Source organism: Cynocephalus volans, chromosome 6 (assembly GCF_027409185.1).
Source record: "Cynocephalus volans isolate mCynVol1 chromosome 6, mCynVol1.pri, whole genome shotgun sequence".
NCBI lineage: Eukaryota > Metazoa > Chordata > Mammalia > Dermoptera > Cynocephalidae > Cynocephalus > Cynocephalus volans.
In genome coordinates this window covers 98,603,070-98,673,588 of record NC_084465.1, presented here as the reverse complement: position 1 = coordinate 98,673,588, position 70,519 = coordinate 98,603,070, and the positions used below count along the sequence as shown (strand labels likewise).

General features: G+C 47.1%; 3 protein-coding genes across 8 annotated transcripts in view; 2 read left to right on the top strand and 1 right to left on the bottom strand.

Moving 5' to 3' along the window:
- Window positions 1-6,015, top strand: part of SLX4 (SLX4 structure-specific endonuclease subunit) — a 22,876-nt gene extending 16,861 nt beyond the window's left edge. For all 5 annotated transcript variants that reach the window (XM_063100075.1, XM_063100073.1, XM_063100076.1 and 2 more), the window contains 4 exons: window positions 1-302; window positions 3,215-3,314; window positions 3,974-4,390; window positions 4,861-6,015. The exon at window positions 1-302 is cut by the window's left edge and continues 1,983 nt beyond it. In XM_063100075.1, the coding sequence (XP_062956145.1) occupies window positions 1-302; window positions 3,215-3,314; window positions 3,974-4,390; window positions 4,861-5,215 (1,174 nt within the window). In that variant the 3' untranslated portion in view covers window positions 5,216-6,015. The remainder of the gene's footprint in view (window positions 303-3,214; window positions 3,315-3,973; window positions 4,391-4,860) is intronic.
- A 13,410-nt stretch (window positions 6,016-19,425) lies between these two features.
- On the top strand, window positions 19,426-33,576 carry NLRC3 (NLR family CARD domain containing 3). The gene is made up of 17 exons (XM_063098855.1): window positions 19,426-19,606; window positions 19,705-21,454; window positions 22,438-22,524; window positions 23,621-23,704; window positions 24,309-24,392; window positions 25,665-25,748; window positions 27,054-27,137; window positions 27,499-27,582; window positions 28,213-28,296; window positions 28,812-28,895; window positions 29,408-29,491; window positions 29,859-29,942; window positions 31,359-31,442; window positions 31,863-31,946; window positions 32,590-32,673; window positions 33,123-33,206; window positions 33,486-33,576. Exons 1-17 carry the CDS (start codon window positions 19,429-19,431, stop codon window positions 33,574-33,576), a joined length of 3,198 nt encoding a protein of 1,065 aa, XP_062954925.1. The 5' UTR covers window positions 19,426-19,428.
- Window positions 33,577-36,010: 2,434 nt separating this feature from the next.
- CLUAP1 (clusterin associated protein 1) lies at window positions 36,011-68,590 on the bottom strand. Of its 2 annotated transcripts, none has more exons than XM_063098857.1 (12): window positions 68,360-68,590; window positions 65,758-65,869; window positions 64,933-65,017; window positions 63,850-64,026; window positions 60,941-61,036; window positions 58,164-58,247; window positions 53,645-53,778; window positions 51,794-51,935; window positions 49,772-49,844; window positions 44,499-44,606; window positions 42,244-42,299; window positions 36,011-38,744 (listed from the first exon to the last, which is right to left on the bottom strand). In XM_063098857.1, exons 1-12 carry the CDS (start codon window positions 68,433-68,435, stop codon window positions 38,595-38,597), a joined length of 1,293 nt encoding a protein of 430 aa, XP_062954927.1. In that variant the 5' UTR covers window positions 68,436-68,590; the 3' UTR covers window positions 36,011-38,594. The 2 variants fall into 2 exon arrangements, with proteins under 2 accessions (XP_062954927.1, XP_062954928.1); XM_063098858.1 differs by lacking the exon at window positions 68,360-68,590 and adding an exon at window positions 68,185-68,325.
- Window positions 68,591-70,519: the final 1,929 nt, after the last annotated feature.

Below are 70,519 nucleotides of genomic sequence, written 5' to 3'. Positions count from 1 at the left end.
GCGCACTGGCCCCCTCAGCACCAGCAGTCCCAGCAGCAGGGCAAGGGAGGCCCCGGACAGTGGGGACTGCCGCTCCCCAGGACTCCTGGGCACCACCCCCATCCGAGGAAGCTGTGCCGCCCGAAAAAAATCTCGGGAGAAATCCTCATGGGCCAGCTCACCAGGGAGCAGCAGGCTGAGCTTTTTGAACTCAGCTCTGTGGGATGACTGGAATGGAGAAGAGAAGTCTCCAGAGGCTCTTCATCTAGTCCAGACACCAAGTGCCGATGGAGCTCAGAAGACAGAAGGATTGGAGAAGCCAAGTGAGTAGCCAGAGGGCTGGGGAGGGGTGTCGTCCTGTGTACGGTTTTACACTATGGGAAGTGGAGCTCAGTAATGAAAGTCCAGGACCAGGGACACGGAAGGGCCTGCTAACCTGCGGCAGACCCTTCTACTTCCTTCCAGATCCCTCTCCGCAGTGAGGGAGAATCTGCTGTCCATCAGACTCTGCTTGGGCAAATAAGTCAGTGTTTCCTAAACTTGCTAAGTCCTAAGGTTCACCTGGGCACTTGTCAAAAATTCATATATGTGGATCCCACTCCAGAACATGAACCAGCGCCTGCAAGAGGTCGTGACTCTGTTCAGCAATCTTAGGTGCGTTTTAAGATAGGGCAGTTCCTCAAATGTAGTTCCTCAAAAAGTTAAACAGAATGGCCATAGGACCCAGCAATCCCACTCTTACCTAGTCATCCAAAAAAATTTGAACACATGTACTCAGATACCTGCACGTGCATGTTCACAGCAGAACCAAATCTCCATCAACAGATGAAGGAATAAACAAGGCATGGTCCATCCATGCAATGCAATATTGCTCAGCCCTAAAAAGGAGTGAGGTACTGATACATGCCACAACCTGGATGAACCTTGAAAACACACTGAGCAAAAGAGGCCAGTCACAAAAGGTCATTTATTGTGTGATTTTGTTTATATGAAATGTCTAGAATAGGCAAATCCAGAGAGACAGAAAGCAGATCAGTGGTTGCCTGGGGCTGGGGGAGGGGAAGGAGGGGCGACTGCTTACTGGATACAGGGCTTCCTCCTGGAGTGATGAAGATGTTGTGGGACCAGAGAATGATGGTGGTGGCCCAACATCGTGAATGTGCTTAATGCCACTGAATTGTTCACTTTAAAAAATGTTTTATGTGAATTTCACCTCAATTAAAAAAATACAAAAACAAGCTGGCCGGTTGCTCAGTTGGTTAGAGTGTGGTGCTGATAACACCGAGGTCCAGGGTTCCATCCTTGTACCAGCCAGCCACCAAAAAAAAAAAAAAAAATCCTCAAAAACAGATGGGCAAGTGTGGGAAGCTATGAGCCCCCATCCTTCTTGCCCCCTCAAGTGGAGGGATGCCCCTTCCCAGCTCATTTCAGTCCCAGGGGAGAATCAGAGCCCCTAGTATCAGCCCTTCTCGCTGCTGCTCCCAGCCAGGCACCTTCAGGGAAAGCAGAGGAAGAGCTGGCTGCACCAGGCAGCGCCTGGGAGCCAGGACGTCTGGCTGGGGACAAACCTCTGCCTGCAACTTGGGGGCTCATTTCCTCCTGAAGTCCCTGGTAATTAGGCCTCTGGTGACACTCTCAGCCTTGAGTGGCTCCAGAATCATCTGCAGAGCTCCTTAAACACATGGGGCCCACCCCTGCCCAGAGCTTGTGCTTCAGGAGGGCCCAGTATAGCCAGAAATTTGCATTACTAACCAGTTCCCAGGCGGCACTGTGACAACAGCTGCCACAGGAAACTTGAGACCTGGGCACCTTGTCCAGATCTGGGGTGGGCGTCCACATGAGCTCTGAAATGGGCAGAATTGTTTGCATTTTTCAGGAGCCGGAGTCTACTGTCTTCATCGTGGTCACTAAGTGCTCCATGATCATAAAAGGATAAGAACCAGGCTGTATGTTCCTAATTTGTCCCATTTGTCTTTCAGATACTGGTTTTTTTTTTAAAGTGACAGTTTTATTCATTTTATTCCCATAAAATTCACTCTTTTAAATAAGTGGTTTTTAATATTCACAGTGTTGTGCAACATCACAACATTATCTAATTCCAGATGTTTTCATCACCTCAAATATAAACCCCACACCCATTAGTAGTCACTCCCATTTCCCCTCCCCAGCCCCTGGCGACCACTCATCTGCTTTCTGTCTCTGGATTTGCCTGATCTGCACATTTCATATAAGTGGAATCATACAATATGTGTCCTTTTGTGTCTGGCTTCTCTCACTCAGGATAAGGTTTTCAAGGTTCATGCATGTTGTAGCATGTGTCAGTCTTTCATTCCTTTTATGTCTTAATAATATCCTGTTGTATGGATAGACCACATTTTGTTTTTCCATTCATCTGTTAGTGGACATTTGGATTGTTTCCACTTTTTGGTTATTATGAGTAATGCTTCTGATTAACATTGATGTATAAGTTTTTATGTGAACATAAGTTTTCATTTTTCTTGGGTATATGCTTAGGAGTGGAATTGCTGGGTTGTATGGTAACTATGTTTGGCATTTTGAGGAACCACCAGATTTCCACCAGTTTTTTAACGTGGCTGCACCATTTTAGGTCCCCATCAGCAGTGTGTGAGGGGTCCAATTTCTCCCCAATCTCATCAAAACTTGCTATTCTGTGTTTTTTATTATAGCCACCTAAGTGGGTATGAAGTGGTATCTTGTTTTGATCTGAGATCTCAGTTGGCTAATGATGTTAAGCATCTTTTAATATGCTTATTGGCTATCCGTATATCTTTGGAAAAACGTCTGTTCAGATCCTTTTCCCATTTTTAAATTGGGTTATTTGTCTTTTTATTGTTGAATTATTACAAAACATCTATGTCTAAGCTGCCTGAAGCATATCAGTGTTGTGCATTGTCTCAAAGTGTCACTTTGTACCAAGTCATTTTTAAGTTTATTGACAGAAGATTGAGTCTTGTGCTGGGCTGTTGGGTTGAACAGCCCCAGAGCCCACTTCACTTGCTGTCAGCGTTGGACACGGTACATGCATACCGTGTCATGCCTTCCCGCCAGAAGACACCATTCCAAACAGTGAAGGGGCTGGTTACTCCTGCCTTCGTGGAACAAAATGGTGATTGAGTTGTCTCCATGTGTAGTATGTTATTAGTGACACTACCAGGACCAGAAGTGGTAAATCCACGTCCCTCATGCTGAAATGTGTGCGGCTTCTGTTTTACAGAAGGTGCTGATCCGAAAAACTTGCCCCCAAAAGTGCCCATAACTCCAATGCCAAGATATTCCATTATGGAGACCCCAGTGCTGAAGAAGGAGCTGGACAGGTGGGTGCTGCCCTTCAAAGCTTGCTTAGAAGCGGTCTTTTTCCTTCTGCGCATGACAGGGCTTAGCAAGTCTGGAAGGGAAGGATCCACCATGTGGTCCCTTCAGGCCTGGTGGACGCAGCTGGCCTGGGCTTGGGAGGAAGGTTCTGTGGGGGGCATATGTGGCTGCCAGGGGATGGGGCAAGCTGCTGGGCTTCTCCACACACTGTTTCCCAAATTTCCTGGGCCCCAAGATGCTAACTAGGGGGACTCCTTCAGGTGACCCATTGGGCGACAAAATCTCCATGTTCCATGTTGATGGGAATGGAACCCTAGCCATAACCTGAGACCTGATTTTTTAAGAGAACATCAAAACTATCACCTCCAAATGAATACTGCTCTTCAACGTGGGCACCCGGGAAGTCATTGCTACCACCATCACTCAGAACACTGCAGGAGCGTCTCTTTTGGGATATTCTTTAGAGTAAGCTTTGTTCACACAGAGGACAGAACTAACCTCTGAATGCTCATAAAAGTCAGGCATCTAAACTTTCAGTCACACAAAGCCATTCATTAAATTTGTTGGTAATTGCTTGCTCTTTGCTAAAAAGTGGAAATAGCATAGACTGTGTAGACAAGCTATGTGGTTCAGCCCTGAACTTCACCTGTTTTTCATTCAGGTTTGGAGTCCGTCCTCTGCCTAAACGCCAGATGGTTCTGAAACTGAAGGAGATATTCCAGTATACTCACCAGACCCTGGAGTCAGGCTCCGAGGATGAGATCCCGGCCTCACAGGCGCCCCTGGAGGCACCCTGCAGCTGGACGCACACCACCGAGACCTATAAGCCTCCCAGGGCAAGAGGCCGCACCCAGCAGGAGGCCCCCAGGGGTCCCATGCCCCAAAGGTCCAAGGGACCTACTAAGACCAGGGGCCCCCGACCTCGAAGGAAGCAGCCCAGTGAGAGCATCCCACCCCCGAGCCAGTCACCAGCTGAGGAGGCTGCTCCGGGCCCAGAGGGTGACACCCAGCTCCCTGCTTCCCAGGAGTCTGTGGCCACCTCTGTGGAAGGCAGTGACAGCTCTTTCAGCTCACAGAGGTAACTGGACAGAAGTGACAGGCTCAGCAGCATCATGTGTCCTCTGACCAGTGGGTCTGAGAGCTGGCATAGGTGGGGCCTGATGGCCTATGTTCAGAAACTAAACCCTGCTTTCTGGGTTTGCACCATAGGAAACACAGGCGGCCTTAAAGGGCCGTTCCCTCCGAGCCCCCAGCAGCCCTTTAGAACTCTTGGTTTCTGGCCCCGCAGGCTGGGACTCTCCGGCTGAGAGCGGAGCCTGATCAGGGCAGCCCAGCTGGGGTGCTTGGGAACACAGTGGCCTGTGGGGTGCTAGGGAACACAGTGGCCTGTGGGGTGCTGTCAGGGGTGTCTTACCGCCCCGGGAGTTGTCCAAGCCGCACTCCAGGCTCCCAGGGACCATAGAAACCCACTCCTTGCTGGGAGGTTCCTGGTCTCAGGGGACTGGAGAGAAAGGGTGTCACGAGACGTCATTGTCTGGTTCTTTCCAGTTCTTCCTCTTGTGAGTTTGGCACGGCCTTTGAGTCTGCGGGGGAGGCCGAGGAGGCCGAGGCGGGGGTCAGCACGTTGCAGATGGCTGTGCAGGCCACGGACACGGAGGAGGTGCTGAGGCGCTACATCCGCTCCCAGCCCGCCCTCTACCGCAAGGTGCTGCTGTACCAGCCTTTTGAGCTGGCTGAGCTGCAGGCCCAGCTGAAACAGAACGGCATCCATGTGGCCACGGGCAAGCTGCTGGACTTCCTGGACGCGCACTGCATCACCTTCACCACCGCTGCAGCCCGCAAGGACAACCTCAAGGGCAAGAGGCTGCGGCCCACGGGCAAGAAGAAAGGGGAGCGGAAATGACAGGGCCACGCCTGTCCCCATCCCGCAACAGCTGCCCAGGGGTCTGTGCCCAGCATCAGCAGCCCCTGCCGGCCGTCTGTGGGAAGCACCTGGGACTCCCAGTATGGATCCGGCCTCCACCAGCACCTTGGGGCCTCAGGGCCACATCTACTCTGCACCTGTGAAACGACCACAGCACTGACCCAGATCTTCCTCCACTGGACCCCGCTTCCTGGGTGGCATTTGGAGCATGTTGCCCACTGGATTTAGGACCCTGGCCCCTCCCTCTTTCGGGGCCCACAGTGTCTCCCTTAACCCAGCAGGGCCTCATGTGTTCCAGGGGAACAGTGAGCCACTACCAGCTGGCAGGGGCAAGGCCTGGTTCTTTCACATCCACCACTCTCTGTGTCCCCTAGCCTCAGGCATGACTGCCTGTGAATCTGTCCTGAGCTGGACATCAGGTTTAGCCTGCCCTGGCCGGCCTGGGCCTGTTTCCTTCTCAGCACTCAGACCAGTCCCCAGTAGACCAGGTGTCCCCATGCTCCCTCACTGCATGCCCTTGGGGCAGCCCTCCTGGCCCAGCCATCCTGCCGAGACACTTGTCACCATCACCAGCAGTCTCCAAACTGGACAGCACACAAGGGCCCAACACAACTGCAGCCCCCAAAACAAACATGGTCTTTGTTAGTGGAGCACAGGTGAGGGCCAGAAAAGAAGAAAAGTTGGGGTCTCCCCATCCTTGTGTATGTCCTTGTGCGTTTTAAATATGGTGCAGTCTGTTTTTTATGATGTGCAATAAAAACAAAAAGCCTTTCTAAAAACCTTGATGCTACATTCCAGAAAGTCACAAGGGAAGCCACTGTGAGCTGCCACCCCACTTCCCCACCCGATGTCTGCAGGGTCCTGCTTTGTGCCTGCTCTGTTTCAGGTGGGTGACAGGCTGCTGTCTCCTCATTGCCTTCTGGTTTGTAGATAAACGGATACAGTTTGTTCATTCATGCATTCGTTCATCCACACGTCTGTCCGTGCACCCCCATTTTATAGAGGCCTTACTCCATGCTGAGCTCCTGCTGCACCGCTCAGTGAGGCCTGAGGACCAGCAGCATCGGCCTAATCTCAAACAAGCTGTCCTTGACATGTCCTGTCTGTGGGTCTGTGGAGGAGACAGACGCTGGCCTGTCCCATGCCCGGCATGAGGGTCAGGGCTCGAGTGGCCTGAAGGGTCATATCAGGGACAGCTTCCTGGAAGAGGGGGTTTGTGAACTGGGCGTTAGGGGTGAGCAGCATTTAGGGAGGTGACTATGGGGTTTCTTGCACGCACACCGTGTGTCCTGGCACATGACCAGGCAGGAAGGCCCGGTTCTCCCACTCACATTGCCCAGGGAAGATGAGCAGAGGGAAGCCGAGGGCCCGAGATCAGCTTGGATCCAACTGAAGATGGATTTGGACCTGGTTTAGAAGAAGGTATCGCGGGTTCTGTGAAGGGCTTGATCCCCTTCCTAGTGTGAACTGTTTTAGGGGAGCGAGATGGAGTCAGGAAGGGAGGAGGAGCCTCGGGACCCTTGTCCAGCTTCGCAGGGTTTGTGGTTCTGACTCTGCTGTGTGTGCCCTTCCATGGAGAGGGGCTGGGGGCCCTGGCCATCCTCAAAAGGTGTCCATGACGTGAAAGAAGTTAACACCCTCCGGGTTAATAAAGACGTGTTAGGGGAGGGGTTGAAAGAGTTTAAAACCCAGTTTAGGAGCCTTCGAGTGCAGTGTGGAGTCAAAGGCAGGGAAGACAAGGCCTGACCTTGGCCAGGTGGCTGGAGCCAGCAGGGGCTGGCGGTGGTCAGAGCCTCGGCATGTGCACTGCCCCGGCCAGGGGACAGAGTCCTGGACTCTGAACCTGTGTGTGAAGCAGCATTTCCTTGTCCTGAAACAACAGGTAAAGCAGTGGATGCTTCCAGAGAAGAGATGTTAAAATGCAGTGAAGGCAACACCACAATCAGATGTCGTGGTATCCGGGCAAAGAACATTGACCCTTCCACAGATATTAGACGTGACTCGGGCACTACAGAGTGAGGTCCAGCTAACTGGCTGAAAAGGAAAGTGGTGGGGCATAGCTGCCTTCTCAAGGCAGGAGGGAGACCCTTCCAGAAGCTCTGTCCTGCCTCACACTGGGGAGTTAGCACAGAAGAAAACAGACCAGCGGCAGCAGAATGTTCGTTGGTTACAGCCAGATCAGAAAACGTGGGACAGGCATGCTTCGCTGTCATGTGACCAGACCTCCAGGCCTGACCCACATCCGTGCCCTTAGCTCTGGCCGTGGCTTGGGTTCAGCTGCCTGCAATCAGAGAACCACAGCCCAGCTGGGGCCCAGGCGAGGGACTCAGAGCCAGGCCCCGCCCCTGCGGTGCTGGCACTGTTAGGAGGGCTGAGGCCACGGCCTGTCCAGCTGACCCCAGCTCTATGTGGATGGAAGGCCACGCCCATCACCCAGGAGCTGTGGGGATGGCCCACCCGTTTCTCACGGACCAGCCCGTGTGGGCTGATATACATTCCTGTGAGGTGGGGAGGAGGAGGGGCTGGCTCTGGGATGCTCCCCGAGATCCTGCGGAGGAAGGAGGCTGTTTGCTCTCATGCTCAGCATCCATCCAGCGTGAATGGTAGAGGGAGGCACAGAGCCAGCCCCTTTGGCCTCCTCCATGTGACAGACACACCAGGCCTCTGTGGTTTCCAGCATCTGTGGGCGGCTTGGTTTCAGCCGCCTCTGTGGAACCCATGGCTGAGGCTGCAGCCGGCGGTTCTGTGCTCCACCTGCCTGCAGCCATCGAGTCCTCCCAGCTCCTGCCACCATCCTGGCTGCTCAGAAAGCACTGTCAGAAGGGAGGGAGGAGACATGGAGGGCACCATGAAATGGAGCACTTCTATCTGCCACCTCAGTCGCCTCCCTTCTGCAACCCCACGAACTGATGACAATAACACGTGGCCTCCCACTTCCCCTGGCGTGCAGGCTGCTGTATGCATTTGAACCCACTACTCTCCTGTTCTACAACCATCGCTGCCTTCCCGTTGCTTGCTAAAAAAAAATTCAGAACCAAGGCCCCCAGCACTTGGCTCCCATCCTGTCATGTACTTCCCCCAGTGGCCCCACATTAAGTGGCTTGCTCCCTGTCACCGGAAGATGCCCTGTGCTTTTCCTTTATGGCGACTTTCCGCATATTGTTCACTCTGGGCCATGTCTTTCCCCCTCACATCCTTCCCTGTCAGTGCGGTCCCTGCTGAGGTCACCTCCAGGGTCCAGAGTGTGAGCTCCTGCTGTAAACAGCTGCATTCTCATGTTTCCTCTCGGGGTGCAGTGTTCAGCCTTCAGGGGCCCTTGGCTCACAGGAAGACATTGTGGTACAGCTGGGTCAGAGGTCCCTGCTCGGTAACAGAGAGCAGGAAAGCAAGAGAGGTTAGAAAAGGGAGGGGAGGGCCACAGGGTATCAGCCTGGAAGTGAGAGGGCACAGTCTAGCCCAGGCAAGGTGGCTTTCCAGCTGCGTGACCTGGGGCCAGTCTTGGAGCTTCCCCACTGCTCGCTTGGTTTCCCAACCCCGACTAAGAGCACACTTCTGTCGGTGGTGGCCTGTTTTCCTTTTTCGCGGGTGGAGGGTGATGTGTCAACTGCTTTGGTGTTGTACCACCTCTACTGAGCATCGGGTCTGCAGGGATGCTCCGTCCCAGAATCAAGACCCCAGCATCACTCCCCTCTTTGACTCTGGGGGGCGGTGACAAAGCTGGGCCTGAGGCTCCCTGGCTCATTGATTTGTCTGCAAGGCTGTTGGTTTTTGAAATGAGACAGGAAGGAGGGTTGAGGTGGAGCCGGGCACAGGAAGAAGTGAAGCGCCAGAGCTACAGTGACTGGTGCACTTGGTGGGGACTGCAGGAGGCTGCTGCATGGTCAGTGTGGTCAGTGAGCACCCCCGATCCTTTTGGACCAGGCATCACTCAGTCCTGGACAGATCTCAGGCACTCAGGGGCCCAGCTTCCTCCTGTCCAGTAGTGTGGAGATGGAGCCCCCCCAGATCCCCAGCCTTAGCACTGCTGGAGCAGCAAAGAGGCCCAGGAGGTAAGTCGAGGCCAAGCTGCCTCAGTGCAGGGTGGGGGAGGGAGAGGAGACAGCTGGCAGGAAGTGTGGTAACTTTTAAGGTCTGAGCTGCTCCAGGAGGGGGCTGTGGGAGACTCCAGGAAGGCGTCCCCCAGGTGCTGGGAGCTGCAGGGGCAGGACTGGTTCACGTGTGGAATAAATAAACATGTGCCCAAGGACAGCCCAGGATAGGCCCCAGGGACACAGCCCAGCTCCCTGGGTACTAGTGATGGGACAGGAAGCAGCCAGAAGGTTCTGCAGGCAGAAGTGATGCTGAGCCGGGCTGCGGTGGGATCAGCAGACCTAAGCCCCAGCCTGGTCCCATGCCTGGCTCTGGGACCCCTGCTTCTGTGTGCTTCAGCACCAGGACCCCCCCAAAGACCACGAGGGTCAAGGGAGGTAGTATAGGGCCGCTCCATGTCCAGCTCATGGTGCCCTCACGTAGGCGGCAGCCCAGGGCCTCTCCCAGCTGCACCCTTGGGGAAGAGGAGGCTGTTGTTCTACGAGAGATGGTGACCACGGGGGCCTTCTCACAGCAAGCCTGCTGAGCTGGGCTGGCGGGTGTTGGCCATGGCATCACCCCTAAGCCAGGTCCTGGCACCCCGAGTTCCTCCTGTCCCCTCCAGGAGATGCGTGCTTCCTCGATCCTGGGGCTCTCTTGGCTGTCACAGACTGCAGGCTGGGCTCCCCTGCTTTTGTCCCAGGGGTGCTGGGCTCCCCAGGGTGGGGCCTGTGCTCCCACCTGGACTCCGGGCGTCAGTGCTGTACAAGGGTGGGGCCTTGAGGTGCCGGTGCTGCTTCCTTTGGGAAGGCTCCTGGATCTCAAGCGCTTGCTGGCCATGGTGCTGGAGGGTGAGGCAGGAAGTCGGGACACAGGGGTGTCCCGGGAGCCAAGGCCAGAGACACGGGCAGCCCAGGCTGTGGCCAGTGCTGGGAGGCCCCTGGGAGGGCAGTATAGGACAAGGTGGGACCCACTGGCAGTCAGGACCTAGGGCTTCCCAGGCATGATGCAGAAGCCCAGTGATTGAGCCTGAAGGACCAATACCAGGGAGGTCCTAAAATCCACCCTCCCCCACAGAAAAAGCTCCAGGGATGGGCCCTGGTGACACCTGCCAGGTTCCCAGGGATGCTTAGTCATCCCTCTGGTCATGCCCTGCCCACTATAGCTCAGACCCTCTGTGGACTGACCTCTAGCCTTCCAATCCTCCAAGGCGACCTGAGGCCCACCTGTCTGTAGTCCTTCCCTCTTTAAGCTGGGTTCTCAGGGGTACCTGCCACTCTCCTGGGGACCATTTGTACTGGGCAGGGTCTGCATGACCATCCCTGGGGACATCTGTGGCTTCCTGACCTCTCCCCACTCAGAGGCCTGTGGTCGGTTGCAGTCTGCAGGGGAGGTGGTTGGGGCTGGCCCTGGGAGCTGGTGGCAGTTGGGGGTTCCTGACTCACCTGCAACCTGCTACTTGCTGGAGGTGTCCAAAGCCAGGTTGGGGAGGGAGGGGGTCTCATCTGAGAGGGGCCTGAGCAGGGGTGCCAGATAAAACACAGGACACCCTGTTAAATTTGAATTTCAAATAAACAATATGTTTTTTTAGTGTAAGTGTGTCTTAAGTACTACATGGGACATACTTATATTAAAATAAAAAAAATTACTTGTTGTTTATCTGAAATTCAAGTTTCACTGGGTGTCCTGTGTTTTAGTTTGCTAAATCTGACAATTCTAGGCCCGAGGTCAGTGGGCAAGAAGGAGGGGTGTGATCAGGAGGGAGGCTCGACCCCCAACACTGGGGACTAATGGGGTGGCGGGGGGGGGCTCGCTAGGAGCTCCTCCTCCCACTTCCTGGCATGTGCAGATCCTACCCCCTCCTCACCCCTTGCTTTTGCCTGTTGTGGTCCCTCCTTCTGGTCCAGTGGGTCTTGACTGTGGTTGGAATCACCTGGGGAGCTTAACAAAGATCCATGTTGGGGCCCTACCCCACACCCATTAAGTCTCTAATGGTCTTAATGGTCTTAGTGGTCCACAGAATGACCGACCATGTGATGTAGCAAATTGCACTTGCAGGTACATCTCCCGTCTCAAAGAGATATTTGTACACCCATGTTCGTAGCAGCATTATTCATAGTAGCCAAAAGGTGGAAACAATCCAAATGTCCATCACCGGATCAGTGTATAAAGAAAATGTGGTCCACCCATACATGGAACATTATTCAGCTATAAAACACGAATAAAATTCCGACGCATGCTACACAACATGGATGAACCTTGAAAACATTTTGCCAAGTGACACAAAAGGACAAATAGTGTGTAATTCCACTGACGTGAGGTCCCTAGAGTACTCAAAGTCATGGAGACAGAAAGTGGAGTGGTGGTGCCAGGGGCCGCGGGGTGCAGGGAACAGGGAATCCGTGTTTAATGGGGCCAGAGTTTCCGTTTGGGAGGATGAAAAAGTTCTGGAGACGGATGGAAGTGATGACTGGGCAACCGTGTGCATGTATTTAATGCCCCTGAATTGTACGTTTAGACATGGTTACAGTGGTAAATTTTACGTTATGATATTTTACCACAATTTTAAAAAAGAAATGAAAGAACAGTGCTCCAGAGAAAGCTGTGCCAGAGCTGAGAGGCCCTGAGCTGGGCCTTCTTCAACATGGCCCTCTCACTCTCCCGGCCACCACCCCACTCAACAGCAGCAGTCACCTGGGGGGTGCACCTGGACATCCAACAACAGGAGGCCATGTCCACCCCTGGGCCATGTCCTGATATCACCCAATCCGAGAGCAGGACAGAGGCCCCCTGTGCACGGGCCTCTGGCACTAACAGGCTGGTGGTCATTTTGTTTCATTTTGGTTTATGTGCATTTGAATTTTTAGATTGTTGCTAGCTTAACTTTTTAAAAATCGAGGTATAATTTAGGAGAGTACGTCAAAAAGTTCATGGATTCATATTATCTTTTAATTCTATTTTTTCATGAACATCTTGAAATGTAAAGTAGCTGTCACATACATAGAGTAGCTCAATGCCTTTCTGTGTGTGCACCTGTGGAAGCACCTGTGGAAGCACCACTCAGATCGACACATAGAAACTCCCAGCACCTAAGAAGGTGCCTGCATGTCCCCACCCCGTCAGAACTGCCCCCGGGGGGATGACCGTTTGGACTTCCATCATTTCGGGTTGGTTTGGTGTGATTTTAAAGTCCCTGTATGTGGAATCACAGAGCATGTTCTCTTTTGTGTCAAACGTCTTTCATGCCACATTGTGTCTGTGGGAGTCACCTCACTGTTGAGTATGTCAGCAATTACGCTTTTTTTACTGCTATGTAGAATTTTATTATATAAACATACCAAAAAAATGTCCCCTTCTATTGTGGATGGATGTTCGTTGGTTCCAATTTTTTTAGACATTACGAACGAAGCTGTATGAACATTCTGGTACCTGTGTTTTGGTGGACATAAGCACTCGTGTCTCTTGGGGTTCGGGAAGGGAATCGCTGGGTCACAGAAAACATGCATATTTAGCTTTATTACTACCAAACATTTCCCAAAGTTATTTTAACTTGCATTTCTCTTGGTAACTAATGGTATTCTTTTTTGTGGTGTATCTGTTAAATTTTTTTGGTTCATTTTAAAGTTGAGCCATCTGTTTTTTTCTTATTGGTTTGTAAGCAACTTTTATGTGTTTGGGATATACGTGTATATATGAGACATCTAGTCTGTTTTTTTTTTTCACCTTATTAATGCTGCCTTTTGATAAATAGACATCCTAATTTTAACAAATGCTAATATGGCATACTTTTCTTTTATGGTTAGTGATTTAGTGCTTTTTTTTTTTAGTGGCTGGCTGGTATGGGGATCCGAACCCATGAACTTGGTGTTATACGGCTGCGCTCTAACCAGCTGAGCTAACTGGCCAGCCCCAGTTGGAGCTTCTCATGTTTAGTTTTTACCTATTCCAAGTTCATAAAGATATTTTCCTGTATTTTTTCTAAAATCTTGATTGTGTAAGTATTCACATTTAGATCTATAATCTAGCTCAAGTTAATTTTTGTGTATGGTGTGAGGTAGGGGGTCAAGGTTCATTTTACCCATATGCATATCTTATTACCCAGCACAATTTAATGTAAAGACCATCCTTTCCCTACTGAATTGCGGTGGGACCATTAATGTAAATCAGGTGACCATACATGTGTGGCTCTGTTTCTGGACACTCTATTCTATTGCACTGGTCTATTTTTGTACCCTTGTGTTAATACCTATAGCTCTATAGTAAATCTTGATATTGTCTGGTGTGAGTCTTCCAGTTTCGTTTTTTTTCAAAATTGTTTTGGCTATTCTAGGGTCCTTTGCATTTCCATATGTTTTAGAATTGGCTTATCAATTTCCACCCCACCTACCCCCAAACCTGCAGTGATTTTGATTGGAATGTCATTGAATCTATAGATCAATTGGGGAGAATTGACATCTTAATAATACTGAGTCTTCCAATCTATGAACCTAAACCAATTTCTCCTTTAGGTGTTCTTTCATTTCCATCAAGTAATGTTTTATACTTTTCAGAATGGAGGTCTTGCACGTTTTCTGCTAGATTTATTTGTAGATATTTGATTTTTTCATGGTATTTTACATTTCACTTTCAGTTTGATTGTTGCTAGTGAGCAGAAATATAACCAATTTTTTGCGTGTGCATTGATCTTGTGTCTAGAAACCTTGCTAAATTCACATATTAGTTCTAATCGAACGTTCTTTTGGATTTTCTACATATACAACCATGCCAACTGTAAATAGTGACAGTTTTATTTTTTCTTTCCAAATCCTGATACCTTCTATTTTTCTTTTTTGGCCTTATTGTACTAGCATCTAAATTTTTTAAAAAACAAATCATCAACCAAAAGAGGTTACACCTGGGGAATGGAAGTGAGGTATATACTTTTATTTACTGCTGTTTTACTTAAATGTTTTTAATGAGCATGCATCACTTTTATAATTCTGTAGGCAATCTATTTAAGTGTGGGCAGGGAAGGAGGTAATACATGTTTGCTGGCAAAATTTAAGCAATTGAAATTCACAAAATAAGAAACAATTCTGTAATTCCACTATCTTCTATTTCTGGCCTTTTTCTATGGCTAGACAAAAATGGTATCCTATCATAAATCTCTTCTGCCTCTTGATACTTTCCTCCATAAAAAATACATTGTAAATCGTGTGCAATTCTATTTATATGAAATTCTAGAGAAGGCAAAACTGGTTTATAGTAAAAAAAGTAGACCATAATGGGCTCAGACCAGAGGGGTGTGATCAGAATAGACTGCAAAGGGGCATGAGGGGACGGTTTTCTCTGCCAAAAAAATGTTTGAAATCTTGATTGTGGTAGTTGTTACATAGGTGAATACATTTGTGAAAACTCATCTAACTGCACAAACTTAAAATGGGTGCATTTTATTGTATATATAATTATACCTCAAAGAAAGTGAAAAAAACCTTTGATATTAAGAGACAAAAAATATACTGTGGACATTTTTCCAATCTGACAGTTCGACCTTACTATTTTTATGATCACTGCATAACTGGAGTGTGATTTATTTTTATCAATCCCCTCTGGATAGAAATTTAGTTCTCTCCCTTCATCTCTGGGCTGCTATGAACAATGTTTCTGTGATCTTCTTTGTTTAGCCATATCTTGTATACGTGTCCAGTTATTTCTTTACAGTAAATTCCCATAAGTAAAATTTCTGGGTCAAAAGATATTTAATGGCAATAGATAATGGCAAATTATAATCAAGAATTGTTGTATTAATTTATACTTCCACCAACTATATGTTAAGATTCTTACTGCTGCCACAGTCTCACCAATGCACTCTGTTATGTTTTTTATATTTGCCAATTAGACAGATTTTTTTAAAAAATAGCTCATTGTTTTGTTTTTCTCTTGATCCTTAGTGAGACTGAGCATCTTTTCAGTATCTTGGTCAATTATACTTCTATGAATTATCTGTGTTCTTTTTCCTATTTCTATGTGTGTCCATAATTCTATTTGGTTATTTCTTATTGATTTATAAGAGTTCTTTATATATTAAGGGTATTTATGTTAATTCATGTATGCTGCAAATATTGATTCTTGTCATATGGTTTTACTTTTAATTTAATCTATGGCATCTATTATTATTTAGCAATATTTCAATTATTAATATTAAATTAAGTACTTAGTATATTAGTTAATTAAGGCAAATCTCTTAGTCTTACCCTTTATGACTTCTGGGTTTTATGTCTTACCTTAAAAAGCCTTCCTTACCCAAAGAATATTTAAAAATATTTTCTCCTATTTTCTTATTGTGCTTTTATGGTTTAGTATTTTTAATTTTAACTCTTTAGTTCACCTGAATTCAATTTTGTGTTTACTGTGAAGTAAAGCTGGAAATTTTTTTTCATAATCTGGTCAATTTCCCCAACACCGTTTCCACTGATTTGAAATGCTGTTTTTATTACATTACCAAACTCCTTTATCACAAATAATATAGATATGTGTTTGTTCTGAACTCTGTATTCTATTGACTTTTGTATCTATTCTTGTGCTGTACATATGTGTGTATGTATATACATATTCTATTTATAATATAAATGGAAGATTCTAGAATGCAAGGTTGGTTCAATATTAGAAAATTTGTTTGTATGCAGCTCATAGATTAAAGGAGAGATCTGATGTACCTCAATCATGTCACTCCCTCCAGTGGCTCTACACCACACTCAGAACAAGTCCAACTCCTTAGGACAGTGGCCAGGGCTTCACCTGACCTTCTCTCCTAGCCCTGAGCGTGGGCCTACTCATCACTCGCTCTGCTCCAGCAACTCTGGCCTCTTCCTCTTCCTCTTCCTCTAGCACACAGGGCATTTGTACTCACAGTTTCCTCCCCATGAAATTCTCTTCCCTTCACTCTTTGCATGACTAGCTCTTTCTCACACTTCTCTGCTCATATGTGGCTTTCTTGGGTGACCTTCCCTGGCCACCGTGACTAAAGTGTCCTCTCTCCCTCCACCTAGACGCTCTTTGTCATTGCACTGTGTCTTTAATTCACAGCACGAATCACCAGCAGAAGCCACCTTGCTTATTCCCTCGTTTTCTTCATTATTGGCATTACTCCCTCCCCCACTCACACACTCACAGGAGAAGAACCTCATCTAACTTTTTCATCTGCAATCCCCAGTGCCTAGGACACACAGCAGGCCCTCTACAAGTATTTGCTGGTTGAATAGATGAATGGAAATAAATTATATGATTATGGTTATATATGCTAAATGTTATTTGCTAATTGAACAGAACATTCCTAATTTTTCAAAAGTGAATAAACCTGCTCCGAGAGGCAGTAGATGATACAGCACAAGCACTAGTGTCAGTAAGGCCTTGGTTTTCATTCCAACTCAGCCACTTCCCAGCTCTGTGTCCTTGGGTGAGTCACTTAACCAGTCTGAATTTCAGTGTCCTTCTCTATAAAATGGGAGAAATAATGGTAATAAGAGTAGTTACGAAAATTAAATTAAATGGTTTAAATGTAAGGGCTGGCCAGTTAGCTCACTTGGTTAGAGAATGGTGCTGATAACACCAAGGTCAAGGGTTTGGATCCCTGTACTGGTCAGCTGAGCAAAAAAAAAAAAAAGAAAAAAGAAAAGAAAAGAAAGAAAAAAAATCCTGTAAATATAGTGCTTAATACAGTGTAAATATAGTGCTTAATCTGGAACAAGGCATGCCTTCAATAAATATTACATAATTCTATTTGAATGGTGATAGGAGGCAAGGAATCTTCCCAAGGAGAAGAAAGTAACTAGAAATCTGTCATAAATATTGCAGCTAACAGTCTGGGCTAGAACCACTCCTGCGACAGTCTGGCGTAAGACAGGGATGTCTGCTATGACTGCTGTCATTCAGCATTGCTCTAGCTAATGCAGTAAAATTGTTCAAAATAAGAGTTATAATTTTGAAATGAAGAGATAAAATTATTCTTACTGAAGTTGTTTGAAAGCCTGAAGAAAATTCACTGAAAAATGATGAGAACCAATGTGAATATTTAATACATTGATGAGATATGAGATAAGATACACACAAATTAATGTCTTCTTTTCTACTAATAATATTCATAACAACAACAACTATCTTAAAACTACCTGGATACATGGAGCTGGCCGATTAGCTCAGTTGGTTAGAGCGCAGTGTTGTAACACCAAGGTCAAGGGTTCGGATCCCCATACCTGCCAGATATCAAAGAAAAAACAAAAAAAATCTAGATACAAACAAGAAATTTGAAAGATCTGGATGAGAAAAAAAGTATAGCTTTCCTAAAGGATCTAAAGAAAGACCTCAGAACACCCACATGAATCCATACACACAACTTCACGCAGAATCCCACATGACTTTTCTCCTTGGTTTTGACATTTAGAAGAATAAAAGACTGAGAAGAGCTGATAGGCTCTCGAAGCATAAGGAGCGTGGCCTCATCCTGGCCTATTTCTGATGTTCCCAGATTAGCCCAGCTCGTTTGGGTGGTGTCTACCTCAAATTCATTGCATGGTGAACTCTTCAACACTACTATGAATTGAATGGCTGGAAAATGCTATTTTACTTATTGCTAAGTTTCTGTTAGCACTTTCCATGTGAAAATGTTCACCCTAAGTTAAAATGCCGAGGATCCCCAATGCCAATCCAAGGTCGGCGAGTCTGTTGAATCCGTGGGGCTGTTGACGGTGAGCTCCCAGGGTGGGATAGCTCAGGTCTGACTGGTTTCTGCGGGGCCACAACACCTGGCATCACTTTTGATACTGGGCTGCTGTCAGCGGCCGGGATCACTGCTGGCTCCACATGGTGTTTTCTCTCCTAGAACCGCGGATGACAGATGGCTGACTTCCACCCCCTGAATTCCTGGGGCCCTGCTGGAGGGGCTGCCATAGCCCGTGCACCTGGTTAGGAGGGGTCTTCAGTGTCCACCTTGGCTGTGGGAGGGGGTTGGCCAGCCTCAGCAACAGGAGGCAAAGGAATGTGAGCTGGGGGGGGGGGGCTCAGGCATCACTGACCCCAGCAGCATACAGCCCCTCCTGTGGCCAGGAGACCCTCTGCTTCCCAGAAAACAGTAAGAAAAACAGCTGAGCAGCTGCCCTGAGATCCAGCTTCCCTTCCTTTCAGGGGCTGCTTCTTTTTTTTTTTTTTTTTTTTTGGGCAGCTGGCTGGTACAGGATTTGAACCCTTGACCTTGGTTGACCTTGGTGTTATAACACCATGCTCTAACCAACTGAGCTAACCAGCCAGCCCTCTTGTTTTAATTAATAGACTTTACTTTCTGGAGCAGTTCTAGGTTTAAAGAAAAATTGATGGGAGTACAGAGAGTTCCCACAGACCTCCTGACTGTCCCCCAACCCCAGACTCCTCCACGGTCAAGATCCCCCACCAGAGTGGTCCATTTGTTACAAACAGTAAACCCACACAACACATCACCATCACCAATAGTCCGCAGTTTCCTGAGGATTCGTTCTTGGAGATGTCCATTCTGTGAGTGTGGACACCTGCACAATGGTGTCACCATTACAGTAGCAGACAGTTATGTCCCCACCCTAAGAGTCTCCTGTGGTCTGAGGATTCGTCTCTCCTGCCCAGCAACAACTGACCTTTTTACTGTCTCCAGATTGCCATACTTTTGCCCTTTCCAGAATGTTCTTTGGATCATTCTTTGCAGCATGTAGTCTTCCCAGACAGGCTTCTTTCATTTATCCCTCCTTTTGAGCGAACTTGCTCTAAACCCCATCACCACTTCCAGGTCACAAATGAGAACACCAGGATGCAAAGAGGTGACGCAGCCCACCCAGGGTCACCCAGCTGGTACATGGAGGAGCCGGGGTCCGAGCCTAGAGTCCCAGTGCTTACCCGCTTGGCCCCTGCATCCATGCGATCGTTCTCACTATCCAGGACCAAACAGCCCCTCGAGTCCCTTCCTGGGGGCCAGGCCAATGGGCAGGGTAGGGAAGGAGAAAGGGGGGTCATTGGCCCCATTCCTGGGGCTCGCTCACCTGTCCCTGGGCACTGGATGGGAGTGCAGCAGATAGGCAGCTGGCTCGGGCCTCTCTTCGCAGCTCCAGGTGGTAACCTCAGACTCCATGAGGAAGCAGGAGGTGCAGACGGGCAGGGAGGCCGGCCAGGGCCATGGCTCTGGCTCTCCAGCAGAGCAAGTGAAAGCCCTCATGGACTTGCTGGCCGGGAAGGGCGGTCAGGGCTCCCAGGCCCTGCAGGTACCCAACAAGATGCCGGACACCCCGCTGGGACCCCACAGCAATGGTAGGGCCAGTCCGGGAGGCAGATGGAGGGGTAGGCCTGGGCTCTCTCTCCCTCCCACCTGTCCCTTACCCACCTTCCCCCCGGCTGCTGTCCTGCAGACACAAGGATACAGAGGCTCCGTGAGGCCCTGCTGAGCAGGGCGGGAAGCAGCCTGGAGCTGGGGGGCTCCTGGCACAGGCTGACCAGCCTCCTGCTGGTGGAGGGCCTGACGGACCTGCAGCTGAGGGAGCACGACTTCACGCAGCTGGAGGCCACCCGGGGGGGCCAGCGCCCTGCCAGGACCATTGCCCTGGACAGGCTTTTCTTGCCTCTCTCCCGGGTGTCCATCCCACCCCGCGTCTCCATCACCATCGGGGTGGCCGGCATGGGCAAGACCACCTTGGTGAGGCACTTTGTCCGCCTCTGGGCCCAAGGGCAGGTCGGCAAGGACTTCTTGCTGGTGCTGCCTCTGACCTTTCGGGACCTCAACACCCATGAGAAGCTGTCAGCCGACATGCTCGTCCGCTCCATCTTTCCACACGTCGGGGAACCTGGCCTAGCGGTGGCAGCCCTGGCCAGGGCCCTCCTGATCCTGGACGGCTTGGACGAGTGTAAGACGCCTCTAGACTTCTCCAACACCATGGCCTGCATGGACCCCAAGAAGGAGATCCAGGTGGACCACCTCATCACCAACATCATCCGTGGCAACCTCTTTCCGGAAGTTTCCATCTGGATCACCTCCCGCCCCGGTGCAGCTGGTCAGATCCCGGGCGGCCTGGTGGACCGGATGACTGAGATCCGGGGCTTTAACGAGGAGGAGATTAAGGCGTGTTTGGAGAAGATGTTTCCTGAGGACCAGATCCTTGTGGGCTGGGTCCTGAGCCAGGTGCAGGCCGACAGGGCCCTGTATCTGATGTGCACGGTCCCAGCCTTCTGCAGGCTCACGGGGTCGGTGCTGGGCCACCTGTGCCGCAACAGGCCGGGGCCCCAGGACATGGAGCTGTGGCCTCCACGAACCCTGTGTGAGCTCTATTCTTGGTACTTTCGGATGGCCCTGGGCGGGGAGGGGCAGGAGAAAGGCAAACTGAGCCCACGGATCGAACAGGTGGCGCATGGTAGCCGCAAGATGGTTGGGACGCTGGGCCGGCTGGCCTTCCATGGGCTAGTCAAGAGGAAGTACGTGTTTTATGAGCAGGACATGAAGGCGTTTGGCGTGGACCTCGCTCTGCTGCAGGGTACCCTGTGCAGCTGCTTCCTGCAGCGGGAGGAGACACTGGCCTCCTCCACCGCCTTCTGCTTCACCCACCTGTCCCTGCAGGAGTTTGTGGCAGCTGTTTATTACTATAGTGCATCCAAGAGAGCCATCTTCGACCTCTTCACTGAGAGCAGCGTGTCCTGGCCCAGGCTGGGCTTCCTCACGCATTTCAGAAGTGCAGCCCAGCGGGCCATGCAGGCCGAGGACGGGAGGCTGGACATTTTCCTGCGCTTCCTCTCGGGCCTCTTGTCCCCAAGGGTCAACGCTCTGCTGGCTGGCTCCCTGCTGGCCCGAGGCGAGCACCAGGGCTACCGGGTGCAGGCGGCTGAGCTCCTGAAAGGCTGCCTGCATCCTGATGCTGCAGTCTGTGCCCGGGCGGTCAACGTCCTGTACTGCCTACATGAGCTGCAGCACACGGAGCTGGCCCGCAGCGTGCAGGAGGCCATGGGGAGCAGGGCTCTGGCTGGGCTGACCAGCCCCCCGCACCGTGCCGCCCTGGCCTACCTTCTGCAGGTGTCTGATGCCTGCGCCTGGGAGGCCAACCTGTCCCTGTGCCTCAGCCAGGGTGTCCTCCAGAGCCTGCTGCCTCAGCTGCTCTACTGCCAGAGCCTCAGGTGGGCACACTATGGGGGGCATGGAGATGTGGGCAGAGGAGAGAGTGGAAGGACCTGAGAGGGATCCTCCCCTGATCAGCCCCTCATATTAATCTCTGGGGGCCGCTGTAACAAAGTTTCACAAGCTAGGTGGCTTAGAAGAATAGGAATGTGTTTTTGCCCAGTCCTGGCGGCCAGAGGCTGAAATCCAGGGGTCAGCAGGGCCCGCTCCCTCTGCAACCTGCCGGCTCCTTCCTGCCTGTCTAGCTTCTGGTGCTGTCAGTGCTCCTAGAGTTCCCAGGGCTCCGTGACTTGTGGCCATATCCCTACAGTCTCTGCCTCCATCGTCATGTGGCCGTCTTCTCTCTGTGTCTCTGTCTTCACATGGTGCCCTCCTCTCTTACAGGACACTGGCATCCTGGGTTACAGGACCCCCACTCCAGACAACCTCATCTTAACTAATCACTTCTGCAAAAACCCTATTTCCAAATAAGGCCACGTTCTTGAGGCACTGGGAGTTAGGACCTCAACATATCTTTTTTGGGGGACACAATTCAGCCCAAAGTCCCCCCTGAGCCACCCCGTGCTGCCAAAGCTGTGTCCAGTCTGCTCTCAGCCTTTCCTCTCTGCACTGCTCTGGACCCCAGCAGGCAAGGACGGAAGCACTCAGGACGAGGGTCACTGGGGACCTAAGAGCAGCTTGTGTGTGCTCAGGAGCCGGAGCGCTAGCACGCAGTGTCCCGCAGAGGCACGCAGCAGGGTTGTGGGAGGATGGCCACACAAGTCAGGCTCTGGGAGGGAACCCCAGGGTTCACGGGCACCAAGCCCCGCAGTTTACTCTCGCAGGAAAAGTCAGAGAATCACGGGCATGCTGAGCGCAGATGGTGCCACAGCGGGATGGAGAGGAGGCACGGGGTGTCTCCACAGCCAATGCCAGCCTTGTTCCGGCCCCCTCCCCACTCATGGGCGATGGGACCACTCACCGTCACTGCTCCCCTTCCCAGGCTGGACACCAACCAGTTCCAGGACACCGTGATGGAGCTGCTGGGCAGCGTACTGAGCAGGAAGGACTGTCGCATCCAGAAGCTCAGGTAACGCTGACCCAGGGATCCTGCCCTGGGTGTCCTCCTGTCTTGTGGGATACGCGAGCCTCTTCCTGTCACCCTCTCTGCTTAGCTGGCCAGTGGGGCCCTCCATGACAGGTGTCCTCAAAGCATGTGATTCGGGATGCAGTCTGCTCTTCTCTGCCCATTCTAGAAAGTGCCAGAGGCTCGGGTACCTTGTCTGTAGGAAGAGGTGGGGTTCAGACACTGAACATAGAGGCACCCGCCTGGGGATTCTAATTGGACAGCTGAATCCTGTGGTGTAAAATGCCTACGAAACTGCAAAGAACGCCACAACTGCCAGTTCTGAAATTGGGTACATGGAGTTGACCCCTCAGCATATTCCTGGAATCACCCTTTCAGGGCAGATATAGCTGTACCTTTTTAAACTTTTTTGGGGGCTGCTGGCCGGTATGGCGATCCTTAACTTTAAAGTAAGTTTTGTGATCACGCTACATTTGCTGTTTTGCACTAGAGAAGGGGCCAGGATCTGCAGTGAGTGGGGACTAGGTGGTGCCCGTTCATGAGAGCCAATTGTTAAATCTTCAAGCATTTTGCAAGCTGGGGGTGCCTGACTATGGTGGGAGTATTTACACCATGGAAACTGGCAAATGCTACAAAATCAATTTCTTTGTATTTTGCTTTTTCCTGAGAGTCAGTGTACCAGCACCCACTGGCTGGGATCCATACAGTAGACTCTTTGTCTGTTTTGGCAGCTGGCTGGTATGGGGATCCGAACCCTGGACCTTGGTGTTATAATGTACTGTAACCTATTGAGCTAACTGGACAGCCAGCCAGTTAGCACAGTCTTTGCTGTGCTATTTGTATGGAAACTGTTGTGCTAGATTCTGGCCAAACTTTTCCCTGGGACCCTTTGCCAGAGGGAGGATCTGTCCACCCATTCTGGACCTACCTTGCCCAGGCTCAGGGGCTTCCTGTGCCTGGCATTCTGCTCCAGGGGTCCCCTCACCTCCACCTGTCTTGGCCCTGCTGATGCTGGGGAGGCCTCGGGGTTTGGATCATGGGCACAGAGCTAGGGAGGAGGCGATGAGATTTAGCTGTTCTTCTCCCTTTCCTTGCACAGTTTGGCTGAAAACCAGATCAGTAACAAAGGGGCCAAAGCTCTGGCCAGATCCCTCCTGGTCAACAGAAGTCTCACCACTCTGGAGTAAGTAGGACACCAAAGGCCAGATTTTGGCCCTTGGAGCAGGGAGTTGTGAGCAATCTTGTGTAGTCCCCTACCCTCCTGGAAAATCACTGGGGGCTTATCCATCCCTCACTGGGTCGCCAGATTCAGAACACGGGTAGCCTCTGGGCATGATGTCTATATTTCATGTAGAGCAGGTTCCAAGGTCTCTGGGCTCCTGTAGAAGTGAGAATCCCCTTGACCACAGGATCTCCTAGGTGGCTGGTGGGATAGTTGAGCAAGCCATGTCATGGCCCCTCCTCGGCTGCGGTCCCTCACCTGGTGAAGTCCCAGGTCTCCAGCCCTGAATGTGGGGTTACCATCCTCCTCATCGCCACCCTTGGCCCAAGGCCTCAACGCCAGCGGGCCCGGCTTTCCCTCGCCCATCACATGGGGCTGTCTTGGGAAACTCCTTCCTTGTTCACCCCATGGGGATCTCTGCCCCAGTTCCACCAAACATGGAATCCCCAGCCCTGATGCGTTCCCTTTGAGGAGCACAGACTTCAAGGCCGCTGTCCTCCAGTTCCTCCTTCCCTCCTGGGAACCAGACGACAGAGGCCGGTCCTTTCTCTCCTCCTTCTGCCAGTCTCCATGCTAACTCCATCGGACCACAAGGGGCCAAGGCGCTGGCAGATGCTCTGAAGATCAACCGCACTCTGACCTCTCTGAGGTACATGTCACCTGCTCCCCTGTCCTGCTGCCCCCAGGAGAGGGCCCAGAAAACCCTCTTGTCAGGTGCCACCTGTGGAGTGGGAGGGGATTCAAGATGGTGAGCGTGAGACACCAGCTCCCATGTGGGCGGGAACCAGGGAATCCTGTATCCTAAGCCAGTTTCCACGTTCTAGCTCTTCCCTACTCTTTGCGCATGTTGATGGCTTGAGCAGGGGACAGAGAAGTAAGAGAGGAGTCTGTAAAGATGGAAGGGTCTGTAGTCTGTTAGGAAAACCTCCCATCCTCCGCTGAAGTGGGAAATCCCCAAACCATGGTGTCGATTTTCCCCTGAGGTGTTTTCCAAGACACTGAAAAGCCCACCTTCCAGAAGGTACCTATGGATTGGTATGGTTTGCTTCCTGTCTCTATGGATTTAACTATTCTGGACATTTCATATCAATGGAATCATAAAATAGACCTTTTGCATCTGTCTTCCTTTACTCAGAATAGTTTTCAAGGTTCATCCGAGTTGTACTGTGCACTTTATTCCATTCCACAGCTGAACAACATTCCACTGCATGAACAGATCACAGTTTGTTTATCCATTCACGCTTTGATGGACACCTTTTGGCTATTACAAATAATGCTGCTGGTTTTTATTGGTTTTTTTTAAAAGATGACCCGTAAGGGGATCTTAACCCTTGACTTGGTGGTGTCAGCACCATGCTCTCCCAAGTGAGCCACGGGCCAGCCCTCAAGTGCCTGTTTTTAATTCTTTTGGGCACATACCCAGGAGTGGAATTGCTGGGTCACATGGTAACTCTCTGTTAACCTTTTGAGGAGCTGCCAGACTGTTTTCCTTGGAGGCCAGACCATCTTACACACCTACCGGCAGTGTGAGGGCTCCAGTTTCTCCACATCCTCGCCCACAGTTGGGTACCTCGGGTTTTAGCTGTAATGAGGACTACTGATGACCTTGTTATTGTTATCCACAAGCACAGCACCTTGTTCCCAGTTGGTAGGTGGGTGCTTCAAGACTCAGAGGGAAACCTAAGCCCAGGGCAGTGGCAGGAAGGCTGATTGTTCTCTCTGCGTGGTGGGCAGTGAAGGTGTGTAGTGGTCAAGAGCCCCTCTTAGTGAGATCAGCTGATGACCTCCGTTGGGCCTTGGTGGCTCTGGGGCATTTTGCCCCATGGAAGTACCCCCCCAACCCCCCTGCCATGAGAATCCAGGCTGCTGCCTGGTGCCCTCCACTGCTCGGTGGGTGACAAGCCTCTTCCTGCCTCCACAGCCTCCAGAGCAACACGATCAGGGATCACGGGGCCAAATCCATGGCTGAGGCCTTGACCTCCAACCGGACCCTCTCCGTGCTGCAGTGAGTGGGCAAGCCTCCCCCATCCCCCAGGGGCCTCTCTGCCTGTTGCCTGCAAGGAGGCCTGGGTGGGGTGAGGTCCTGAGGCTTTCTGACCCATCTTGATGGCTCCCGGAAAAACATGATGCCCACTGCTCTTCCAGAGAAGGGGTGTTGGGGAAATAAAAGTAAGACCTCCTACCAACTGAGAAAATCCTCTCCACAAATGTAGGAGAGAACACAACAGTTTTATTCTTGAGCAAGCGTTAAACTGATGGCAGTGTGCGTCACAGGCAATCCACCAGCAAGACTGCAAAGACAAAAAGAAATCTCACCCTTTTCTACAGCCAGGCAGATCTCAAGATAGATGGCAACCTGTCCCCCAGTGAGAGGACCTGACAGCACCCTTAGTTTATCCTAAATTCACCTGATAATTGGGGTGACCATCTGTGTTTCCCAAATGCTTTTATCCAAAGGAAAAAGAAAATTTCTCATGTCTTTAGGACAAGCAGGTACTTAACATCTTGGAGCCTAGGCTAATTCCCACAGAGACAGGAGGTAGGAACACTCTCTTCCTTGATGCTTACATTTCAAAGAGATGGCCTCAAGTCCCTTACAAAAGGCATTCCTAGACTATAAAATTGGCAGAAGGATGATTTAGCTTTTAAAAAGTTTTACATATATCTCAAAGGGGCGGAGAAAGACCTGCAATCTCAAGTTTTCCCAAAGAAATACTCTAGGTAAATGTGTATGTGTGCTGGGGGACCTAGACAGAGGTGTTTCTTTCCTTTTTGGAACCAGGGAAAATTACTTTTTTTAAGATTTGAATTTAGCCTCACACAGAAGAGGTCCTGTCCTGCCTGTCCCTCTAGGGTCCTGTACTATCTTCCTCCACCAGATTTAGTATAAGAGGAAGTAGCTTTTTGAGAAGAGGAACCCAAGCGGGGGTGTCCCTAGGGAGGCTTCTCATGGTGGAGGCAGGCTGACGGCTGGTCCAGATGGGAGGTAGAAAGCTTGGTGAGGGGCCAGCAGGTCTTGTACGTGAAGCCCCCACTTGGGAGGCTGCTGGGCATTATCAGCATCCGCTGGTCTCTTCCTTACAAGGGAGAACCCAGCTGTCTTTGCCTCTACTCACCCACATAATGACCTCAGTCTGCTAGCATCGCATCGCAACAATCTGCAGACACTTCCTGGAGACCCCTCTCCCCCGCTGTGATAAATGGAAAGGGCAACTTCGCTGTCTCTGACCTCCCACCTTGGACCCAGACTGTCCTCGGCCTGGGAATGGCTGTGGCCATCTTTGCTAAAGGACTGTCTTGTTTCCCACAGGCTGCAGAAGAATACCATTGGGCCCATGGGAGCCCAGCGGATGGCAGATGCCCTGAAGCAGAACAGGAGTCTGAAAGAGCTCATGTGAGAATGCAGAAGGCCTAGCTTAGCATCCTCAGTGCCCAGCACAATGCCCGGCCCATCATGAATATTTATGAGCTTGGGGATGGATGGATGGATGGATGAAGGGTGGGGCGAGTGGATGAACTGATGGCTTGCTGCTGGCTGGCTGGCTAGATGCATGTGTAGGTGCATGACAGCTGGCTTTGAACTCCACAGCACTGGATCAAGAGAATAGAGATCCATATTCCCAGGACTGGGTGAGTCTGACCTTCTCAGGCTCACATTGCCTTCCCAGCTGGCAAAAGAAAACAGTCCTCCCCTGAGGGCTTCCCTGGGCCCTAACTCCCAGGGAGGCCGGCTCACCACATCCTGTCTCTTGCAGGTTCTCCAGTAACAGCATTGGCGATGAAGGCACCCAGGCCCTGGCTGAGGCCCTGAAGGTGAACCGGGGCCTGGAAAGCCTGGAGTGAGTCTGCCTGGCCACCCTCCTGGGGTGGTGATTCCTCCTGGGTTCTCCACCCTGCAGGAGGGCTGCCAGCCAGGGCCACTTCCCCGTCAGCACCTACTAACACCAACCCTAGGCATGCTCTGATCTAAGTCTTCCCCCTCCACATCCCTACTCCATGAGCTCCATTTCCCTGGACAGTAGGGGTTGGGGTTGGTTCTGAAGTGTTCAGAGTGACAAGCTCTGAGTGTCCTGAGAAGCCGGTGCAGGTGGCTGGAGAGGAAGTCAGCTGCAGCAGCCTTAGTGGGGGTGGGGCTCAGTGCAGTCCCACACCAGGGAGACTCTGCTGCGCCACTTTCTCTTGGGGCTACAAACCCAAGCCTTGCTCAGAGGCTGTTTGGAGCCACCCACATCGACAGTTTAAACTCTGGGGCTTGCTGTGCTAAACCCACCTGCCCCGACCTGGCAGGGGCTAGAAGGTGGGGGATAGGAGAGAAAAGAGGGATGGGGAAGAGCAGAGTGGGGGGCCACCTGTCCCCAGGGCTCCTGAATCCCTGATGAACCCAGTGCCTGCGGTCCCAGGCTGGACGGGGCAGCTCCCTCCATGTCCTGGGACAGCCTCGCCATGGGTGTCCTGTCTTCTGTCCGCAGCCTGCAGAGCAATTCCATCAGCGACGCAGGAGTGGCAGTGCTGATGGGGGCCCTCTGCGCCAACCAGACCCTCCTCAGCCTCAAGTGAGTCCTGACCTCCCTCCCAACTGAGGCGTCCCTTTTACAGGGCATCTGCAGGGACTTTGGGACTTGAAGGAAAGGCTGGTGCTGGGCAGCATGTTAGGGGAAGTTTGGGGTTGCACATCCTTGGTCCTGCAGCCCGGCAGCCTGTCCCTCCTCCTGCTCCCTCGGGAGCCCTCCGGGTCCTGCTGCTGCTCCCTTCCTGAACAGGAGCCTTCAGGAGCCTCCACCTGCTTGCCTGTCTCTTACCTGCACACCTCTGCAGTCCTGTGGTCCTGTCCTCCTCCTCCTGGATTTTCTCATACTGTCGATGGTCCTAAAGCAGGGACACTTGGTGGCCAGCCATTGGAGCCACGGCTTGCTGGAACAAACTCCTTCACACCTCGGTCCAGATTGCGCAGGAGGCCCAGAGCCCGCCTGACGTCTCCTGGGCTTGGAAAAGCCTGAACACCTGTGCTTGTCTCCACCAGGGCCCCCTTGTGCCCATCAGAAGCTCAGGACCTTCTCTCTTTCCTCAGCCTGCGAGAGAACTCCATCAGCCCAGAGGGAGCCAGGGCCCTGGCTCACGCCCTCTGCACCAACAGCACCCTCAAGAACTTGGAGTAGGTGGCGGTGCAGGGGTTGGGGGTAGGGAGAGACTGAGCTTCCCAAGGGTTATTTATGCCCATGGCCTTGCCCACTGGAGCCCAGGGTGGGTGGACATTGTTGTAATGGGCCCCCGGTACCCTGGCCCTTTCACAAGGTTGGAGAAGACCTGGTTGGGGAGGAGGTGGGCAGGAGACCTGGTGTCTGGTGAGACACAAGTGTGGCATAAATTACACCACGAGGATGAGGACAGTGCCATGCTGCCTACCTCACTCTATAGTGATGACAAGCCTGTGAGAGGGGACTCTAAGAGCTGACATGGGCGACGCCCCTGGGGTAGCACGTCCCCAGGCAGCTCCACCCCCCATCCTGGCTGTGCGACCTGCCATCGAGCCCACAGAGCTGAGCCTGGTGTTGTTGTCAGTATTCAGACAGCAGCCCAGGTCTCATGCCACACATGCCACACATGCACATGCTCCAGAGACGTAAGCTCTGCTCTGCTCATCTGCTCCCATTCACTCCCTCCCAGCCTGACAGCCAACCTCCTGCACGACCAGGGCGCCCAGGCCATTGCGGTGGCAGTGAGAGAAAACCGCACCCTCACATCCCTTCAGTGAGTCTACAGCTCCCTGCCTCATACTCCTCCACATAGCTGCAGGGCCACAGTCAAACCAAGACTGGTTTTGAGGCTCCCCACTGAAGGTCTGGGGACCTGCCCAAGCCCGCTGTGCCCTCCGTGTTCATTCCTGAGGTGGGTGCCCATGGTGGGGCCTCAGGGTGTCCTGTGCTTTGTGCATGGGTCATTTGGAGAGTCTCAATTTGAGCCTGTCCCTGTGGCCACCATCACCAGAGTACCCGCTGACCCATGGGGACTATGCCTGATGAGGGTGGCAGGAATTCTCCCCCCACATCCTGCAGGGCTTCCATCCCCTGCCATCAGACCCTAGGCCTTGCAGTCATGTGTGTTTGTGTCCACCCAGCTTACAGTGGAACTTCATCCAGGCCGGTGCTGCCAAGGCCCTGGGACAAGCCCTGCAGCTCAACAGGAGCCTGGCCAGCTTGGAGTAAGTGCAGGGGCATGGGCGGTGGAACCTGAAAGCTTGGTGTCCACCAGGCACAGGGCTCAGACTGACGGCCCTCAGCACACAGCCTCCTCTGCCCTAAGGCCAGCATGTTTCAGTCCTTATCTGCTTTAAAAAATAACAGCTTCACTGAGATATAGTCCACATGCCATAAACCTCTCCATTTAAAGTGTACAACTCGCTAGTTTCTAGTATATTCAGAGTTATGCAATTATCACCAGTCAATTTTAGAACATTTCCATCACCCCCTGAAGAAGCCCCGGACCCTTCAGCAGTCACTCCCCATTTTCCCTGCCCCCTCCCCTGACAACCACTGATCTGCCTTCTGTCACTATGGATTTTCCCATTCTGGACATTTCATATGAATGGAATCATACAACACGTGGTCTCTTGTGACTGACATCTTTCACTTAGCGTAGGATTTTTGAGGTTCATCCATGTTCTGACATGTTAGAACTCCATCCCTTTTTATGGCTGAGTAATATTCCATTGTGTGGATGGATGCACACATTCTGTTTATCTACTCAGTCAATGGACACGTGGCTATTTGCACGTCTTGACGGTCATGCACAAGTGCTGCTCTGAACATCTGTGTGCAAGCTGTGGTGCGCATGGCGCTTTCCTTGCTCCTGGGCAGGGGCACCTGGGAGCGGAACTGCTGGCTTGAGCGTAGCTGTGTTTAGCCTTTGGAGCCCCATCTGCATTCTGCCCTAACGCTTCTTTGCCTTAGCTTCCAGGACACCCCCTTTCTGGTGGGTCCTCCTCGTTCTTTTCTTGTGCTTGACTCTTAAATCCTGGGGTTCCTCAGGGCTCTCCTAGGCCATCTTCCTGTGAATGCCATCCCTTTTCTGGGAGCTCTCCTCCTCACCCAGGACTCCAATGACCTTCCGAGTCCCAGTGACCCCACAGCTATACCCCAGACCTCTCCCCTGAGCTCCAGACCTGCTTCCCCCAGGGTCTCACAAGTACTGCAGGTGGCCTGCCTTCTCTCCCTGACAGCCTGCTCTAGGTTCCCATCTCTGAATGGAACCAACCAAGCAATTGTGCGAGCTGGAAATGTCACCTTGCTCTCCTCTCCCACTTGCAATGCACCTCCAAGTCCTGTCGATCCCACCCACCTGATTCTCTTCATCCTCGTTGACAGTAATTTCCACGTCCTTCTTTTGTTTGCTTCTGATGGTTCTGACTCCTGCAGACCGCAGCCTCTCTGCATGGTGATCTGAGGCCATGGGCTGCCATGGCTGCATGGGAGGGCAGGTGTCCCAGGGCCACCCTGGGAGTGTATATATGTCTATGGTGTATGTCTTGTGGATTAGATCCAGAAGGTGCACACTCACCAGGTCCTTGCTGGAGTGCTGGCCTATATCCCGTGCACCCAGGGTCACACTCTGTGCTCAGTCTGCAGGAGAACGCCATCGGGGACGAGGGGGCTTCTGCGGTGGCCAGTGCGCTGAAGGCAAACACAGCCCTCACTGCTCTCTAGTAAGTCCCCAACATGCACAGCAGCCCAGGAAGCCGGCCCCTTCCTCATCCTGTCATGCTAAACGTCATTTTTTTTTGTTTGTTTACCAGTCAAGGAAGGTGTGTTTAAGTTTCTTAACATTAGCAATTAGGAAATTAAACATCTAGAAAGAATGAGGGGTACAGCAAGCATTCTCTCCCAGCCTCTCCAGGAGACTTGCTCTCCTTCCCCATCTGCAGCATCCAGGTTTCTGTCTTAGGCATCAATGTAGGTTGGAGGTGCAGTGTTTTTAGGACAGATCATTGGCCAACCATTCTCAGTGCTATGTCTCCACTATCAGCCCTAAGTCAAAGGTGATGGAAATGGAGAGAGGCTGGGCCAGGGCAGCTATGAGGGCCAGAGAGGCCCAGCCTGTCCTGCTGACTGCACCCCTCTTCCAGTCTCCAGGTGGCTTCCATTGGCGCCCAGGGGGCCCAGGCGCTAGGGGAGGCCCTGGCTGTGAACAGGACCTTGGAGATTCTCGAGTAAGTATTCCAGTCGCCAGCTAGTCTTTTGCACAAAGAAACAAAGCCATTGATTCAAAATGAATAAATACGGGGGGAAAGTTACCAGTTTCCATGGAGACTCACAAACCACGTGCACGACCTTCATCTCAGATCACGTATGCCCCAGCTGTTCCTCTCTCACTTCCTGCCTTTCCCTTCGGAGTCACTGTCATCTGCCCTCCTCTCCTTAAGCTCCTGCTCTCCAGGTTGGCCTTACCCAGGCCGAACATGTCGAGAGGACCTGTTTAGGAGCCCAAAGTGGCCAGTGGCCACTGATCTCGGTCTGTGAGAAGACTCAGACTCCCAGGGGTTGGGGTAGAGCTCAAGCTATGAGGCTTCCGAGTGTGTGTGTGTGTCATCCCTGGATCCCTCTGTTGCTGAGTGCACTGGGACCTGCCAGACGGAGAGCTGCATCTCCTGTTTCCGCCTAGTTTTTCTTTCTTTGGAATGGAAAAAGAGATGAGGCTCCAACAAACCACCTAGGGAACCCCAACCCCACCCTAAACCCCGACCTCCTGGGATTGATGTTTCCTCTGTTAAGTAACCCCACATCCATCTGAAGAGGTATCATTATCACCTCTCAGCTTGTCCTCTGCCTTAGGTATCCTGTTTTCCCTGACAGCTTACGAGGAAACACCATTGGAGTGGCTGGTGCCAAAGCCCTGGCAAATGCTCTGAAGGTAAACTCAAGTCTCCAAAGACTCAAGTAAGTGGCTGTAGAGACCCACCTGCATCCCAGAGCTGTAACCTTCTTTTCTTCTGGATTGTCCCCCATGGGATAAGATGTTCTGATTTCCTCCGTAGCTGCTTCCTTCCGAATATAAATAATTCAGACTGTTCTATTATATTCCACGTCCCATTGCAGCTGGGTTTGTTCATTCTGCTCAGCTTAAGTCAGAAATAAGTCACTTAAAATCTGCACTTACGGTCATCCATCCTCCTCAGCACGTGGTTGGGACAACCTGGCTCCTTGTACACTCCAGTCTCAGGGGCAAATGCCATCTAGTGGTTGCTATGATACCTGTGGACAAGTCGACCCAGAGTGGTGGTGGTGCTTCCTCTCTAATGCCCCCCAAGACGATGCAGTGTTGCTTCCTGGGGTGTTTTCCTCTGACCTGATGGGTTACCGTGGTGTCTCCATCTTTTTTCTGCCAGTCTTCAAGAGAATTCCTTGGGGATGGATGGAGCAATCTGCATTGCCACTGCACTGTCTGGAAACCATGGGCTCCAGCACATCAAGTGAGTGAGGCCAGGCAGCACCTGCCCTTTCCCTAGCCCTGCTCACCCTACAGCTGCTCCCAGGTCAGGCCCCACCTCTCACCCAATCCTGGGGGCCAGCTGACCTCAGCAGCTCTACAGGGAAACTCAGTCTGAGAGGGCGCCATCCTGAGCCTGGTCCATGGGAGGGATCCTAGAAGCACAAACATTTTGTGAAGAGTTCTGCCTTTTCCATAGGGACAGTCCACTCTACTAAAAGGAACCTGTAGGTTTCCAGCCTGTCCTAACCCTTCTCTTCAGTCTCCAGGGAAATCACATTGGGGAATCTGGCGCCAGGATGATCTCAGAGGCTATCAAGACAAACGCTCCCACATGCACTGTTGAAATGTGAGCAGAACGAGCTGGAGGACCAGGTGGAGGCTCAGCAGGAGGCCTTCCAGCAGAAAGACCGGTTTCCGGTGTGCCTTCCTGCCACTTGGCAGTGACGCTGACCCAGCACGAGAGCTGGTCTACTGCAAAGGGAGGAAAGACGCTACCAGAGGAGGCTACAAGCACCTCTCCTGATCCAGGATCGGTCCAGGCAGGGGCAGATGGATCCTTTGCTATGGCACAGAGAAAGGAAGGGGCTGTCACCAAGGGACTTGGGGACAAAGGCCCATAAGCTCAGCAATGTAAGAAGCTGGTTCTAGCTTATTTATACCGAGGTCTTTGTATGCCCCAACTTTTAAAAAATTTTATTACTGCCCTATTCCACTCTCCTGGTTAAAACTGTCCCTCACTCTGGAATGAGTTGCCATCTTCAAGCCCATTACAAACATCCGTTTGGCAGGGGTGACAGAGAGGACCTTTCTTTTCTCAAGAAGGAAAGGTTTTAGGGGTATGATCCTTACAGACATACAGAAAAATTATGGGACAATTGTGAAGATCAATGAAAACTTTAATTCTAGGGTTCTGGAGACAGAAAAGTTCTCCAAGAGTTTTACCACTTTTTATTCATTACAAAATCTCTTGAAGACATGGACGATATTTGCCACATGTCCTGTGGAATCTGGCAAACTGGTTATCAATGGCATATTAACTGCTGATGTCTTAATAATGGTACTCTGTGTTAGGCTTCCAAAACCACTACTGTGGTTACAGCTTCCCTATGAAAACAAGAAGCTGAGTTTCCGCATGGGATAAATTCCCTCAGTGGTCTGGTTGTTGAAAGGGAAAAAAAAAAAAATCCAAATGGATACCACAGCTCTCATCAACTAAATAACCAAGAAAAATGCTCATGAAGACTATAAAGTGATTATCACTTTTAAATTTGAAAATTCACAATGTTTCTTTTAAAACGTGTATTCAGACAAGAATATCTGGATGCTAAAACCATGGATGAAAGCCTGTTGGGGAAGAAGATATCCACTCTCAAATTATTATCCCACAAAGGCAAATGTAATATCCCTATTTACAAAGGGAAAAAAGTAAGGTAACCCAAAATCTGGCAAATGCTGACTTAACAAAAGTGATAACATCACCAATAATAGGACAAATGGACACCATGTACCCCTGATGTGATGCACTGAGGACACATCACTGATGCAGTATGTGTGCCAGAAATGTTCACCTGATTCTAATCAAGAGGAAAAATGAGACAAAATCCATACTGAGGGACATCTGCAAAACAACTGGCCCGACCCCTTCAAAAATGTCAATGTTATGAAAAACATAAAAGACTGGGGACTGTTTTAAATGAAAAGACATTAAAGAGACATAGCAACTTAATGAAAGATCTTTGATTGGACCCTAGACTGGAGGAGAAACTCAGCTATAAAGAATATTATTTGTAAACTAGGGACATCTGAATATGATCTTGTAGTATTTATTATGTTTTTTGAAAGACATTTTTGCTGGGTATAGAATTCTGGATTGATAGTTTTTTCTTCAGCATTTTCAAGATGTTGCTCTACTGCCTTCTGGTTTGCACTGCTTCTGCCTGAGGCGAGAGCTGGGCAGCACAAAGAGAGAAGTGCAGTAGCTGAATGATGGAGAAAGCTGTGCCCTGCACAAACCTAACCCTGAAGAAACTGCAGGGGCCAAGGCAGTGGAGAAAAAGAGAGCCCTCCCTCTGTCTTCAAAAAATGATCACACACCTTCAAGCTATCTGAAATGGTTGAGGGATTCAGATGACAGTCATGGACACACCAAAGCCAGCTGGCCCACACAGACTCCATCAGAGTGCAAGACAAAAGAGAATTTAATTCATATCCATGTACAAGGGACTTCTGTTCTAGGTAGGAGGTAGAACTTTTAGGTCTGTTTCAATTTAACAAGTTCTGGAATCTAGCACCTGAGTGTCCCTGGGTCCATCTAACATCTGTGATATTATGTAATGTGTTGCTAACCTAAATAGACATGCCTTCCTTCGTTACTTCCCGGCTGCCCCCCGCCCCCAGACTGGTTGGTAAGGGGATCTGAACCCTTGACCTTGGTGTTATCAACACCGTGCTCTAACCAACTGAGCTAACTAGCCATCCCCACTTCCAGACATTTGACACTGATATTAATTTAAAATGCTAAAAAAAAAAAGAGATCTTGTCTTTCTTCTCTGGTCCTAGCTAAAATGGAAACAGTTCTTCAGATTCCCCATTGAAGTCCTTGGACTTTGTTCTTGGTGGGCTACCACCAATAAAAATTGAGGACTTGAAAAATTGTTTGTATTTTCTGTCCATAAACATATTTTTAAGCATTTTAAGAGGCTCTTTAATTATATAGTAAAAAACTGTCAGCAATTTATACCAAATTTATTTTATAAAATAAATTTATAATAAATAAATGCTAGTTTTTCATTGACCTAATTATATCATCTTTAGGGACTGAGGTTTGTTCTTCTGCTTGGCTGAAACCAAATGGTGCCAGGTAGTAAGGCATTTGCACTTTTGACTCCTGGATCTGTTACAATGACGGAAACACATTAATAATAGTTATGGAGTATATGACACTCCTTGTTGACAGAAACCACTCAAGTAAGGAAGTGCTGTACCGTGGTGAGACTGCACAGTCAATTAACCAACAAATAAAAGATGATCAAGAAGTAGGTGAAACAATGAAATACCCTTTGCAGCTGTTGCCTACAGCTATGGATATGTTACTTGTAGCTCAGGTTAGAGTTCTGTGTTGAAGCCCACTAGAAGAAAGCATCACATGAGAAAAACAGAACTATATTTACTTGTTTTTTCAAAATATAATCCTGGTTTAGGCAAACCAAATTTGTAACATCCAAGACGACACAGTGACTCTCCTGCATGCTAGAAGCCCTGGCATCTGAGTGGTGACAGGGTTCCCAACACACTGATTTCCCTTCCAGATTCTTGTTCACAATATGGCACATCTCAAATTACTAGTGAATGAACTGAATATTGAGTGTTTAAAAAAAAGGGTAGGGCCGGCCCATGGCTCACTTAGGAGAGTGTGGTGCTGATAACACCAAGGCGACAGGTTCGGATCCCTATATAGGGATGGCCGGTCAGCTCACTTGAGAGAGCATGGTGCTGACAACACCAAGGGTTGAGATCCCCTTACTGGTCATCTTTCATTTTTATTTATTTTTTATTTGTTTGACCAGAAAGGGGATTGCAACCCCCAGCCCGGTGTGGTCCGTACCACGTTCAACCAGTGAGCGCACTGGCCATCCCTATATAGGATCCGATTCCGCGGCCTTGGCGCTACCAGAGCCGCACTCTCCCGAGTGAGCCACGGGGCTGGCCCCCGGTCATCTTTTAAAAAAATAAATGAATAAAAATAAAAATTAAAAAATTAAAAAATTTTAAAAAAGGGTAACCTCATACATAAAATTTAGGAAAGGAGGGACAGAAAAGCAAAGATGACAGAAATAACTGTCCTACAGTCTCCTGAAATTTACATGTATCATATTAACCTGTGAACTTTTCTTGAATAAGTATTTATATGTTATGGGTGCAAATAAGCAAAATAATTATACTTTCAAGTAATCCTTATTTAATAACATAAAAACACGGTATTAAATACACTTATTAAAAGATGAGTAACTTTGGGGGGGAGGGGAGAGAGGGAAGCGGGAAAGAGGAATGGGTAAAGGGATACAAAAATCAACTACAATGTATTTTGAGAAGTTAAAATTTCAAGAAAAATTTTTTGTGTGAGAATTACAAGATGAGGCATATGATGTTGTTAGCACAGTATCTAGCCTTCATAAACACAATAAATGCTAAAAAAAAACCCCAAAAAACCATGATGAGTAACTTCAGAAGTCTTCTGACTTTGTAAAATAAATGAAAACTGCTCTATGCTTTTTACATTAAAAAAAAAAATGAAAACCCCATCTCAACCTGTCTGCCTCTTCTCATTCCACAGCCAGGACATTCTTCCAGTGCTGCTCTACCTAATTCAACTCTGGTTCTGTTAAAAATCGGAAAAGTGAACCTGTATGGACACTTTTTCCTTCATTGGCTCCTTCCCCCAGGAGACACTCTAGTGGTGAAAAGCAGGAGACCCACCTTCGTCCCTGTGTGGTGACCTCATGTCTCGCCACACTTTAGACAACATGCTCCTTTAGAGAAATGCCACCTGGCAGGAAGAGCATGTTCCAACCATCACTGTCCCACAAGTTTGGAATCTCTAAAGGGGAAACCAGGGTCAACAGAGTTTCAAACTCAGTATAAGCCATGGAAATATGCAGGTGGCTTTAATTGAAGGTGAATCTCCCAGAGGAGGGTCAGCCTTTTGAGAGGAAATGGAATAGTAGACATAACCTGGAGCCTCACTGTTGCCTGATTTTCAAGGAAAGCTGGTTTTCATGTAACTCCTTTCTAAAAATGTTAGTTATTAAATTATTAAATGCTTGGTATCGTGAGCATGCAGAAGAAAATAAGACTATAAAATGACAAAAAAGCCTGGATCAAAAGCCAATGTATAGTAAATGTCCTAAGCTGTGCAAGTGACTACCAGCCAGATGTTCCCCTGCAAGTCCAGCCCTGTGCCAAGTCCCAGCCCCGTGCCGAGTCCCAGCCCCGTGCCGAGTCCCAGCCCCAGGTCTGCTCGACTCTTAGGGGACTGCATAGTAACAACAGCCTAGACTTACACGGTGTCAGCTCTTATTTCTCTGTGGGTTTCTGTCCCGTGGATGTGAATTACTAAAAACACATGCACATTTCAAGTTTAGGAGACAAATAAGGGGGAAAAAAAATCATTTTGAGGGTTTTCTCTGGTTCTTATTTAAGCTTTGTGGAACACAAATATAGGACGCTAAAGCAGAAGTAAGTATTGCTCCAGGAACAATGAGTCCAGCTGGCTTAGTGAACAAAATATACATTGCCTTCCTAACCTTCTAACTGCACGTTTACCTACAAATCTGAGGGTTTTAACCTGCCTGGCCCCTTGGCAAGAGGGTCAGAAGTCATTGTCGCTCTCATCCAAGGGCTCAGGTTTCCGGACCCTTCGGCTGAGCTTAGCCGGCGAGAGAGCAATGCTCTCATCTTCCAGATCATCGTCGTCATCTTCCTCATCATCCACGTCCATCTCACTGTCCTCCGAGTCATCCTAGAGGGAAAGACAGCAAGTGCAACAGGCTGCTTCATTACAACATCGTGCCCAGAGAGATCCCGCCTCACTTTTTTCCAGCAGCTCAAAGGGTAAGAGTGCAGTGACTAGCAGCGCCCCACATGAAGCAGAAGCGTGGCAGAGACCAGCGTCTACCTGGTGCTGCAGGAACACATGCGTGAGATTTCTCATCTAACCAGTACCCTTCACACACCAGCGTGCACCCGAGCTCAGCGCTGCAGGGGCTCACCTGCCCACTGCGTCTCAGGAGTGCTTGATCTGCACTGAAGGCCACCGGAAGCTGTTTTGCTCCTGTGGGCCAAGAGACCCCCCACTGGACAGCCAGGAGGACACAGGCTTGGGGAGAGGGAAGGGAGGCCTGTTTTGGCTTTTTCCAGATTGGAGCTGGAAAGCAGACAGGCAGCAAGGGGCAAAGGAAAGACACCCTCTCCCTCACCATCCAGATCCAGGCTGACCAGCTCAGCCTGACTTCCAAACCGCAAGTCCTGCATCTCCTGTGAGCCAGGATGGCTGGCCACCCTGTCTAGATCATTCCTACCAGCATACACACATGACTTACATGGCACCAGCTCTTTAAAAAGCAAAAAACCACAACTTAATCCCACTGTCCTCTCCAGCAACTCTGCCCAGTGTCTCTGTTCTCCTCAGAGCAGAACCGAGCGAACTGTGAGCTCACTCACGGTCCCCGCCTGCCCCTCTCACTACTTGTTAAGCACAAGCCACTCAGGCGCTCACCCCACGAACCCCGAGACCACTCTTATCAAGACTGCAGCATTCAATGGACGCAAATCTAATAGACAATCCGCAGTCCGCATCTCACTTGACCCACGGGCTGCCCTGGACACCCCTTCTCCCTTAAATCCACCCTCTCCGTACTTCTGGCACCCTTCTCTCCCCTTCCCTCACGTGCAGTGCAGCCTCCCTGCCTGACCCTGCAATGCAGGGGCAGTGCAGGACCCTGGGCTTCCCCTTCTCCTCCTTCTCTCTGCCCCTCAGCAATCACATCCCTGTCATGACTCAAATACCATCCGACTACGGGTGGCTCACAACATTCCACCTTCAGTCCAGACCTGTCCCTGAACTCTAGACTGGAATTTCATTTTATTTATTTATTTATTTATTTTATTTATTTTTTAAAAAGATGACCGGTAAGGGGATCTTAACCCTTGACTTGGTGTTGTCAACACCATGCTCAGCCAGTGAGCCAACCGGCCATCCCTATATAGGATCCGAACCTGTGGCCTTGGTGTTATCAGCACCGCACTCTACCGAGTGAGCCACGGGCCGGCCCTAGACTGGAATTTCAACTGGCCATTCACCACCGGCACATGGACATCTAACATGCAGCTCACACTTGGCATGTCCAAAACCACAATCCTGATCTGTTCTGCCCACACGCCTTCTCCAACTTGGCCCCGTCTCAGGAAATGGAAACTCTTAAGCTTTTGGTTGATCAGACCACAATGGAAGTATCCTGCATTTCTCTTTCTCTAACACTCCATGTCCAATCCATTAACAACACCTGATGGTTCTGACCTCAGAAACATCCAGACTTGACAACTTCTCAACATCTCCACTGCCACCACCTGAGGCTCATCCACCTTCACCTCTGGCCTACATGCCTGTAACTGGTTTCTCTCAAACGTGAGTCAGCTCTTGGCACCCCCGGCTCATGATTCGCCACCACCTGCTCCTCGCGCTCAGGGAAGATGCTGAGTCCTCATCACATCCTGTGGGGCTCTGCATGGCCCCCACTGCCTCTCTCACCTCCGGTTCACTCTGCCCCATCACCCTGCCACCTCTGCGCCCCACCTGCAGAACCACAGTCCCTGTGCCCCAGTGCCCCTCTCCATACCCATGAGGCTCAGTGCCTCCTCTCACTCAGGTCTCTGCCCAAATGTCACCACATCAGAGAGACCTTCCCTGAGCACATAGGAGACATCACTCCCTGTCCCTGTCACTCCCTGTCCCCTGAACCTGCTTTATGTCCCTTCCTATCACTGAGGATGCTGACATACTTGCTCAGTTGTTACTGCAAGAATGTAAGCGTGTGAGGGCCCTGGGCTCTGCGCCTAGCCCCCTCTGTATTCCCCATGGCACGTGACAGGCACTCGACAGGTATATGTTATGTGACTGAGCCAGCACTTGAAGGATGAAACACTGTGCTCGGGGATGCATGGACACAGCCTTCTTAAAATAAACAGGTGACAAAAAGGCATGGAGAAGATCTAACCTACAACTGAGGCATTCGTTCTGAGGAGAGGCCAGACAGTGCTTTCCAGGCACCACCCTCTGCCAAGCCAGGCTGTCCCTATTCCTGTCTTGGACAGATAAGATGGACGCATAGAAGCTATGTAACTGGCTGTGCCCTATTTTGCTAAAACAATGTATTTTTGAGGTGTTTTTTCTACTTCTCTACACACCACCTCCTATGAATTCAAGTTCGATTTCTCTGTGCACCCTGTCCAGCAAGCCTGACCTCTCCCTTCCATGAATTCCTGTAACAGTGTCCACTGTGTTCGTTAGTTGAGTCTTTGTACAAGAATGTGAGGAAAACACTTCTGTTTCTGTGCCGCCACTAGGGCTGTGCTCCAGATATGGGTGGCATCTACCCAATGGGGAGGGTCGGTGATGGGTGTCAGTCTGGTCACCCTTCACCACGTGGGCCAGGCAGCACTGCCGGGACTGCAACGAAAAACCAAGGCCCAAGTGACGAATGGAGCAGACCCAACGGCTCAACACAGCCGAGGACCCCTGGCATCCCCCTCCTGGTTAAGTTCTCCAGTTAGTCATCCACTCAGCAAAGCTCAAGGCACCAGCAGCCTGGCGTGTCAGCCTCTCCGAGGCCCTAGTCTGGAGAGCACCGTTCCCACGTTCCTTCCCCAGAATGGAGCTGTAGAGGGGGCTGGTCCTGACCCTCTCAGCATTAGCCCTTCAAGTCTAGGTTATGGTTCGAGGGCCTGATGACTCCCCAGCCCCAACCTTTCTTGTCTCTTGGCTCAGGGCTGGCCCCTGTCCTTAGTACAGGGACCTTTAGGTGATTCCACCTCTCACTGCAGGATCCATCTTGCCTGGGAGAGAGGAAGCACGACTCTGGGGAGAGGCCGTCTGCTGGCCCTGAGCAGGCCGACATACATCAACAAACACACAAGGCAAAAAACCCCAAACCACCCTGCTTCTTGGAAGTCGTGTATTTACCTAAGAGAGCTGGTGCTGCTTCCATCTTTGGAAAGCAAGAACGGAAAGAAGAGTAAGCAGGCGGAAAAGCAGGGTGAGCACATTGATTTGAGAAGAAACAAGCCATCAACAAGCAGAGAAGAGCACCCAGCTCCTCAGGAAGCCAAACTCCACAGATTGGAGCTGCGGGCCGGGCTGCGAGCAGACACTCCCGGCTGTGGCCCCGCGGCTAGTCTAGTCTACGAGCACCAGCCCAGGACCAGAAAGCACAGATGTGCGAGGGGAGCTGGATGAGACTCACATCGTCATCGGAGTCTCCACCCTGCATAGTGCCCACGACGCGCTTGCTGGGTCTTCCTAAGAACAAAAGAATGAAGAAAGCATGAAAACCTTGGAAAATAGCGCAAGGAATGGCATTTAAGATTTTCTTTCCCTTAGAAAACTGGGAGAAAGAAGAAAAATCATACTTAAAATATGCTCAAGTAGCATCCAACTCATCAAAACTGTCAATAAACAAATGGATTTTCTGCATTTCTACTTTGGAAAAAACCGGAAAATGGCATTAAAATATAAGCACAAATCATGAGTTTAGAAAAATAAACACACATCCTTTAACTGTTTTGAACTGGTATGCTATCTGTTGAAAAAGAAATAAATTCTCCCTTTATAAACCAATGTCACTTGTACTTGGATCTATGTCTAAGCTTCAAAAAAGAAAAAAAAATTTTTTTAATATTAAGTATCACAATTAGTTTATCTTTCAAATGCCAGCATTATCTAAGGGTTTCTCTATTACTCCTTTGGAAGTCAATATTGCCTAGGTATGACTTCTACAAAAACTCTGGAGCTGTCCTTTACCAGGGGTAGGAGGTTGGGGGCAGCTGGACTCGCACCCTTAGGTGGAAAAAGGAACGACTGTTACCCTGGGCCAGGCCTCATGAGAAAGGCGGCATGGAGAGGGGCCCACTCAGGACAGATCTTTTCAGAAACTTTCCCATGGTCAGACAAAATGCAAAATCTTGTGTTATTTAAAGCTGTTACTTATAGTTTTTGAAAACGGATTGTGTGATTTCACTCTGCAGGCTAAGTGGTCTGCAGAATTTAGAGGAACTGGTACCTTTACCAGGTTATACTATAAGCCAATCACACACCTTTTTACACACTTGGCTTCCATCCATCCAGTGGAAATCAAATTGCTAACTTCTATTTATGTCATGAAGCTTAAAAAATAAAAATGAAGAAAAAGGACATCAGGACATGTAATTATCCTATGAAAAAAGTGGAATGTAATAAATGAAGATAGCTGAGCCTAGAATAAGAGAAAGCAGTGAACAACAAAAGTTAACATAAAATGATGAAAGGAAGATGCCTTTACCCCTTAAATTTATTATGTATGTAAAAAATGCAACTGTGCTCAAAACATTAATAGGTGGTAGATAAAAAAATGTTTTTAAAGGCAAATATAGTGCAATTCAGTGGTAACTGTCAAAACAAAAATTTACAGAAACTGTAAGAATTCCACTTTTAATGATGCAAACTAAAGAAACACTTGCAGATATGCAGAAAGATGTATATGCAAGGAAAAAGGTGGAAATAAATCCCTATCAATACAAGAATGCTCAAGTAAATTATGGGTACAGTCATGCTATGGAATATAATGTAGCCATTAAAGAGAAAGAAGCAGATCTACATTTTACTGACAGGGGAAGAGTTCTAATAGATTTAATTTTAAAAAACAAAAACAAGTTGCAGAACCATATATACGAGGGTACTTCAAGAAGTTCATCAATTCAGGAAAACCAAAGACAGAAAGAAAACACAAAGCTCATGGAAAAATAGAATTGAAAGATAATATGAATTGTCCCATGAACTTTGGGACTATCTGGTCCTGTTTAGGTTAAAAAATTTTCAGGTGATCTTTGTATCTATGTTTGGTTCTGTGTGTGTATATATGAATGTGTGTGCGTGTGTGGACACGTATGTGGATGCGTGGACAGGCAATTTGTAGGGACATGCCCTGCAGCCACTAGCCATGACCCCTTTAGGGTAGGAGTGGGACATGAGGAAGACCCCAGGGAGCATCCACATTTGCTCCACCAATTATGCTGCTCGAATCTTTTGCAAAGAGAAAAAAATTAGAAAAACATTTTTTAAAGGCAGAGATGTTCACGTTAAGTCCTTCCTTACACATTAATCTCAGGCCATGAGGACTGTATTGCATTGAGAGCAGTTTAGGACCCAGAAAGAGCAGCATATAGCTCAGTGCCAGAGGCAGTAATGTTTCTGTGGCCACTGTGAGAAATACCAAGCCACAAATATGAATCGGCTGTTCTCAGGACCACCAGGAAGAGTATCAGTGGTAAGATGACCGCTGAGCAGTTTAAAATCCACATCCTGATAAACAACAGGGCAGGATAAACGCAGTGCAGGAACTGCTTCCTGGGGCCATTCACAGTGCACTGTGGCCCTCAGGGCGAGGCAGTCCTGGCCTAATCTTGGCTGTGGTGCTCTGTGAAATGGCACAGGGAGGAGGGCGAGCAGGAGAAGCCACAGTACCTTGCATGAGCACCTCCATGGCCGTCCGCGGCTTGGCTGGCCGTCTCTCTTCCAATTCACTATCGGATTCGTCATCCTCCTGGATGTCTATGTCCGAGTCATCATTACCTAGCAGGCACACAAGTGGGCAACACAAAAGAGTGGCTCCGTCATTACAACTTAAACAGCTTCTGTCCAGTGAAGCTCATGTGCAAGAGTCACCTGCACTCAGCCTTTCTTTAGATGCATTAGACTTTATGAGACTCTCTGGATTTGCCTGTAGATACTTGGTGCAGACTTGATGCAGACAATGACGTGCTGTGGTTTTTCAAAACAATTTTCGAAAGCAAGAAAAAAGTGGATCAGATATATTAGTTAGAAACACTATCAGAGTCTGTGAAATTTTTAAAATCAAATAACCAGCTGTCAAGATGGCTAAAGTTCTTGGTCAGTTGGGGGAAAAACCATTTTCTGTTCAATTTTAGGCTGGGTTACCAGAACGCAAGATCCTTGGCCATAATAAAGATGAGTGGGGAGCTCCCTGGAAAGGTAAAACAAGCCCATGACAAAACAAGACTGGAGGCAAGCAGGAGGCCAGGCCAGGAATGGCATGAGCCAGGCTGTCCTGAGAAGGATAGTGATGTAGCAACTGACAATGAAAAATGGGTGATAATCTTCACTGGGGGGAAATTCCATTATAAAGATAGATTTTTAATAGGTCACTGCCAATACAATCACTCCTTATATTAATTTATTTGTGCCTGTAAGTTGAACATTTTCTAAAGGGAACCTACAGAAGGAGAGTTTCCACAGTAGGAAGAAGCAGCTTTCACTGCCTGCACCTGACTTCTCTGCACCCAGGAGCCATGCCGATTTTGGAAGGACGGAATTGGATGAGTTTGCTGTTCTGATTACTGACTCAGAAGTTAGTTTGGAAGTATAATAATTGTTTACTAAAAGGCTTTGCTCCACCCCTGCTATAGGAAGGTAGTGAAATGGTAACAGAGTCTAGGTGGGCACTGAGGGAAGGTTTTCTGCTCTCTTTAGCCATGGAGAGAAGAGCTGTGCTCTGCGGTAGAGGAGAGGCAAACCTGGGAGCTGGAGAAAGTGTCAGTAATTACATCCCTCAAGGTCTTGCACATAACTAAGTGGAAAGCTAACATCTTCCAAAAGTCTTTACAGAAAATATGATTAAATATTAACATAAATTAATGACTATAAAATAAAATCACTATTCATCTTAGTTCACTTTTTACTTCATCTAGGAAAATTATGACATTAAATCCTTATCCCATGAAATGCAAATCAAATGAAATCATGAATTTTAAAATAAAATACATGCATCTCAGGCTCAATAGGATTTCTTCTGACAACTCAAAGCAATACAGACTGAGAACTGAACAGGTAAACTAAAATTAATTGTTATGGTTTGAACGTGTCCCCCAAAAAGCATGTGCTGAAAACTTAATCTTTAATGCAAGAGTGCTGGGAGGTGGGGCCTAATGGCAGGTGTTTAGGTCCTGAGGGCTCCACCCTCATGAATTCATTAATGCTGACTGTAAGAGGTTCGGAGGCTGCAGGTTCCATCTCTGGTTCCCTCTTACCTGTTCTTGGCCCTTCCTCCATGGGATGGTGTATCAAGAAGTCCCTCACCAGATGCCAGCCCCTTGATCAAGGACTTGCCAGCCTCCAGAACCATGAGCCAATATATTTCTGTTCATTGTAAATTATCCAGTCTTGGGTATTCAGTGATAGCAGCACAAAATGGAGTAAGATATGCATGCTGACACTGAACTCACTGAGTTGTCAGGGACGTGTTGAAATTAAGAATGGCTGACAAAGGTGCTGGTATGACACAATGGGGAAAGAACAGTCTTCTCAACAAATGGTGCTGGTACAACTGGACAGCCTCATGTAAAAGAAACGAAGTTGGACCCCTCCCTCACACCACGTACAAAAATTAACTCAAAACGGATCAGAGACCTAAATGTAAGAGCTAAAACATAAGACTCCTAAAAGAAAACATAGGGGTTAATCTTGATGACCTTGAATTAGGCAACGGTTTCTTAGATATGACACAAGTACAAGCAACAAAAGAAAAAACAGATAAATGGACTTCATTAAAACTTTGTGCAGCAAAGGATCTCACCAAGACAGCGAAGAAGCATCCCACAGAATGGGAGAAAATATTTGCAAATCACAAATCACATATGGGTCTATTATCCAGAATACATAAAGAACGTTCATAACTCAATAAAAAGATAACTCGATTTAAATATGGGCAAAGGATTTGAATAGATATCTCTCCAAAAAAGATATACAAATGGCCAACAAGTACATGAAAACATACTCAACTTCTTTTGCTGTCAGAGAAATACAAATCAAAACCACAATGAGATACCACTTAACACCCACTTAAATTGTAGGAAGTTTCCTTGTAAGTTTCTTCTTTTAGGTCACCACTGTCCAATAAAAACATGATGCAAGCCACAGATATAACTTAAAATTTTCTAGTAACCACATTAAAGAAAAGTAAAAAGTAACAGGTGAATTAATCTTGATATTTTAAATATATTTGGTTAAATAAAACATTATTTCAAAAGGTAACCAATATAAAAATTATTAATAAAATATTTTACTTTTTTTTTTTACACCAAGTCTTCAATCAGGTGTGTATGCTCCACTCACGGCACATCTCAATTTGGACGTGGCACATTTTAAGTGCTCAGGAGGTGCTCATGGCTCGTGGCTTGGTACTGGATGTGCAGTTCTAGAAAAGCTCCCTGGGCACAGGAATTGTGCCCCATCCATCACTGTGTCCCAGGTGCTATAACACGCCTGACACACAGCAGGCATGCAGTAAATATGTGATAAGCATATGCACATCTGTTCTCTACTCCAAAAGAATGAGTCACAGCCAGGTTACTCAAGTGCTTTCTAGGAACGTCTGGGTCACTTCATGAAATCTGAGGACTTCTTTAAGAAGTTCCTAGTGCTACAGTGCTGAATCCTCCAGAGGGTACAGTTACAAATTTACCACCAGCAATGAGGTTTAGAAGGATGGTGGGAAGATAAAGACTTTTATTATAAGGCATCTGAACACAGAGCTGGCCTTTTTAGTCCCTGTGCCCCCTGTGGCATGCTCCCATCTCTAACCACCTCTATCTTCTGTTTCCCACAGTGGCTCGAACTCTCTCTCTTCCTCAAATACCTTACTCCAAACGAACCCATCACCAATTCCTAGATGAGCTCACTCCTACTTAGTAGAGAGGACAGTGTCCATTGGATGGAGCGCTGCGAGCACATGGCCCACCTTGGCCCCCCTGACCTGCCCAGCTCACATCCCGCCTGTTCACACACACTCTCACTCAGCGGAGCTCATCCCCTCACCTGGGCTCCCAGCTTTTCAGGGCCTGTCATCATCTGGTGTCTCCTTTCTCCCCAGATCTACTGACTTAGTCTTTGTTCAAATAGCATCTCCTTGATGAGGCCTATCTGACCTATTTAAAACTGCAACTCTATCACACTTCCCCAACCCCCATACCTGCTTTACTACCACCCAGAGCATTCTTCCCCTTCCAACACACATACAGCTTGCTTATTGCTTACTGTTGTCTCCTGTCACTAGAATGCAAAGCTGGCTAAGGTGGGGACCTCTGTCTTGTCCACTGACATATCCTTAGCACCCAGAACAGATAATAACACTTTGCTGGATCGAGTCTGCTGCCTGCAGAGCAGACTGAACAGGTGATCTCTGCCAGCTTTTGCCTTTTGCTCATCGTTGCCCTTGATTCATGTCTGTGTACTACTATGTTCTTGTGTTCAGAGAAGTCTTTCCCAGATGGAGAAGAATTCAGAAAGTCTCTTTTATGTCTCCTCCCTGATCCCAATACCTGGACAATGCTTCCACATTTGCGGGGAAGCAAAGAAAGACAGGTGTCTTAAGAACTTTACAGTGAATAGAACTGAAAATGGTTCTTCATAAATAGTTTTCTAACTTCTACCCTTCATAAGTCAGTTTAAACTGGAAATTATTTTTCCGAAAAAACTAAATAACATGTGCTCACAAGAATCTTTATCCTTCAGGAGATCCCAGACCTATGCATCACCAAATGAAAGCCCCAGTTCAGAAGAATGCAGCAAGATCAGCATGAAAGGTTTTAATATCCTGGCCCAGAGCAGAATGGGATGCCACCCACCAAGCCGGGCCTCTTGAGAGTGGATAAACCCCTTGCAGGCTTACCACTTAGGGATGACTACTTAAAACTGCTCCCCTGTGTGATGTGGAACTAAAACAGCAAGGGCTATTTTGGCTACAGAGGACCTTCGAATTTCCTGAACTTGTCCCTAGAGGATTTCCCAACAGCCCCTATTCTCCTTCCAGTTTCCTGAGATTCAGAAGAGAGCGTCATAGAACAGATACAAAAGGAGAGACAAAGGGAAAAGGCAGAGAGAGAGCACACAAGAGCATGAGCGAGCACGAGCCTGATGCCCTAGGTATACTATCGTCAACGTGAGAGAGAATAAAACATTCCACCATGAAGGAAGAGCAACAGCAGAAAGAGAAGTAACTCTCTGCCACAAGGCCGGCAGTCTAGCAGTCCACGTGCTGCTACTGCTCCTGACACTCACGTGACACCTTGGTGCAGTTCACAGATGAAGAGTGCTAACCAGTCATGCAGAGCATTCCTTCCTGGAATCTAGCACCTATCTGTAGGTAACCCCATTTCTCTACAGGTGAGAGCCTGGCTGGGTAATCCTGGATTACAGGAGGACACCCCATGGGTGTGCGCTGGGGACTATCAGTAAACAGGTAGCCCCTTCACTTGTCCTCCATCCCGATGCTGGCTTCCCATCAGTTCACCCTAAAATAGGGAACCACACACCTCTAGGACCAAGTTTTCTTTTACAGTTATATATTATCTAATCAAACTGTCCATTTAAATAGGGGAAAACACTATTTTAATTTGCACAAGGACCAAACGTGCCTTAAATCCTATGTAACTTAAAATCAATCTCTTGAGTGAATTCAAATAGTACCTAACATAAAAGTTGTCAGAAAATTGCCTTTTGGAAATATTTTTGTACCTATAGTCATCAATAATGTATTATATATTTAAAAATTTGTTAAGAGGATAGATCTCACGTTGAGTACTCTTACCGCAATAAAAAAATAATACTGAAAGGGAAATTTTTTAAAAAGAAAATAATATTAAAAAGTATATACATAAATTTTTGAAAGCTGCAAATGCGAGTCCAGAGCAAGTATCTCTATGTAAAAAGTAGGGCCTTACTTCCACTCTTGAGCAGTCGCTTTTCTTCTTCCTTTAGCTTGTTCTGCATCAGACGGAGAGTATTTTCAGCTTCCTGTGTAGGATGAAAAACAAGATTCAGGAGAGACAGCCCTTTCTCAGACCATTCTAATCTTCTTTGTCATTGTGTAAGTACTGTTGTGTTTATGATACAGAACAAGAAATGGTCTAAACTACAGGAAGTGGAAGGACCTAACATTGCCTGAGTAACCTGTTCCCAAACCTTGGCGCTCCTCCTTTCTCTGTGGTTACCCAGCACCTCTGTGGAAGGGGGCTCCAGGAAGTGGAGCAGCTGGCCCCCACACCATGCTCTCCAACCACACAGCACTGCCTCTGAAGGAACTGAACAACACAACCAGATGCCCACTGTGTGTGTCTGCGTGGGCTGTGGACACGGGAACAGATGCATCTAACTAGGGGACAGGCACAGGCCTCCCGTGCTCACAAGAAGCAAGCCCGGATTTCAGCATTCTTCTGCCCTGCACTGCCTTCACAAAGCCACTCTGGGAAGGTGCTGAGTGGTGGGACAGGTCAGGATGGGAAGAGAAAGAAAGAAATACTAGTCTTAATTCCTGGGGTGGGGCAGAGAGGAGGTAATTACTTCAGTTATGTTATAAAATGTGGCCCTGATTATTGTCAAGACAGAGAATGGAGGAGGAAACTGGTTTTTACAATTTTATTATTGTTCTGAACATTACAAAGAAAGCACCATTTCAGGCATGGGACATTTTGAGGGAACAAGTATTATAAGTAGAGATGGCAAGAGTCAGTGTAGGAGAAAAAGAGGGGAAATACTTGTAGAAGGAAGGGTGGGATAAATGGGCATCCCCAGAAGTAACTTGGGCCACCAACTTGCCATTCTGAGGCATATTCTTCGATATGTTCTCTAAACCCAAGGATGGCCCCAGACCATGCTACAAAATGGTCAAAGTTTATTTCCACTGGCCCTTTCTTGTTCTTTCCCAGGTACCCAATGTTGAAAATGTCCTTAACTCCAGCCTCTTTAAACTGTCCTCAAAATGTGCCTGTCCTATTTTCCCTGGCTTGCCTCTCTGCCACACAGCAATACTGTGCGAGGTACTGGCTTGCCTCTCTGCCACACAGCAATACTGTGCGAGGTACTCGGCAAGATGACATATGTCCATACAGTTGCGAAGGTTATTCCAGTCAGCCCGCCCAGACAACAAAATAGCCTTATCTAATTCAAACACCCAGGTTTGTAAGAAGGCCAGATAACCTTAGTACCCAAAGTTGTCAAGGTCAGAAAGGGAGATTATGGACCAATTTCACCATGAACATCAATTCTAAATGACTATTCTCAGGGTAACAGTAATTCAAAATGTGCTAGCAACTTGGTCCGATTTCCTTTGTTCTGAATTTGACATTTATCAACTCATGCTGGGATCTGACATACTCTTTCCTAAACAGCCTTACCCCTTGGGATGAGAAGAACCTGTAAGACATGGTCAGGTTCTAGGTCACATGTATTTCCCACAATCAATCAATAAACTGCCATTCCTCAATAATCTCCAATGAGCTAGTTTGGGTGATTCAATTGACCAGGGTTTTGGAAATCTTTAAGTGAACTGTCCAAGCAAGTTTTCAGGTCTATACTCAAGATCAGCTACATAATTTGTGGGGATCAATGCAAAGTATAACACACTTAAAAATTATTATGAATTTCAAGACGGCAACAGCAGAGCACAAAAAGCAGGCACAGGCCCCTCCAAGCACAGCCTTGTGCAAGTGCACAGGCCACATGTCAGCCCTGTCTGTACTCCTAATTGACTACACTCTGATGGTAACACAACAGCACAGACTTGGCAACCCTGGACTCCAGGCTATCCTGCCAGCAAAACAAAAGAATTATAAGAACAATCCTCAGACAGACCAGGGAGAAAAAAAAATTCATTAGTATTTTTTTCATACTTATATTTGCAAACTGACATGTCACCAGGTACAAGATAACACACCAGAAGGAACTGTCTGTACAGAAGAACCTACCTCAAACCTCTCCTGCTCCATCCTACGATGATCTTCGAGTTGCTGTTCCAGGTAAGTCAAATTTCGAAATTTCTCTAGGTAAATGTCATACTGCTTTTGCAACTCTTCCTCAATCTTCTCATACTCATCCATAAAGGCTGGCCTGGGATAAGTAAATGAAATAAAAAGTGAAAAGCTAATCAATGTACAGTAGTTTGAAATTGGTATTCAGAGCTCCAGACTCCATCATGGCTTTCTTTGGAAACTTTGAATTAGAGAAGGACCTTCACTCTAGTAACTGCTTAAAACTAATTTCCCCCTTTTCCTCCCCACCCTCCAAAATAAACACACTTCTTTTTAAATCATAAATAGGATGTGCTCTTTGTAAAAACTTGAAATAATCCTGAAAATATAAAGGATGATATAAAAATTACTCATAATCCCATCACCAGATATAAGTACTTAATATTTGACTTACATCCTTCCAGACTTTTCTATGCAGGTATGAATGCATTTTTTCACAAAAATTAACTATATTACCATAAATGAAGTTTTGCGTTCTTTTTTTACTGCAATACACCACAGATTTCAATAAAGAATTAAAAAATACTCATATGTCATACATATCTCTCAAAATCAATAAATTAAATATACACATTATTGTCTTAGTTGGGTATAATGTTTTATCCTCTGGATGTTCCAAAATTTAATGAATCTTCTAAAAAGGAAAACATAGGTTGCTACAAATTAAAGGTGTTTTTAAATAATATAAAATTAAAAAACAAAACCATGCCTAAAAACCTATTTCAACTGGTTTGCTGAAGTTCATTTTCTTTTTTCTCTTATTATTGGTCTTAAAGGGAAAAGTCTGTTCTTTGAAAAATATAAACAGATAAACTAAAAAATAATTTATAATCTTTTGTACTAGAGCAGAACAAAGAAACTTATCTATTAAAAGGACTTGAGGCTTAACAAAAATGAATCTATGCAGTAAAGGCAGAATTTGTTAATGAGATAAATCTATCTGGTGGCACTGATTTCGGAAGATGAAAGAGTGTGGCTTTGCCCCTGGTTGGGAGGAAGCCTCTGCTGCTCCTGGCGGTCACTGTCTGCTGCCTCCAGGTGCTGCCTTTCCACAGATCTCAGGATAGTCGCCAGAGACAGGCCAGCAACCAGTACCTCAAAAAGGCAGAACACATGCAGAGCAGATGCAAGTAGCTGGGAAGAGGAGGAAGTCAAGAGAGAAAGAAAAATAAAGGGAGAATGAAAAGGGAGAAAGATTCAGCAAGGGAAGGAGGGTCCAAAACAAGGAGAGAAGAGAGAGAGAGAAGAGCTCCAGGAAAATGTGAGGACCACACTGAAAAGGCTCCGTTGATCTAGAAGGTGTTCTGTGCCACTATTATTCATCTCTACTCCCTGGAAATGTATTTCTAATGAGGTCAAGTCAGAAGAAAAATGAGTTACTGACTGGTGAGGAATTATCAAAGTCTAGGAAATCTAGAATCTACTCAAACCAAGAGCTGGGAGTATGCCTCTTTTTCCACCTAATTTATGGCACAATCTTAGGAGACCAAGCCTCATGCAACATTCACCATCTGGATTTACTTACTGTGCTCTGCATTCCAAGAAGCTATAAAGGCTAAAAAGGCAGTGTGAGAATTAAGCAGCTTTCCAGACATACTGAAAGCAGTAAAGAGAATGAGTTTGCTGTCTGCTTGTCATGACAGGAGACACATATACATTCTGAAGTAGAGATATACCTATATGAGGCTTTTTTCACTGCTAGAAGAGGTAATACCACATCATGTTCTCAGTCTTTGTTCTAACTTCCAAAGACATCTTTCTACACGTTCTTCAGGTGTTCATATCTACCTGACACTCTGTAGAGTCTGTAGTCGCTTCCGATTTCTTTCCAGTTCTAGTTTTCTCTTTTCAATTTTGGCTTCTAAATTAGCTTCATCAGAGGCCACATTATTGAGCAAGTCTTTAGTCTTCTGAACCTGCACCTACATTTAACAGGAAGTAATGAGACAGTGTGCCAGTAAGGACCACCATCCTCTTTGAAGAGGACTGTTCCCACTCTTCAGGCATAGCAACGTCATACTAAACAGAACACAAAAGCAAACTAATAAAGCAAACACTCTCTCCAAGTAATGATTCATTTAACTATTTCCAGGTGGAATGTCACATAGGTCCAGAAAAAAATTATCATTTTTTTCCCTAAGAAAAGCAGGTGTTTTTGCCAGGGAAACAAATGAAGACGGTACGAAAAGCTCCTGATCAAGACAGACAGAAGCCCAAGATCTTCTGTCTAGCTCACCTGCTGAGAACTGGTGTGTATCACTGTGGACTGTTAGTCTGCCTGTACATCACTCAGGCTACGCCCTAGTTACAAATACCTGACTTTTGGGATACGTGCACACACAAGTATGGCTGTATGTGGAGTATACTAACATCTATAGAGCAAATGTATTTCATAGGGCCTAGTATCTAAAGCCCTGTAGTTTCAGGTATAGCTTAACCTTTTAAAATTACATATAGAAATGTTAAATTGGCAAAAGACAGGAAACTTTCTCCAGGCTAACGTCTCTGTTGTAGATATAGAATTATAACACAGCAAAGTTGCTGGCTCAAGGACAGATGCCCTTGGAGCAGATAAACCTACTGATTGATATGTTAAGTTGCTTTATTGTTGTGTAAACATACTAAGGAAATTGCTATAGGGAAAGAAAATGCTTGCTAAGAACAAGCTTTTGTTGATGGATCAATTTAACTTTTTGCAAACTGTCCTATGGAACGTCACTTTGTTATTTCACTGATGTTACCAGCTTCTGTTGTTAAACTATATGTAGCCATAACTCCACCTGTTCCTTCTCTGTAACTTTCTGGCCTGTAGAAAAAATACTAAGACAGAACCCCAGTTCAGGGTTAATTTCCCAAAGGAGGAATGCCTCTCTCTTGAGGGAGAGGGAGAGGGTGCCAGGAAATTAACCCCTTCAGGGTATCTCACTGCTTGGAAGAAATGGGCTTTGAGTAATCATTTTTGCATCTCTGTCACCCTGTGTGAGGCAAAGCAACAGCTGTACTCAGGAGGGGACAAAAAGAAACCTGAGCTGCTCTCGGCCATAACCCACTGCCTGCTGGGATTGACAGAGAAGGTCCTCTTCCCTCTCCCAGCAACAGAAGGTCAACTATAGACTAAAAATAAACTGGGAAACCACTTTGTGAAGTCAGTGCAAAAGCAGCTCCCGCAGTGGCACCAGCCTCTGGAAGGGAGTCTGGGTAGGGAAGGGGATGAAAGACCACTGGTGATAACTGCAGACCTCCCTATCCACTTGTAAAAGAAAGTCCATGTGAAGCAGGCACAGTCAGAGTAAAGCACCCCATCTTCACACTTGTGTGGTTGAGGAAGCTGGCCCAGGGCTTCAGAGTTCCACTCTGTTGCATTAGGAATCTGGACTCAGCCCAGCTGAGGGGGGAATGCCCCCAAGCTCTGGCTTTCCAACCCTGTTTTAAGTTCCTGATGGCCAAGACAGGGCTTCCCCTTCAGTACTGTGCATACGCATGGATCCCCTAAAGGTTTACCGACTGTTTACCTGCAGGTCTCTGAAAAGCTATGGGGTCTGCAAAGAAATGACCAAAGAAGCCCAGATACTTTCCACGATTCTCAGAGACAGTGTGTTATTTGGAAGCAACCACTGTTATTGATGATACATTCATGGTTTAATTTCTTTTGGTCTAAGCACACTAACCACTTCTAAGATGCCCACATTAGAATAATCACATCACTAGCCATCCACCTGCTGCAGGTGCTTCAAAGACACCGGTAGAAACACTGAGTTCACTTTCACAGGAGGAAAGGTGGCTCTCCTCTCTGAACAACTGCAGGTGATGGTGACTATTTCTTTGAATCAAAGTTAAATTAAAACTTAGTGAATTTATCTGATATTAAAAACTATTTTTTAAAGCTAAAAAAGATCGATGTGTAAACACAATTTCCCTTGGTTTTCTGAAATAAATGACCTATACTTCATAACCCCTTTTACATGTCCATGTTGTTGCTCTGGTTTTTAGAATTATCAAACATCGTAGATATATTCTAACAGTAAAAAGATATCATAAGAGCTGTCCACCAAGCAATTAGCTGTGCCCTCTTCTGGGTGTCCTATTTTTAATATATTTGTGCTAAGGGAATGTTCATGCCATGTTCACTTGATTCAGTCAGAACGCTGGCAAGCATAAGAGTACAAGCACTTTTTTTAATTTCTAAATTTAGAAACAATCGCAAATTTACAGAAAAGCTGGAGTATAATACAAAGCGTTTTTTCCAGACCTACGTGAGAGTAAGTTGCTGACCGTATGTCCTATCGCCCTGAATATATCCTATGAATAAGGACTTTCTCCTGCAAGACCACAATACGATTGTCAAACAGGAAATTAGCACTGGTGCGCCTCCACCATCTCCTCCTCAGACGCATTCCCGTCTCCCTGCCTGTCTCAGTGGAGTCCTCAACAGCAGACAGGAGCCATGCATGGCCTTCAGTCTGGAATGCTGCTCTGCTTTCCCTAACTTTCGGGAAGTTAACTTTCCCTAACTAACGGCCTTCTCACTTTCGAAGAGTATAGGCCGGATAATTAATAGCATGCCCCTCAACTTGGCTTTGTCTGATTAGAATCAACAATTGTGTGCCTTGGGGAAGAACATCACAGAGTGACTGCATCCTATCAGACGTGCGTAGTTTTCACTTGCTCCATTACAGCGACGGTCACCTTGATCCCTTGATTATGGGGACTGCCAGGCTTCTCCACATGAAGTTACTCTTTTCCTCTTTGTAATTAGTAAGTATTTGGGGGGAAGCTACTTTGAAACTATATGAATAACCTGTTCCTAATCAACTTCCAATATCCAATATATACATTTATTTTTCACGTCAGTGAGAACTGAGTTTCCTATTTCATTCAACTATACTATAAAATAAATTACTATAATGTATTTATTTTAATGCTTAGATTGCCCCTGGTTTGGCAGGGGAAGCCCACTCAAGTTGACTTCTGTGTTCTTTTGACAGATCCCTTTCATCTTTTGGGCACTTCCTTACTTTCCGGCACAAGATCTTGTACTTCTACCCCAGCTCTGGAATTAGCCAATTGTCCCTAAAAGCCCTGGTTCCTTTTAGTGGAAAATGGCATTTATAAGCCCAGATCCAGGTGCTAGGTGTGCTCAGAGCTAAGAAATGCATGAGTGTGGATGTGTTTGTGTGCATGCACACAGATGTATGATATATTTTCATACATATATACATACATTCCCTACACATACACAAATGTATATCAACATTTATTCCTATATTTATCTATCTATATATATTAAAAATCATGCATTTAACCAACAGCTCCGATTTCAGGGTCCATTCTAATTTTCTCTTTCCATATCAATAACTCTCTTTTTCAACAGTGAGGAACTTGGCTCTGTTATCCTTAACATGTTTACTCATCTGATCAATCTGCCTACACATAACCAACCTCCCATCTGCGCTGCCACACCCTTCCCACCCTGTGAGACTCTGATTCCTGTGCTGAGCTGCCTGGGGAGTATTACTGTTTAATGAAAAGGGGATTATTTAAAAACAACCTATGATTCTTAGAATTTTGTATAACTCACAGCAAATTTTTGTTTTATGCCTACTCCTAATTTATATAAGACTCCCCTGTCTGTGTCTACTGAATAAAATAAGTCTCTAATGATGACTAAACACTTATTGTGAACCAGAGACGAGGCTTGACATGCACTGTCGTAACTAATGCTCATAAGGGCCCCAGTGCAGCTGGCACTGTCACTCTCCTCATTTTACACATGAAGTGAGGCACAGAGAGATTAAGTAACTTGCCTAAGATCACACTGTGGGATTCAAACCCAAGCAGCCTGAGCCTAGAGTCCCCCTCATTATCTGCCTCCCAACTGAATGCTTTAGATGAGAGGAGCAAATAATAATTGATGGTGGGTGAGTAATAAGGATGGTGGTTATTCTACGTATTACAGTGCTATTTGGAATTAAGAAAGCCCGGAAATCATTTAAATGACCAGCAGTGAGGAATTGGTTAAATAAAATAAAATATAGCATTACTTACTAAAATTATTAAAGAATAAAAAATAATTATTGAATTATTAAAGCTGAAGACTTTTTAATAAAATGAGAAATTGTTCTTATTTATGAGGGGAAAAATAATAGTGGTAAGTAACCTAGGTATTCTAGGACATCCTCTAAATTATTCATTTCCTACTAACACATCCCTGTTACTAGGCCTAGCTTGTTCTGCCTTGTGCAGGGGGGAGATCGGTATTTCTGAGTCCCAGGCATAAACACATTAAATGAAAGCAAAGTAATCTTACCAAAATCTCTTTTATTGCAATTCTCATCACTTTTTCAGTCTCGTTTATTTCCAGAGGTCTGGCAATGGCTTCTGTTCTCAGTTCCTGGGGGAAACAGTAAAGTCATTTACATATATTTTCAGAAAAGGAGTTATGAAAACCAATATTCCTAGATCTATATATGGCTTATGGAGTGATTCTCAGAAGCTTCATTACACTGTGGATCTCTGATGCAAAAACACTTCCACCATCCCCTCCTCCAAATGTCTTCTATAATCCAATTGCCTGCCTGGCCTCTCTCCAGAGTTCAAGGTCCTCCTTTTTAGCTGGAAGCCCCAAGTATTCTCAACTCCACGGGCAAAACTAAACCTAGCATCTGTTGCCTGTTCTCCCAAATTTGCTTCTTTACCTGCATTCCGTTCAGGTGACCCCCAAATGAAACATAGCACAACTTGCTGTCTGAATTCCCTGCCAGCCTCTACAATCTTTCTTACGATTAAGTACCTCAAGGTTCCTATCACTGACAAATGCAACCAGTGAGCTTGGCCCCGCTCCTAGCATTAACCAATCCAGAGGGGTATTTGTGACTATTATTATCAGTACTGGAAATTTCTGAGACGTGGGATTTTAATGTGGATGCAGTTATGAGGTATGCTATAGACTATGTGTCCTCCCAATTCATACTCGTGTACTAGGAAATGTGATGGTATTAGGAGATGAGACCTTTTGCAGATGATTAGGTCATGAGAGTGGTGTCCTCATGAATGGGATTAGTGACCTTATAAAAGAAATCCTGGAGCACTCCCTCACTCCTCTGCCATATGAAGACAGCGAAAAAGTGCCATCTATCAGGAGAGATCTCACTAGACACCGAATCTGCTGGCAATTTTGTTTTTGTTTTTTTTAAAGATGACCGGTAAGGGGATCTTAACCCTTGACTTGGTGTTGTCAGCACCATGCTCACCCAGTGAGCTAACCGGCCATCCCTATATGGGATCCCAACCCATGGCCTTAGTGTTATCAGCACCACACTCTACCGAGTGAGCCACGAGCTGGCCCTCTGCTGGCAATTTTGACTAGGACTTTCCAGTTTCCAAACTGTGAGAAATAAATTCCTGTTGTTTACAAGCCACACAGTTTATAGTGTTTTGTTATAGCAGCCCACACCAACTAAGACAAAATTCCTGGAGGACTTTATCAAACTCTATCTTACACTCCCTTTATTCCATGGTACGCCTTACCTCCCCCACTGGTGGGAAACTATTGAGGCAGGGATCAGGACTTACTCAAGGAGGTAGAGCTCAGGGCCTTGACTGTGGTTGATATCAGCCCTCAATAAATGTTTACTGAGTGTGTAAAAAACAAATACACTTGACCCTTGGAAATATGGTGGTTAGGGGCACCGACCCCCATGCAGTTGAATATCAGCGTATAAATCTCCCCTGGGTAGCAGCTGTACCGCGGTGGTGACCTAGCACCCAAGCCCTCTTCCTCAGAACTCCACCTCCAATTTGCTCCCAGGGAAGAAACAAAAAGCAGGAAGAAAAACACCATTAGACTGTAGCAGCACTGCCAGAACACAGGCAAGGCAGTGAGAGAGTGGTCATGGCTGACATTCCCAATAAGTGAATGAAAAAAATTAGTTTAATTTAAAAACATTAGATGAGCACAAATGCTTCAAATGCCGTAAATCCTTATAGGTAAGGATTAAACACTACTCCATTTCTTCTTTTCTCCCCCAAGTAATACATTATTTTTTGCAGCAGTTTTAGGTTTATAGAGGAATTGAGCAGAAAGTGCAGAGAGTTCTCATATCCCCACCTCCACTTCTTAAACTAGTGGTTCCCAAGCTCTGCCACATATTGGAATCACCTGGAGACTTTTAAAAACTTGATGCCTGGTTCTCAGCCCCAGACGTTCAGATTCACTGGTATGGAGGACAACTTGGATATCAGGTAAGTCTAACATTCAGCAAAGTTTAGAAACCACACTCTTAAACAGCTGCTTAACTGTAGTGGATGGTGCATACTGCTTGATTGGCAATGGCTTGAATAAGGATTGCAACTAAGTTTCAACTTAACATCAACTTCAACAGATTGTGAGCGATTGTCCAAATCACTGCTCCCAAATTTTGCTGTATGTGAGAATCACCTGGGAGACTTTTCAAACTCCCAATGCCCATGTTACATTCCATACCAACAACATCCAAATGAAAGACAGCTTCAGGAGTTTTTAAAGATCCCTGGGTGATTCCACTAGGCTGGGAACCACGGGCTCAGAGGAGCATTTGTTGAGTACACTGAGGTGAGCTCACCAGGAAAAAGCATCATGATCACAGTCTGCCACAGGCACACAGAGGATACCTTCAGACACATGCCACTTTTATGCCTTCCTGAACGAGAAGCTAAAGGCAATGCAACCAGTGAGCCAGTGCCCACTAGAAGCAGGAAGAGTGGCCATTCTATGCCACTTGTCCACACATTCTCTCATTTAATCAGATGCAGTTTGGCTGGCCCGTGGCTCACTCAGGAGAGTGTGGTGCTGATAACACCAAGGCCATGGGTTCGGATCCCATATAGGGATGGCCGGTTAGCTCACTGGGTGAGCATGGTGCTGACGACACCAAGTCAAGGGTTAAGATCCCCTTACCGGTCATCTTTAAAAAAAAAAAAAAAATCAGATACAGTTTAATAAAACTGGAAGACCTGAAAAGGAAAAACAGAACTGAAAAAGAAAACCTTGAAGAGAAATGGTGTGCTTAGCTAAGGAAGTAATTACTCTATCCGAATGCCACTTACCCTTAATTCTACCTCTTTGCCCAGCAAGTCATACAGAGATGCTCCTTTGGAGGTGATTTCAGAAGCAAGCTGCCTGGCTGCTTTCAAATCCGCAATCTGGAAGGAAAATATCAAATGCACAGACCTCAATGACAGATTTTTAACAGGCACTTAATAAGCAGTCTATTAATGTCAACTCCTACATTTGGTCAGGATACTTGACCACAGAACATGTTATTCACTGGCCACACACTGGCATGCTGCAGAAGAGAGCCCCCTCAGGACACCCGTTTAGGAAACCCTCATCTAAGTACAAATGGAACCAATTCCAGGACACCTGGGTCTCTCCAAAGAACCAAGTGACAAGTCAAACTGAACCCATAACCAAGAGGTATAGGTGGGAGAAAGCTGACATGCTTCCTCTTCGAACTAGGTCATGGTAGGGACACCGACAGTAGTGAGGTAACCAAAGGAAGGGGCAACCTTCCCCATCCCCTTGTTCTCTGCGTTAGACTTCCCTCCACAGAGTTGTTGTGAAGCTTCAATGAGGTGACATCTGCTAGGAACGTACACCAGTTCTGGGCGATGACCATGATGCTGAGTTAGCATGCCTGAGCCTCTGCACAGGCTTCTCAGGATGTGCTGGCCACCCCTCTTCCTTGAATATGCTGACTTTTCCAAAGAGCCCAAATGCAAGCATCTCCCTGCTCCTCACTTTCCATCTCTCCTAACTACTAATTCTCACCTTCTCTTTTATTCTCAGCCCACCAGCAACAACTCTCCCTCTTCATTTACAGCTGATGACTTTCTTCCCATTTTCCCAGTCTGCCAGGACACAGCTCCCTCTGGCTCTAGCTTCTCCTCCTCGTCCCCAGGAAACGGCTCCCTCCTGCTCTAGCTGCTTTCCTACCTTACCAGTAGCAAATCCCCATTTTTCTTTGCAGGATTCTCCTTGCCTTCCCCACTTCTCAACAGGGGAGTATGCCAGAGTTCCATCCCTGGATCTCTCCTTGTTTCTATCAGCACTCCTCCTAACCTCACGGCTCTACCACCACCTATGTGCCGGTGCCTCCCAAGCCCCCAGCTCCAGCCTTGCACGCCAACTACCTGCTCAACATCTGCACTTGGACATCCAACAGGCACCAGAACCAATCTCCTAAACTTCCCCACCAAACCTACACCCTTCCAGACTCTTCTCCACTTCAGTAAATAGCAACTTCATCCTTCCAGGTGCTCAGACCAAAAACGTTAGACCTGCAATGTCAAATAGAGTAACCACTAGCCACATGTGGCCATTTTCACATTTAAGTTATTTAAAAATTAAATAAAATTTAGAACTCAGCTCCTCGGTGTGCTAGCTGCATGGGGCCAGTGGCTCTTGCAGAGTGTGGCATGGAGGCAGAACATGTCCATCAGCACAGCAAGCTTGACTGCAGGGCGCTGCTTCAGGATCTTGCACCGCTTCATTGACTCTCAGCCCACATCCAATCCCATAAGATCTACCTTTAAAATATGTCCTAAACTCTTGCCACTTCTCTCCACTGGTTAAAAACCTACATGTGATTTTTCAGGCCCTAACGTAGTTAATCACCTGGCAGGCCTCATTAGGGGAGCTGCCCTCCCTGCACTAGACTTAGGCACAGGCAATGCACTGTGGTCTCTGAAGGAAGCTGCAGTCAAGGTCCCAGGCCCCTCTGGCTGGCCATGCTCTTACTCACATTTCTAACTTTGGTGTCTTCATTCCTAGGTCTGTTTACCTGAGGATTGGGCCGAGGTCCTCTTAAGGTACCTCTGCTGAGACCTCCTCATGGTGGGAGGAGGGGGAATCCTGGAAGACACCTTCCCCACTGACTCAGCACCCAGTACTTGCATCTCCTAGCCCTACCTCACTATTCCCCCCACCTCAGGGTCCATAAAACTGCAGGTGCCTTCTGTTGGGGGCTCCCTCAACACTAAGACCACCCCACATCTGCACAAATGCACCTGGCCTTCAACCTGGCAGGTGCGCCTGTCCATGGGGAAAACAGAACAGGGAGAGTCAGAGCTTCCTCCAGGCTCTGAGTCTTGCTTGTACAATCACAACAAGTGGTTAAAGCCCTAACTTTCCCTTTCGGTGTGTTGCATTTCTTGGCTGCTCCAACACCTGACAGCTCAGCTCTCTCGCCAACTCAGCTGAGCTCCTGACATCCACCTCTCCCACAACCACTCTGTTCAAGGTCACTGTCATCCCTTGCTTCCTAACTGGTCTCGCTGCTTCTGTCCCTGCCTCCCCCTCCAGTCTGATAGCGACCCAGCAGCCAGAGTGATCCTTTTGACAGGCAATTCAAAGCATGTACGTCTCTGCTCAGAACACGACTTTCCACCTCAAAGTCAAAGGCTTGCCAGAGGGTCTGGCACTGCCCCTCCTCTTGGCTCTCCTCACAAAGCACGTGTTCATCAGGGACATTCTTCCCCCACCTGACTAGCTTGCTCCTTCTCTAATCAGATCTCTGCTGACAACACCATCCAACCTGTGGGGCCTCCCTGATCACCCTACTTAAGACACCGTACTTAAGACTCTCCGTCCTCACCCCTGCTTTCTTATGCTCCACAGCATTTACTGCATCTGACCTTCCACACTTTCTACTTTGCTGTTCATAGTCTGACTCCCCCAACTAAGCAACAGGGACACAGGAGTTTTGTGCTTTCTGTTCATACCTGTATCTTCAGTGCCTGAACACTACCTGGCAAATACGAGGTTTTCAATAAATAGTTGAATTAATTTATTGTGACTATACTTTTATCCAAACACTGATGAGCACAAAACTGACAAACTGCTCTCAGTCATGGAGCAAGGAAAGAAGCAGTGCTGCGGGGATCAGACACATTCCATCTCAGAGTTTGAGAAATAAACATTCCGTCCCTCACTACAGGCTTTTCACTGTCCTTACCTTTGAGCCAAGATCAAACTTGAACTTGCTGATATCTTCTCCTATTTTAGAGTCCTCCATCCCTTTGGTCTTCATAGCATTATACAGGACAGACGTGATCTTCAACAGTTCTTTCACTGCATACCCATCTGCCTGATAAAGCTTCTTAGTATTGAGTTTGATATGTGCCTTTGTGGCCTATTTTTAGACCAAAAAAAAAGTATAAGGCTCTATCCATGTAATGTCTAAACCAAATCCCATGTAGGTAATTTGAACAGATCTCTGCTGACAACTGGGATATAACCTAATAGCATTAAGAGTAAAGCACTCAAGTCATTTATACATTGTGAGTGGGTGTGTAAATTGATACAATCTTGATGGACAGAAATTTGGTAAAAGACATCAAAATTATAAATGACTATCTTTTGATCTAGCAATTCCAATCTTAAGAACTTATTCTGGGGATATACTCACATACAAGCAAAATTATACGTATAGGTTATTTGTCACAGCATTATCTCAAAGAGCAAAAGTTGGAACAACCTAAATGATTTACATAATTTATGGTATATCCATGCAAGCAATACTACTCAGGTAAAAGAGAGAATGAGAAAATTCTGCATGTACACGTATTTGTAAAGTTCTCCAAAATACAACATTAAGTGAAGAAAAGAAGAGGTTAAACAGTGGTGTATAGAATACTACCACTATGTAAAAGGAAGGAAAAAGAATATGTATTCTTATTTGCTTATTATGCATAAAGAAATTCTGGAAGAAATTTTAAATAGTTGTTACTGGGATTGAAACTGGGCCAATGGCAGACAGGGTAGAAAGTCATTTTACTCTATATCATTTCATAATTTAAAAAATTTTTGAACCATCAGATATATTACCTATTCAAAAATAAACAAAAATTTTAAATAATAATGAATTAAAAACAAATAAACAAAACACTTTGCTGGTGAAATGGCTCCACAGAGATCTGGCAATGGAATGATTTGAGAGAGTAAACTGAATTACTCAATTTGAAAGCAGCCCCAACTTGGATTCATCCCTTTCTAATATATTTAATTTTATAACTCTACAAAGTAACTGTCAACTAACCATAAACTGGGCAATTGCCTTAATGAAGAAAACTCGGTCCTGTTCAGTCTCAACATCAGAAGGGATGTCAGTATGAGGTTCATACCTACCAGAGAGAGAGAGAGAATGAACACAAGTTAATCAAGTAGAAAGTCCACTAAAGAGCAAGTGGGCAACTGAGAGGACAGTGGATCTATAATACGAGGCTTTCCAAGTCCCCACCTAAGGCAGTGAGATAAGAAAAACTTCAAAAGCAACACAAAATACCAAGGGAGCAAATCCCCATCTAAGAACAGGTTTAACTGATTTCAAAAATCAAAAGAGGGGCTCAGCTTACAAAATTAAGCCTATCTCAGACCGCAAAGTTTCATGAAAATAATAAGAACTGTTACGTTGGCCCTAGGCCCAGAGACAAATGCTAGGGCTAATTACAGAGCTTTGAGAAGAAGACTTGTTGAAGTTACTTTCTTTGAGTTATCGATAATTCACCAGGGTCAGCAGACTATAGCCCTTGACCTGTTTTTGTACAGCCTGTAAGTTAAGAATGGATTTTACATTTTAAGAACAAAGAATATGTGACAGAGATTTTATATAGCCTGAGTTTTATGTGCAGCAACATGGAAAATATTTACTGTCCAGCGCTTAACAGAAAAAGTTGCCAACTCTGAATCATATTAGGTTTTTCACAAGAGAAATGTAAATTATTTCTAAGCCAGTGTACTCATTACAGTGTGCATGGAAGTCGCTGAACTCTTCCTTTCATGTCACAACAGTATCCTGTTTCCAGGAGGTTAATGAATAAAATCTCGTATTCATTCTTAGTCTTCAATAAAGTGCAGTTCTAACCTTTTCACAAGCCAGTGAAGCACTTCAGATACAAGTCCAAAATTGGGTGTGCGGAAATTTTCCATAGAAATATGTCGAGGGTACCCAAGGGCTCTCATCATCTCTGTGAAATCTGTCCAAGGTAAAATACAATTCAGTCAGTTCTTCATCAAAAAGCAACTACTTATTAACTTAGATATTGTTTACTTTCCCTTCTTATTCCCAACCTACTGACAATTTTAGGAACTATTTATCAACTCTCTAAGGGAGGGGAGGTAAAAGAAAAAAGGAGATAAAATTTAAAATACCTAATCTACTACCTGAAAAACACCTACTTAAGTTCAATGGGAAAAGTAGATGCTATACACGAAAATGGGTTTAGGGATTAGCTGTGACTTTAATTTCTCTCTTTGACATCTCATTTCTCTCTCTGACATCTCATTTCTCTCTTTGATATATTTCTCTTTACTACTCAAAATAAGAAACACCTGGCCTTACAAAATAACACAAATTTTAAAGATTAGTTGCCTTGTATTTAGAGAAATCTTAGACTGGCTGAATATAGAGCAATATTTAGATTTTTTATAAAGCTGATTAAGAAGCAGCAATACTAAGACTTGATACCATGGGTTGTGGTTATCTTAGGAAAACTTCAAGAAAGCAGGTCTTTGGAATGAATACAACAAACATTTCCTGAGCTCCCGTGATATGTCAAGATTCAGTGTGCTTCCTACCTACGTAATAATAGGTTGCCATAGACTGGCTTGTATAATAGTATAATATATTATACTACTAATAATAGCAGCTTCTCTTCTTGAAGCTGGATGTTCAAAATGTCCCCTCGACATTCATAAATAACCTACGTGGGCACTGGAAGTTAGATCGGATTTGACCAGACAATGGAAAAGAAGGTATGAGCACAGGAAAGAACAAAATCATGAAGTGATTCTGTCACTGTTTTTTTGGAAAATTTGAAGAGTGATAAAAAATAAAGCAGCAGTCTTCCCATCACAGTCAGGCATTGCCTAAATACTTCTATGTATAGCAGTCAAGTTCTGTTAATTCTGCAGTATTACTGTCAAAATGGACACTAATTCGAGTCAGATTCTTACCATACATTGTACAGGATTCATTTAAGGTCAAAATATTCTGAAATCCCTTTCTCATACATTCTTCTCAACACAACTTCATTGAATGTCTGCAGCAGAGTGCTGGCCTCTCTAAAGACCAGTGGGAGGAGACACCTGTCTGGTACAATGTACAATCACTAAGAACCTTCAAATCCCAGAGGATGTGGTTCATATTACAGTGCTAGTAGCTGCATCTATAAAATGTGATGTGATTTCCTGGATACTTACCCTGTAGAAAAACAGCAATTCATAACTAAAAGGAGTAATCTCTAATGCTGAAATTTCAGGCACCAGCAATTTAGTGAGAAGATCGGCCTTAAAAGGCCCCTCAGACAACACCAAACTGCTACACTTATTCAGGTGGAGCCAGTTAGCTGAACTGCTTCAGATTCAGAAAATGACAGCGTATAATAAGGCAAGTGATTTTGAGTCACACAGTCCTATGTCTTGCTCCCTGGTTCCACTCAGTTCTAGCTGGGTCACCTTAAGCAAGTTACTTTACCTCTCTGTGCCTCAAAGTATTTCATCCACGAATCACACCACCTAGCTCACTGTTAAAGTGAGGACTAAAACAAGATACTGAATGTAAAAAGCCTGGTGTATAACAGGTATCGCCCAAAGGAGTAGTTACTAATGTCTTATGCCCATTCTTCCACTTCTCCACCCTCCTAGCAAAGGTATTCGAGTTCACCTGTCCTCACGAGCTCCTGCAGAAAGGATGCAGGCGCTGGAGTTCAGACAACCCGAACTCAAGATCCAGTGCCACCTCATACCACCTGTGTCACTTGTCCGAGTTACCTGACCTCTCTGTGCCCGTGTCCTCACCTCTAAATACACGGGGCTCAGAGTTGTTCAGAGAATTAAATGAATCGATGCGCACGCACAGACTCGTACGTGGCAGATCCTTAAAACGCAAAAAACTTTAGCCACAGTTACCATCATCATCCAGCCCCCTCCTCTGTGTTGTTTGTTCCTCCAAGCTCTAAGCTAACCCGACTCAAAAAAAGTCTCTGCATTTTCCATGCACTTTTCAATGCGGCAGGAACAGCCCCGTGTGGCTATGTAAATATGAATGAGTTAAAATAAGATGAAATTAAAAATTCAATTCCTCATCCGCACTAGCCCCATTTCAGGTGTTCTGTGGCCACCTGCGGCCAGTGGCAGAGACAGAACTTTTCCACATCGCAGAAGGTGCAGCTGGACAGGGCCGGGAGCTCGGCCTGGGCTGCGGCCGGGGCCAGGGACGGCTACCGAGGCGCCGAGGCCCGAGATGGGGCTCAGACAGACCCAGCGCGTCACAAGGGCGGGGCTCCCTTACTGCGGAGGTCGCGGAAAGACATGGCGCTCTGGTCCCTAGGAGCCCCCGGTCACCGCCGCTCGTCCCCCTGGCGCCCACACGCTCAGCGCTCGCCGGTCTCCATGGCAACCGGTGGACGGCGCGCGGTCGGGGCCAAACGAGGGAAGCGAAGCAGCCACAGCGCTCGCATACGCACGAGAAGGGACGGCCAGCAGGGGGAGCCCCGGGGACTTCGGGCGTGGCGATCTGGGCCTCTCCAAAGTCTGCGGCATTGGGCACTGGTGGACTTGTTCTGAGTTCACATAATGCTTCTCATTTCCTCATTTCTATAAAGAATGTACTAGAGTCTCATGAAGCCGGGTCTCCCTCCTGAGTCCTATGCACAGCACGCTCCCTCTCTGGCATGTGTACAATGGCTGGCCCCACGGCCGGCGTTCGAAGCTGCCGGAAATGACTGCCGTGCGTAGGCGCTAAGGCTCCGATTGTGGCCCGGAAGCCCGAGCTGGCCGGGGGCACCGAGAGGGGAAACCCGGCCTGTACTCTGCGCACGCGCAGTCGGCTCGGACTTCACGACAGACCGGAAATCAGTGCGGAGCCGGGCGCGCCCGCCATTGTCCTGGCAACCGCGGACTCTTCTGGCTGGGGCGTGAGGAGTTCCGGGCGGGCCTGGTCATACCGCAGGTTACAGGAGGGGTCTGCCCAGGTGAGGACTGCTCCTAGCACGTGGCTGGGGTTATCCTGGATCTGCAGGGGGCTCTCCTCGACGGACCACCACGGGGGCGGAAACACAGGCGAGAAAGAAGGGCTGGAAGGTGAAATGAGCAGAGCCTGGTAGGGACAGGGAGGAGGAGCCGCTGGACGCCCTTTGCCTCTTCATTGGGGTACTGTTGAAGTGATCGACACATACATGCATGGAACTTAAAGAGGGTCCCGAAGTAGAGCCACACGTATGTGGTCAGTCCAACAAAGGTGACAGAGCGCTTAAATGTAGAGAGAATTGTGTATTCAACAAATGGTTTTGGAATAATTGGAAATCCATATGCAAATAAATGAACTTCCATACTTACCTGGCATTGTATAGAAAAACGAATTTAAAATGCTTCACAAACCCAAGGGTAAAACCTGAAAAACTATAAATTTTCCAGAAGGAAGCTTATGTTTCTTAGATACACCAAAGCACAATCCCTCTTCAAAAGGAACTTTCAACCAATTGGGTTTAATGATGGAATTGGCTTTTATTAGAGATTCACGAATGGGGCAGCATTCCATCTGGGAAATAGAAAGATGGTCAGACAGGTATGGTAGACAGTTGATTTTTGTAAGGCAGCTTGAGTGGAACAAGGAAACAGCATAGTGTAAAAAGTGGATTGGTTAACATCATGTTATTTCAGGCTATTTTCCTTGTAGGGCTTAAAGCAGAGGGGACTTCCTTCTTGTGCCAGCTCAGGTTGACTGGGCCCCTTATGATTGGTTGCTGTGGATCTCCTGTTTTTTGGAAAACTGGCCTGTTTTTAAGTTCAGTTTGATGGCATCTATTATGACTGGCTCCATTTTGGTTTGGTCTGGTCTGTTGGGGCCTAGTGCAGGAGCTCAGTCCAAAAAAATGGCCTTCCATAAATATTATTTAACAACACTATTAAGAAAACAAAAAGATAAGGCACAGTCTAGAAGAAGGTATTTGCAATACAGATATCTGATAAAAGAAATCTTGTATGCAAAATATGTAAAGAACTTTCAACACTCAATAAGAAAAACAATCCAATTAGAAAATGGACAAAAAATTTAAACATACTTCACAAAAGAAGATACATGGATGGCTAATAATAAGCAAATTAAAAGATGTTCAAGAATTATAAGTTATTGGGGAAATGCATATTAAACCACAATGAGATGTCACTACAAAGTTATTAAAATGGCTAAAACAATAAACAAACAAACGAAAGCCGCTGACAATGCCAAGGCCTTGAAAGGATGGTGAGCAACTTGAACTTTCCTGCATTACTGGTAAGAACATAAATAGTATAGCCAGTCCGGAAAACAGTTGGTAGTTTTTTATATAGTTAAACATACACTCAGCCATCCCACTCCTAGGTATTTGCCCAAGAAAAATGAAAACTTCTGTTTATGCAAAAACCTATACACAAATGTTTATAGCAGCTTTGTTCATAATCACCCAAATCTGTAAACCCCGCGAGTGTCCCCCAACTTAGGAATGGATGAACACATTGTGGTACATCCATGCAATGGAATACCACTCAGCAATAAAGAAGAAACAAACTGCTGATATATATGAGGATACTTCAAAATGCTTGTGGAAAAATAGAATTAAAAGATAATACGAATCCACAGATGTTTT

Excerpts from the sequence above, each read along its gene's own strand:
- CLUAP1 (XM_063098857.1), bottom strand. The coding sequence starts at position 68,435 with ATGCCGCAGACTTTGGAGAGGCCCAGATCGCCACGCCCGAAGTCCCCG. Across the intron at positions 53,779-58,163 it reads TTGCAATAAAAGAGATTTTG|GTGCAGGTTCAGAAGACTAA; the intron begins GTAAGATTACTT and ends TGTTAAATGTAG. Across the intron at positions 38,745-42,243 it reads GTGGAGACTCCGATGACGAT|GATGACTCGGAGGACAGTGA; the intron begins GTGAGTCTCATC and ends CTTTCCCTCTAG.
- NLRC3 (XM_063098855.1), top strand. The coding sequence starts at position 19,429 with ATGAGGAAGCAGGAGGTGCAGACGGGCAGGGAGGCCGGCCAGGGCCAT. Across the intron at positions 27,583-28,212 it reads CGGGGCCTGGAAAGCCTGGA|CCTGCAGAGCAATTCCATCA; the intron begins GTGAGTCTGCCT and ends TTCTGTCCGCAG. Across the intron at positions 31,947-32,589 it reads AGGACCTTGGAGATTCTCGA|CTTACGAGGAAACACCATTG; the intron begins GTAAGTATTCCA and ends TTTCCCTGACAG.